At 30.9% G+C, this 72,089-nt stretch overlaps 1 protein-coding gene and 2 long non-coding RNA genes across 5 annotated transcripts; 2 read left to right on the forward strand and 1 right to left on the reverse strand.

Moving 5' to 3' along the window:
* Positions 1 to 8,596: 8,596 nt before the first annotated feature.
* Positions 8,597 to 28,546, forward strand: LOC134682988 (uncharacterized). Of its 3 annotated transcripts, XM_063541963.1 has the most exons (6): positions 8,597 to 8,635; positions 9,785 to 9,898; positions 14,680 to 14,744; positions 15,843 to 16,077; positions 17,783 to 18,012; positions 26,918 to 28,546. In XM_063541963.1, the coding sequence occupies exons 4-6, from the start codon at positions 15,882 to 15,884 to the stop codon at positions 27,974 to 27,976; spliced, it is 1,485 nt and encodes a 494-aa protein (XP_063398033.1). In that variant the 5' UTR covers positions 8,597 to 8,635; positions 9,785 to 9,898; positions 14,680 to 14,744; positions 15,843 to 15,881; the 3' UTR covers positions 27,977 to 28,546. The 3 variants fall into 3 exon arrangements, with proteins under 3 accessions (XP_063398033.1, XP_063398031.1, XP_063398034.1); XM_063541961.1 differs by lacking the exon at positions 9,785 to 9,898; XM_063541964.1 differs by lacking the exons at positions 9,785 to 9,898; positions 14,680 to 14,744.
* Positions 28,547 to 33,401: 4,855 nt separating this feature from the next.
* LOC134683934 (uncharacterized) lies at positions 33,402 to 38,864 on the reverse strand. The gene is made up of 3 exons (XR_010101116.1): positions 38,718 to 38,864; positions 35,879 to 36,007; positions 33,402 to 33,490 (listed from the first exon to the last, which is right to left on the reverse strand). It is a non-coding gene; the product is annotated as an uncharacterized LOC134683934 (long non-coding RNA).
* Positions 38,865 to 41,253: 2,389 nt separating this feature from the next.
* LOC134683935 (uncharacterized) lies at positions 41,254 to 44,331 on the forward strand. The gene is made up of 3 exons (XR_010101117.1): positions 41,254 to 41,413; positions 42,750 to 42,874; positions 43,909 to 44,331. It is a non-coding gene; the product is annotated as an uncharacterized LOC134683935 (long non-coding RNA).
* Positions 44,332 to 72,089: the final 27,758 nt, after the last annotated feature.

Here is a 72,089-nt window from a genome sequence, read left to right on the forward strand (position 1 = left end):
AAACACTTGAGACAAAGCCTCTGGGTACACTTGAAAACGGCATTGAGAGCTTGATGTCCGTGTTTAAACACTAGAGACCCAGCCTCTTAGAACACGATATAGGCATTGAGAGCCTGGTGTCCGTGTTTAAACACTTTAGACCCAGCCTCTTGGAACACGTAAAATAGGCATTGAGAGCCTGGTGCCCATGTTTAAACACTAGAGACCTAACCTTTAGGAACATGTGAAAACGACATTGAGAGCCTAGTGTCAGTGTTTAAACACACGAAACGAAACCTCTAGGAACACGTGAAAACGGATCTGTGAAACATTTAAGATCTATTAAAACTATGACAATTTGCAGGAGCATACAAGGAAATATTACACTCCTACAAAAAAAATCATTGCATCTTCCTTTATATTTTTTTTTTTTTGTAATGGGCTTTCCAGAATGTGTGTCTTATTTTACTGGAACTCTCACAACTGAGTTATTTTGGGTGGACCTTCTTTTTTAATTTGAAACAGACGCCATCAAAACTCCAGCAAGCTATATAATGTATATACGTCATAAAAATTTGAATGCACAAAACACAGTTGCAGTATCGAGTTCCAAATACAGTTATCGTTCGGGTCATACTTCACTTTCTCAACAGAAGGACAATGTCTGGAGACTTTTTTGTCAGGAGAGGGATCCGTTAACAATGTTCTAAAATAGAGACGAATGACATAATAACAGAGAAACAGTCAAATTCATATATCGAACATAAACTAACAACGCCTTGGCTAAAAATGAAAAAGACAAACAGACAACCAAAAGTACACATGACACAACATAAACAAATGGAATGAGTTACACGAACCCCACAAAAAACTCGGGGTGATCTTAGGTGCTCCGAAAGGGTGAGCAGATTCTTCTCCACATGTGGTACCTGTCGTGTTGCTTTTGTGATCCGGGATAATTCGGAAGGTCAAATACATGAAAGGGAGGGGGAGTGTAGTTATGACGTAAGGAACCTATCCGATATCATTTTGTGAAACAGTTATTCAATAACTTGTAAAGGGAGGTTTTGTCATTAAAAATGATATTCATTCAAATTTTAACATAAAGTCACGTTACTTTATAATGGTAATATCCTATTTTTAGCATGTCAGTAATATTTGAAATTTAGTTATGCTCACTAAAATCGATGTTAATAACATATCGGAAAGAAACATTTTCGATTCTAGGAATAAATATTTTTTAGAATATTTAATATAAAGTTCAAATGTAAAGGAACATCCACGAACAGAACTTGTAAATGTAAACAATCTGAATCCACCGTGGGCGAGATTGCCTAAATTGTATTCAGATAGACTAAAAAAACTTAACAACTAGTACGACAAGAATTCGGAAAGGAAACCAACTGAATAATACGGTCTTAAACAAATACAAAAAACTTATAATTATATAAATTGAATTAACAAACGATAACTACTAAGACCAACATGATACCCAATCGTTTGTTAAAACACTTAAAGGATTAAGGTTAGTATGATAATGAATTCATAAGATCCAGTAATATTTTGAAAATAATAAAAAAAAATCATTATTGTTAAGAAAAAAAAAAGAATTCGTTCAATAACTTTTTTCAGCGGACACAAAACATATCTTTATACAATATACATTCAATATTAACCAAACACCTGGTATATAAGTCGTGCTATACTTCAACCTTGTACATACCAGATACAAAGTGGTCTGTACATTTAACGATCATATTATCTATTATCAACATTTACCGACCGTTTACATGGTCAATTACCGATATCTTTTGACCAAATACACAATCTATAGGTAACATTTATAGCCAAATTACACAGTCTATAACTGAATAGTAGTGATCCAAATATGGCTTGTCATCAATATATAAATGGTTTGTCACCAGTAAATGTTGAATAAATAATGATCTAGTGAACACATACATGGTATTTATTTAATATGAGTCACCCAAATACCTGGTATGTAACTTACATCTATTCATTCTAGAAGATGTTATATAAGTATCATGTTTCATGTTAAATGACCAGATACTTGGTATATTATCTTCTATTCCCAAAAAACATGATATGTTACCAAAATTCATTGCCTAATTTGGTTGTCTATAAGTTGCATAAAATTACCATGAACATGGTGTATGAGAACAGTTTATTGAGAAAAAAAACAATGGTTTAAGTAAGATTTAAAGACCATGTATCGTTTATACTGAACAACTACAGATTTGTGTAGAATATTGTGTTTTTTAATCTATTACAAATGTTTTTTGGATACAATACAATGTATCGTGTTTCTGTATGTCCAGTAACCACCAGTAACCACCAGTCTCCGCGCCCCCTCCCATGAACACATCAGGAGGTAAACTACCAAATGTAATTTATTTTATGAGTAAAACCTATTCTAACATAATCGTCTATAAAAACGTCATGATTTCAAAAGAAACAATCATTTTGACATTTTGATTTTGAAAATTATGTTTGGTTTCTTTACGGAGACATAGCATTTTTATCATTTGATTTTGCCATTTGATAAGGGACGTTCCGTTTTGAATTTTCCTCTGAGTTAAGTTAGTTTTGTAATGTTACTCATAATGTCTCCAAACTTTCTTCAATGATGACATTTGACAAGAGCGGCTACATAATGCTTATATTTATTTACCCAAAAAAATGATGTTACTATTTGTAACCATTGCCCAGTATCCAGATGATAAAACGATGGATCAATTTCAAGCTATGTAAAATGATTTTCATAGAGATGTTGTTATTGATAACAAATGAATATTGAGGGTTTGAGGTATTCACGAGCCTTTTAATAGCATGTACAATGCATTCTGTGAGCTGTATTCAACCACTGCAAGCTTAAGAGGCATCTTATTACTTCTTGTCATTCCTTATCACATGTTGTTACAAATTTATAATCTGCAATAAAAAAAAACAGTGATTTGTTTTTATTTTTATAAAATATTGCGTATCAGGTTAATGTTATATTAGAAGTCTTCAGAAGACATTTAAAACCATCAAAATAGATGTCATGACCCTGTCTTTTAAATACTTTCCAAAAATCCTTTTGTTCTAAAAACCTTGATCGATTTACAAGTTGTTATTACATGGTCATAACTACGTATGATGTATTTCAATCTAGCTATCGCAGTACACAATCAGTTTAGTTTTTTTCAACAAATCTGCAATTTTGTAGACAGATGTGCAATTTTAGGCTGTGTATTTATATGACAATAACTTGCTAATTTATCATTATCCAAATTGTTTATACAAATACCAAACATTTGTGTTTGAGAATAATTTGTTTCATCAAAACCTTTAAGGGGGAGATAAAAAAAAATGTTATTTTCCTATTTTTAGATGTCAGTAATAAATGAAACTTAATTATGCTCACTAAAATCGATGTTGATAACATATCGGAAAGAAACATATTCGATTTTAGGAAGAAATGTTTTTATAATATTTAATAAAAAGTTCAAACGTAAAGGAACATCCATGAACAGAACATGTTAATATAAACACTCTGAGTCCACCGTGGGCGAGATTGCCTAAATTGTATTCTGATAGTCTTAAAAAACTTTTAAATAACTTGTACGGCAATAATTCGGACAGGAAAACAAACTGAATAATACGGTCTTAAACAAATACAAAAAACTAAAAAATGTATAAATTAAACTAACAAACAATCACCACCAAACAACATGATACCCAATCGTTTGTAATAAAACTTAAAGGCCTAGTATGATAATGAATTTATATGACCCATTGATATTTTGAAAATAATAAAAAAATATCATTATTGTTAAGAAAAATTCGTTTAATAACTTTTTTCAGCGGACACAAAACATATCTATGTACAATATACATTCAATATTAACCAAACACCTGGTATATTAGTCATGGTATATTTCAACCATGTACATACAAGATTCAAAGTGGTCTATAAATAGTCTGTACATTTAACAATCAACTATATTATCTATTATCAACATTTACCGACCGTTTACATGGTCAATTACCGATATGTTTGACCAAATACACAGTCTATAGGTAACATTTACAGCCAAGTTACACAGTCTATAACTAAATAGTAGTGATCCAAATATGGCTTGTCATCAATATATAAATGGTTTGTCACCAGTAAATGTTGAATAAATAATGATCTAGTGAACACATACATGGTATTTATTTAATATGAGTCACCCAAATACCTGGTATGTAACTTACATCTATTCATTCTAGAAGATGTTATATAAGTATCATGTATCATGTTAAATGACCAGATACTTGGTATATTGTCAACTTCTATTCCAAAAATACATGAAATGTTACTTAAATTCATTGCCTAATTAGATTGTCTATAAGTTGCATAAAAATACCATGAACATGGTGTATGAGAACATTTTATTGAGAGAAAAAAAACAATGGTTTAAGTAAGATCTAAAGACCATGTATCGTTTATACTAAACAACTACAGATTTGTGAAGAATATTGTGTTTTTAATCTTTTACAATTTTTTTTTGGATACAATACAATGTATTGTGTTTCAGAATTTCCAGAAACCACCAGTAACCACCAGTCTCTGCGCTCCCTCCCATGAACACACCAGGAGGTAAACTACCAAATGTCATTTATTTTATAAGTAAAAACTATTCTAACATAATCGACTATAAAAACGTCATGATTTCAAAAGAAACATTTATTTTGACATTTCTATTTTGAAAATTATCTTTGGTTTCATTATCACGTGTTGTTACAAATTTATAATCTGACATAAGAAAAAACACCAGTGATTTGTTTCTATTTTAAAACAAATATTGCGTACTAGGTTAATATAATATTTGGAAGTATTCAAAAGACACTTAAAACCATTAGAATAAATATCTTGACCCTGTTTTTAAATACTTTGCCAACAATCCTTTTGTTGTAAAAACCTTGATCGATTTACAAGTTGTTATTACATGATCATAACTACGTATGATCTAAAAACATCTGGCTACTGTTAAACAACTCAAATGTTAGATGCTTTGTTTCAGTAATAAAAATTTATTAATAGTCGTGTCCATTACCAATCCCAGCAAAACATATTAATACCTTTGTCAATAAATGACTTATATATTGCTTCCTGTACAGACTTTTTTAAAAACAAATATATTGCGTAACTTAGACATTTATTTTATAGTTTATCATCGTCACCTGATTTGACCTTTCTTATGTAAAATAATTACTGTTAGAAAGGTGTATGTCTGTTATAATTTGAGGTTATAAGATTATAATGATGTGTGGTAATCAAGTAGAAGTATTCGATGTCCAGTGATGTAAAAATGATTAAGCTGCACCTGGTGTTTCGGATATCATTTAGGTCATTTTTGACCAAGGCCGTAAATCCTCATCAGGTACCCTAGCCTTGTATCATAATAAATACTATTTAATTACAATTTGATTAGTTCTTGCTCTGGTAACATATCAAATGTAGTGTTATTTTTAGGGCACTTTATTTAGTCGTGCCCTAAAAATAACACTACATTTGATATGTTACCAGAGCAAGAACTAATCAAATTGTAATTAAATAGTATTTATTATGATACAAGGCTAGGGTACCTGATGAGGATTTACGGCCTTGGTCAAAAATGACCTAAATGATATCCGAAACACCAGGTGCAGCTTAATCATTTTTACATCACTGGACATCGAATATTCTACTTGATTACCACACATCATTATAATCTGATAACCTCAAATTATAACAGACATACACCTTTCTAACAGTAATTATTTTACATAAGAAAGGTCAAATCATGTGACGATGAAAATAACTATAAAATAAATGTCCAAGTTACGCAATATATTTGTTTTTAAAAAAGTCTGTACAGGAAGCAATATATAAGTCATTTATTGACAAAGGTATTAATATGTTTTGTTGGGATTGGTAATGGACACGACTATTAATAAATTATACTTTGGTTTCTTTACGGAGACATAGCATTTTAATCATTTGATTTTGCCATTTGATTAGGGACGTTCCGTTTTGAATTTTCCTCGGAGTTAAGTAGTTTTGTAATTTTGCAGTCAAAATGCTACTCATAATGTCTACAAACTTTCTTCAATGATGATATTTGACAGGAGCGGCTACACTATGTTTATATTTATTTACCCAAAATAATGATGAGTTGGTATTTTCAACTGTTGCCTATAGCTAGTATCCAGTATAAAAGGAAGGATCAATTGCAAGCAATGTAAAATGATTTTAATAGAGATTTCGTTATTGATAACAAATGAATATCAAGGGTTTGGGGTATTCACGGACCTTTTAACAACATGTACAATGCATTCTGTGGATTGTATTTAACTACTGCCAGAGGTATCTTATTTCTTCTCGTCATTCATTATCACGTGTTGTTACAAATTTATAATCTGACATAAGAAAAAACACCAGTGATTTGTTTCTATTTTAAAACAAATATTGCGTACTAGGTTAATATAATATTTGAAAGTATTCAAAAGACACTTAAAACCATTAGAATAAATATCTTGACCCTGTTTTTAAATACTTTGCCAACAATCCTTTTGTTGTAAAAACCTTGATCGATTTACAAGTTGTTATTACATGATCATAACTACGTATGATCTATAAACATCTGGCTACTGTTAAACAACTCAAATGTTAGATGCTTTGTTTCAGTAATAAAAATATTATCAAGGTAGATTTATGATACTATCACAGTACACAATCAGTTTAGTTTTTTCCCAAATCTACAAATTTGTAGACAGATGTGCAATTTAAATAGTTTGGATGTGTATTTACATTTTGTATATGACAAAAACTTGCTTATTTATTGCATTCGCCAAATTGTTTATACAAATACTAGAATATTTTGTTCATCTAAGCCTTTTAGGTAGAGATAACTCCTTCAGAAGAAATTCATACTGGGCTGATAGGAATTTTTCTTAATTTTTTTATTGGAAGCAAGAAAACAAGTTTGTTGACACCATTAATTTTTTTTATTTTCTTAAAATATATTACAAAAACCTATCTTCTAACAATTTATTTCAAAATTCTATCTCATAAATTTCTTTTTAGGCTCAAAAATGTTTCTATGATCATTTTCTATAAGCAAATTTTGGCATGTTTCAACGACTCGTAGCTTGAAAACCAACACAGTGACCATCCTGTTTATTATGTTTTTGAAAAGAGCATAGACAAATCTTAATTTTGGAAAAAATCAATTTCGGGTAACATATACAGATGATCTAGCTCAATACGTTTTTTGTATAAATTCAAATTAAACTTCTTTAAATAGCATTTGAACTGAGTGAATTAAGATTAACAAAATACACAACCTAAATTTGAGCCACACTTTATGGTTCATAAAATGAACTTACATTTAAGTTTCATTTACAAAATTCAAAATGAATATTATAAACTGTTATTCATAAACATGATATATATTAAAAAAAATCCACATTTCTTACTTTTAACCTTTAATGATTTATAAGTAGTTACATGATGAAAATTTTAAAAAGAGACATCCATCCATGTAAATTTTTTCAATATATATAAAGGCAACAGTAGTATACCGCTGTTCAAAACTCATAAATCCATGGACAAAAAACAAAATCGGGGTAACAAACTAAAACCGAGGGAAACGCATTAAATATAAGAGGAGAACAACGACACAACACCGAAACGCAACACACACAGAAACGGACCAAGCAACAGACAAAACACCACGAGAATAACAAATATCTTTATTATGTTTTTTTCTGCTTAAAAGTACGTAAACATTATAATTTGATATGATCTGTTTACTACAATATTCCAACGCCGATATTACTTGGCAAAATACTCCTCAACTACATCATTAACTTATTTGCGATGTCAATACTATACTCAATTGTTTGAGAAGATTTATTAACTGGTCTAAGTCTATAAATGTCAGGATATCATGTTGAATCGAGCCTTATCACGGTCACGGGGGTCATGGATTACATGTTTATTTTTGGTATTACAAATTAATATTGAGAGTTGGAGGTATTCACGAGATTTAAACAACATGGACAATGCATTCTTTTGAATGTATTTAAACTCTGCAATGGGCCTCATATTACAACTCGTCATTCCTAATCACATGTTGTTACAAATCTATAATCCGCAATAAAAAAACAGTGATGTATTCCTATTCTTAAATATTTAAAAAAATCATAATAACGTCACGGTAGACTAAGCTGAATTATCAACAATGCATAAAAACAATAAACCCCTTAAACATGCTTCTTATTTTCACTCGATTAGTTTTTTTTTAATTTCTGAGATTAAACAACTCCATTCGTTTGATCTGTATGAGCGTTCTATTTTGCCATTTGATTCGGGACTTTCGTTGTATAGTTTCCATGAGGTCCGGTATTTTGATATTTTACGTTATTGCGTATCATTTAAATATAATATTTGGAAGTCAGTCAAGATTTTGTATATCGGTTAAGAAAAACAATTTGAATAGCCAAAAACTAACTAACTGGGTATTTAAACAGAAAATCGATTTTTAAACCCTCGACTGTATATAAGCGATTATCAATGATTAGAACATTTACTCGGTGAAATTTTGTGAAAGCGGGATCCAGAAATGTAAGTTTGTTTAATATGCTTATACATTTTGTATAACTAATATTTTTCATTACTAGCATTATTGATATTTAGTAATATCATTTTCTCAATTTTATTATTATTAATTGGTTAACAATTTTTTATTCCACATTATTGGTGAATTTCAAAAGCTGATATAATTTGACAAATGGCTTCTCGTTGATATCAAAAAGTCAATACAAACATGAATGATATTCACAAGTAATGGTTTGTTTTCATTTTAAAGACTAATAAATATTGTTGTATCTATTGACATATGGCTGTCCGTAATGAGGATGTTTTTACATGGCTGTATGAGATATCATGGGAGTAATATTGAAAGGATTAGCAACAACGCCAGTTCAAAGGCTCCATCTGCGTTACCGCATATCTTTCGATTAATCGTTAATCAGTTTGAAATATGGAATGCGTGTTGAATCTCCGTATGTGATCGATCAGATCACTAATACGTTTTGTCCATTTTCGTGTTGACGAAAATTTGCGAAAAGACAAGTTGTTGTTAAATATACGTGCGTATATGAATGCTTGCATACTTCCCCATTCCAATTGCCTTTCATTTTCACATCTAATGTATAAATGATTTCTGTGCAATGTTCTTATGTTGCTAATGTTTATTACCACACTATGTGTACGGTTTAAAAATGAGTGATCGAAATGGATTAACATCAGTCATGCATTACAAAGATTTAACTTCAAATCATGTAAAATAATTGTCATTGCGATATCTTCACAAGAAAGAATAAAAGCAATTTTACCTGACCATATCGGGAAAAGTGTATTTAGTTGGATCTTAACACGTACTTGTTCAAACCGGTTTTGATCTAATCAAATATACGAAGAAATGTCGAAATGGTCATGACTAAATTAAATCCGTATTTCGGTAGGATGGTGCAAGCATACGATTTTTATTGCGTCTTACACTTTGAGAAGCGAATTATCTGTAACTACTGTATTCACATATTGCATTTTTTTGTGTAAAAACGTTAATTTTGAGCTTTGAAAGTCAAGTGACTCGAGCATTTTCCTGAGGAAGTTTTAAAAAATTGCAAAATAATATGTTTACAGTGGGTTAGCTTTCATTAGTCTTCACTTTCTATAGATTAACAACTTTTGGTTATATTTATAATTTAGAATCATCATTGAAGGTGGAGGACGATTGCACAGTTAATTAATTCTATTGATGTGCCATTTGTATGCAAGAGTGACATTCCGTTGTATTATGTGCCAATTCTCTCTCCTTCACAGGTTCATTATTTTATAATTAAGTTAACGTTTCTGATATAATTTTGAATAATAACAAAATGCATCAATTTAATATATTTCAGTTTTTGTTATTGGTGTATCAAAAACACTGATGTACGAATATAACTTCATGGATTTGAAACGTTTAAAATGATTACATACCAATATTAAGAACCTTTTAAAATCAAATGGTATTTACATGCGCTATCGAGAAGTATTTTAAAATATTGGGTAGTGCATAATTCTGTTTAAAACATTTTTTTTAATTTTGAGATTAATATAAAACGAGTTTTTAGTTAGTTAACTCGTTTGTATTGCTTTCATTTGTCATTTTGGAGCCTTTTGCCCTGGCTATGTTGTAATTTAGAACCATCAACCATAAATTACCCATTGAGATAGGGAGATGGACAAATATTCAGAGAGATAGACGAAATTGTAAATTATGTAACTCTAAAAATCTTGGAGATGATTATCATTATATTATGATGTGCACAGAGATGTCAGTAAAAAGAAACGAATATATTGATAAAAATTTTGTAAATCGTCAAAATATAATTATGTTTAAAAAAAAATATGAATTAAAGTACGACCTTCAACATGGAGCCTATGCATAATCCAAATAGCAAGTTATCAAGAGCTTCAAAAATTGTTTTATCAGTATCTCCACACACAGGAATTTCTTCAACTAGCTACTGTATTAACTGATCTTAATCTTCCTCTAAAATGTTTGAAACGTTGATTTTGTTAAATTGTATTGTCTCATTTTCCCTATAAACGGCTCTTTTGCTAGTGATAGACACATATATGACCGGATTAATAGTTTACAGAAACAGATTGGAATTAGCTATGACGTAGACAGTTATCACTCTAATCGTAATCATGTTTATTGAACATTACGACAATAAAAGCACATCATATAATGACGTTTTGACATCATATTAGGGAGTAAACCTAACAACACCATATAAGGTTACAAGCACATTGTATAATGACACAACCACATCGTATAAAGATGATCGCACGTAATACAATATATAAGGGAAACTGCCCTTCATATAATGATATGTACAGATCATATAAAGATATTTGCACCTCATAAAAGTATATTTGCACATCATATTATAATGTTTGCACATCATATAAGACTGTTTGCACGTCATATTAGAGGGTTAGCGCTATAGAACCAAGTTCAATCCACCATTTTCTACATTTGGAAATGCCTGTACCAAGTCAGGAATGTGACAGTATTTGTCTATTCGTTTTTGATGCGTTTTGTTATTTGATTTTGCCATGTGATTATGGACTTTCCGTATTGATTTTCCTCTGAGTTCAGTATTTTTGTGATTTTACTTTTTAGACATCACCCACTGTATAAGTATATTTGCACATCATATAAGTATGTTTGCACATCATATAAGTATGTTTGCACATCATATAATGACAAGTGCACATCATATAAAGGTATATGCACATTATATAATGGAAATGGCCATATCAAGTCAGTGTTGGCGTTCCATAGATATAAGTATTATGTAGTTATTGTAGCATATTAATCTATTGTAATAAAAAATCATAATATCTAATAAAATTTGTAGATTTAGCTTACTAAGTCCTTATACTTGTATAAAGTAACATTCGTTTATAGTGGAAAATTGATTAAAGGTTGAATAAGCTACAATTAAAAATTGCTCGCCGGTCATGTCCTAATCAATCTATTATCAAGAGAAAATAAATTATTCGATTTTCGTTAATAGTCTTTTTCAAAAATGATGAATGGTTTGTCCCATATCATACATTCAGAGTTTTTTTTGTATGTACATTATTTGATATAAATTAATACATAATACGTTCATAATAATTATAACGGCAGTCATCCTTATCATGCATATCTTCAAATAGACTGTCCTAATAGTGGAGCGGCAGACAGGACAATTTTAGAAATTTAAATTACCTAAATACCTCATGGGATTTTAATAGCTCATTGGAAAGCTTAAATCGTGTAGTTTTTGAAAATATGTGTCGTCAATATAAAATCTGGTACAATTATACCGAAAATCAAGGTCAAGGGTCATCACTTATAAAATTCCTATTTTCATCTGAAACAACAATACCGTTGATATTTTTCAATTTTAATAATCTATTTAATAAATTATATGGGTAGTATTATGTAGAAATGCGTTAGTTCATACAAATTCTTTTTCATATTTGCACATCGCGTCAGACCAATGTTTTATTTAACCATATTGAAGGTAGTCCGTGGTATACAAATCATAAAGCCTAATAAAAATCAGTAACAGAATTACCTTGATATTTGACCTCGACAAATAGCATTTCTTGAATACTTTTTGATAAAAGTTTTCCAAAGAGTATCCGAAATGCATTGTTGATAAATCAAACGAATTATGCAGTCATGTTAAATTTCCCTTCAGTTGTCAAGGATTCAACGTGTCACTGAGTTTTCTTAAAATTAATTCCAACTATCTCAATACAAGATACCTTTTCATACAATCTAGTTATTGGAGTATTATATTACTCAATGTATGCAAGCGTGTTGTAGAACAAATTTAAAATTGAGACATGACCGTTTTGGTATCTATGATGAGTTTATTTTCATACCAAATAAATCGTCAAAAAAATATATAGCATATTGAAATAAAGTTACCAAATATTACAACAAGAACTATTTCCATGTTATTTCATCTGTGTCATTATCTATGTCGGCTGATGTACTCTGAACATTGTTTCAACTACCTAAATTTTGACAACATAAATCAGTGCAAGGAAGACCCTGGTCCTTGCAAACACATGCTGCCGGCATGTTTTTTTCCCATACATCAACAAATTGGATCTTGTAGAAAATCTGAAATCATTTGTCCCTATAAAAAACCTGGCTCTTCCTTGTCATTTTCGCAGTTTTCCAAGCAAAAGCACATGGGCAGCCATTTTTATTTTGGGTTGGCTAAATTTGTCAAAATGGAACAAGTTGTTCGGTGCAACTACTATACAATTCATGTGGCAAGCCAAATCCCTGTCGGTATTAATGGCAATATTGTCAACACCTTCTTGGATTAAGGAACCAGTTAGCTACACCGAATTGGACATAACAATCACCCTGTAAAAAGTAAAACCACCAAAATACTGAACTTAGAGAAAAATCTTATTGGAAAGTCCATAATCACATGGCAAAAGCAAATAACAAAACACATCAAAAACGAATGAACAAGAACTGTCATATTCCTGACTTGGAACAGGTAATTTTGTTTTTTCAGCATCCGCTACACTACTCGTCACTCTACTCAAAAATCTCCGAACCTCGTCAAACTTGACACAGAAACCATGTGCATTTACATTTTCAATCAAAGAATTTGATCCGAACTCATGATACAACTGTACTGCAAGATTAAGACTAAATGGAGTAGTTATGTTATTACAATTTGACACCACACATTTTCTTCGAATTGCATGCGAAATTTCCATTGATACTGAAGAAAATGATTAAAAAAACTGTTGTCAAGAAACCAAGTAACAAAACGTATCCAATAGTGTGACACCATTCCTGCATCATGTTCATTGCAGGATAATAATAAGATATATAAACATTTTCCATTTTTTGTCTTGATATTGAGGCTGCTTCAAAAAGTACATGCATATCGGTTTGTTCGTTGGTTTTGTTTGAGCTACAAGTTCTGCTTGGATGTTATTCGGTACCTTAACAGCGTCTCCAATGGAAATATCGCTAGCAAATACAATGCTTGATTTACCTTGTTCTTGTTGAGCATACAATACAATGGCATCCCTGTAGTGCTTTTTAAGTTAAACCTTATGTTCAGAAATTAATTTACAGTATGTCTTACTTACTTTATCAGGTAAAAAAGAATGGTATATTGTCAAAAGTGATGACAATACAAGAGACTTTTTGTTTCTGTCTACATTTTCAGCTACTCTTTCAAATGCCAAGTCATACACAGATTCATCAGTGGATTTTGGTCTATATGCCAAGTATGTGGTTACACATGCTGCGTGATACACTGCATTTTTTAGCAAATTGTCTTGCTCTATTCGCATTCTCTAACAGCAGTATCTATACGATTGACTAACCTTTCAGCAGATGAAATTGTATGTAATGTGTCCACCCTTTACATAATTATGAGACATATTTTGCAAATAATAATACACTTTGAAGTATGGTGATCAATATTTTCAGGCACCAAAGAATTAGATACATCTGAATTTATATCTGGTGTTTCCTTTTCAGCTGAAAAAAATATGATAATGATTTTAAATTCTGCTTATTACTCGATTTATTTCACTTGACTGGGCGGAGTTTAACCGATTAGCTCACAATAAACCAGTCCATCTATATATAGGTGTTTTAGGATAAACTCATCAATGAAGTGTTCAGTCATTGTTTTGTAAATTCCTTTGATGACAATGATAGGTGATTTGAAATCAGTTATAATTATAACGGTAATCATCCTTATCACACACATCTTCAAATAGACTGTCCTTATGCAAATTAAACGGAAGCTCCACCCGATCAGTTGAATTAAAATTGGTAATATTTGTGTAGCTTTTATAACAGACCTATGATACCTAAATACGAGTAATTCACTTCTGTTTCAATGCAGAATTCATTTAAATTACCGGAAAAATCATCACGTCTTTTTGTTGCAGCAATTATCATACTTTTTTCTTCCAGATTCTTTTGATGTTAAATACCCTTATACTGTATGAAGTTCATTAATAACTGCACTTACCAATTTAGTTCACAAATTATTTTCTAGAACGGGTTTGTTGAGAAATTTGTCTACCGAAACAGCAGTGGGGTATTCGACGCAAGTTGGGTAACGTAAGTTAAAGCTATTTTTAACGTCATTTGTACCACATTTGATATTGACGACAAACATTTTTCTAAAGCTGAATAATCGATAAACAATTTAAGATCTGAAAATTCTATGAGGTATTTAGATAATTTAAAATCGTTAACTAAGCGACTTTTTCATCATTCGCCGCTCCACTATAATGCAAATTAAAACAAAGACTCCTGGTCAGTTGATATGTTAGTAAAAGTAACGTATCAAGTTAGATATACAATACGTAATGTGGTGGTAGCGTTCTTATTTTTGGGTAATGCTGTGTGGTCTAATGTGTACAAGTACATGTTTCTTCCTATGTTTGTTTGTAAAGTAGAAAATTATTTAAGCTAGAGTTTATATATTACCCTGAGAAATGTATAATAAATAAAGGCAACATTACTTACCGTTATTCAAAGTCATAAATCGATTGAGAACAAATAATTCCGGTTTATAAACTTAAGTCATGGAAAACACATGAATATGAGAAGAAAACAATAGAACAAGAAAAATACGAAGTGAAACAAACACGAACACCAATACAACATACATAGAAACGAACTATTTCATATCAACTGACATATTCCTTACAACGTCCACTTTGTGTTTTTGTGAAATGTATTTTTAGTTGATGTTTAACATATTTGTTTTTCCTTCATTGTTTGTACATAAATTAGGCCTCTATTAGTTGTCTCGTTTACAATTGTATTACATTTGTCATTGCGGGAAAAGGACTTGCTCATTATTAAAGGCCGTACGATGACCTTTAGTTGTTAATCATGGTGCCTTTTGGTCTATCATTGGCAATCATACCAAGCCTTGTTTTTTCTATAATAAATTCAGGACATTGATGAGTTTGGGGTCGTCAATACAGTTCAACTTTGTACTTGGTTGACTAGATAACTTTTTTGATCTGAGCGTCAATGATGAGTCGTATGTACGCGAAACGCGCGTCTGGTGTATTAACTTGCTAAAATTACGTCACTACGTTACAACAAAAACACAAACAAACATAAGAAGAATTAGCACAGAGGACCGAACAAGTAGATAATATAACACTTGTGAAATAATTGTGTTACATTCGTATATTTTAGGTGAAATATTGTATTTCTGTCAGCGCAGACGTATCAGGCATGGCAGCACTGAACCAGGAAAGCGATCGTTTCAAACGTGCTGAAATTTTGATTGAAATCGGAACAGATGCTCTTCAAAAAAAAATTGACGAATGGCTTCCCCCAATAATATTACAACGAAAGCTGAAGGAAAATAAGGATAATATATCACAGATAGCAAATCGCCAACAACTTGCTATTCTTTACAACACATATGGTAAATAAATGACAAAGACTTTGAATCATCATAGTGGTGTTTCTTTTTTTTTAAATGGCTACTGTTTGTTTGCCGAACAAAGAAGTTACCACAATGACAGTTTTTCATTATTCTGTCAATAAACATATTAGTTTTTCTGATTAAATTAAAATTTAATGTCATAGATGACATATACTCAAGCGTAGTATTATGTCGGGTCGTCCTTTATTTTAAACAAAAATCAACAAACTGTTGACTTTCATCTTGGTATTATAAACTTTAATCTTACAATTCCAAAATTAAACTTAGAAATTCCAACTTTCAATTTGGAATTATCAACATTAAAAATATAAAATCGGAATTATCAATATAACATATCAAGGTATATCAAAAGTCGTGTATATTATCAAGTAGCCTTATATTCATGAAGTAGAAGTAGCTTCCTCTTAATAGGTATGCGTGGATATGGCCAAACTTAGGGTCAAAATTTTACCAATAACATTACTTTTTAATGGCATTTTATATTATTATGTGTTGTTTCTTTCATAACTTTATAATGATTTGGATTATGTTCTAAATATCTTATGTATCAAAATATTGTATGTAAGTAAAGTTCATTCTTTGTTAATATTTGAATGAATAAAGGTACCAAATATTAGTTAATGTTATATACATATGATTACAGTAACGCGTATCAAACAGTAGTGCGCTGTTTGGCTGAGCAGCTTTTCTAGTGTGATAATTCCAAGTTTCAGGTTTACAATTCCAAGAATAATGTTGACAACCAAAAAGCTTCGTTTTCTCTGCATTGATACTATTGTTTCTATAGTTTGTACATGATTTATACTTTTTTTAAATGCTTGATTTCATTAATTGATTATCCATTTCTTCTATTATAGTAAATTTAAAGATGACGTAACAATTGTATAGCCTTCTCTTATTTCGATAATGTGAATCGCAACAAAAAGCGTTATAATTTTTAAATGCGATTGATCTTTTTGCAGATCAGTTAACAAATTATATAATCTAACAGAAAAACATATTTCAACATGTGCATGTACATGTATCTCGATTAATACGGTATGTATCCTATGTCGACATTACATTTTCAACTAAGATTGATAAAAGATTGTTAGTATCGGACACTTTACAGTGGTAGCATCTATTCAGATAAACTAGGCTTTTTTTTTTTTGGGGGGGGGGGGGGGGGGGGGGGGGGCTCTAAACGGAGACACAAGCTAGTTGTTGTGCCATTTCAAATATGACATATATGAAGGTACTGTTTCGGATTTCCCTTTCTGAGCAACACTTCTGAGCATGTTGCAAATAATACAATTTTAAAAACAGTTTACCCCGTATCATTTATCATACAACGAAAAACATTAACCATAACATTTAAAAATACAACTATCTAAACATAAATCGCCACTAGGGCTACTTACACTTTTCGAATAAAAATAGCCCTTTCTAATGAAAAGCAGATAATGATATGGCAGTGTTGTTTGCTTTTTTTTCAAACTAAATAAACCAAATTCATATCATTCAACGTTTAAAATAAAAGTAACGATATCACTTTTTTTGCACCAGATGCGTATTTCGACAATACATGTCTCTTCAGCGATGCTCGTGTCCAAAATATTTGAAATCCAAAGCATATATAAATGATGAAGAGCTATAATCCAGTAAAGGCTTGTGACAAGTCATAGTATTTTATTGTTTTTTTAAGATCCTTTGTCGTCAAAAAGCATGGACTTGACGTTAATGGTATTGGTGTTACGAAACACTGGATTAAAGCAACCACACACTTCTTCTTTTGATAAATTACCCAAAGAGCATGAAGTAAGTGATGGGGCTGACGTTGCAAGATTAAAGTTCTATAGGAATGAATTAGCTCACTCGAGGATAAAGGAACTAAATGAGCAAAAATTTGCAGAAATATCTCGAACAATAAAAAAGGTAATTCAAAATAGATAATGGCAAATATAAATGAGCATCAAGTCTTTAAAATAGAAACAAAACACATGAAGGTAAACCGTTCTACGGGTATATGTTTTCAATTTGGTTGTCAATTAGTAGACGAAATTGACACCACCACAAAAGGAAATATTCATTATCTAATAAGTATTGTCCATTTGAGACTAGTACTGCAACTTAAAGGACACGTCCAATGTTGTCAAGCTCTTTTAGCAACACTATCAGGCGGACTTAATTGTCTTATGCAACAATTGTCAGCGACTTTGACGTTTAAACTTATTATTTTTATAGAATTTAATTGTTAGTTTGAAATATTTATGCAATTGAATAATTGAACCTTATTACTACGTCAAAAGAGTGTCGGAAATTAATGTAATTCAATCAAACTTCATCGTGTCTCTCCTTTAATTTGCCTGACACTTTTGATATTTGTCAAACGTATCAACATGGAATAATTTGGTGTCTGTGTATCAAAATCCGAACATAGGCAGAATGTTTAGCAATGTTTGATATCTTAAATAAAACGGATGTATCAAAGATCGTATGTTTTCATTCCCTATTTTAACGGAGTATTGTATACTAAAATACTATAATATTTTTGACCACCGCTATGTAATCATGTTGTGCTACGTTCTTACGCTAAAACAGCGAAAGATCCGCTTCATTTCTTTGTATTTATTTTTATTTGTATCCATCTGATGAGTTAAATCTTCTTTTACTGATTTCTATAGTTCGTTCCTATGTCATACGCAATGTTACACCACTGTCCGAGGTTACGGATGAGTTTTGATCCCTTTTTTTTTTTTAATTAACTTCAGTGTGAGTTTTCTCGTTTGCATTGTTTTACATTTTACATTTCTGGGACTTTTATAGCTGACTATGCGGTATAAGCTTTGTTCATTATTGAAGGCAGTACCGATGACCTATAGGTGTTTTTGTATGTGTCATCTGGACTCTTGTGGAGAGTTGTTTCATAAGCAATCATCCAACCCACTTATTTCAAAGTGCTAGTTTCTTTAAAATAACTGATATTTATAAAATCGGCCTCGAATGCTCTAGAAATATAAGAAAAACACAGTTTCATTCCACATTTTTGAATACAAATAATTATAGTTAGTTCATTTTATAAATACCCCAATCTAATCAAAATATATGAAGTACAGCTAAATTCGATTCCTAAATTTCAATTAGATTGTAAATATACCACATTTTAAACATGTTAAAAGCGAATACATTAAGAAAAAAATATATTGTTAGCACATGTTTTCTTCAATGGTCATCGAATTTAAAGGAAAAAATATTTAAAAAAGACCGCGATATTTATTCTGAACTTTACCGCACTTAGATATATATAATTGGTTGAATATATGAAAAGGACTTGATCGTGGCAATATACATATTGCGATTCATGGTTTTTAAAGATTTTTTTTTAATATTGTGATTGTCCTTTATATAAAACCTCTTACATGTCTAAGTATGTATCCTTTATTTAAAAAATAATAATGAAATGACCATGATATTGATAAACATACTGTGGATTCAATTATGTTCATGAGTACCAATTTTCGTGGTTTGAAGAAAGAATGGATATTCAATTTCGTGGAATATGCAAAGTCGGCACACATTCTTTTAGAACATTTCTTTTCGTTGAATATTTGAATTCGTGATTTCCCTGTACCCACGAAATCAACGAAAATGTGTATCTCACAAATATGGATTAATCCACAGGGAAAACAATAACTTTATAATAAGCTTTTTTCCCGCTTTTATGTGGAATGACCTATCAGTTTTATTCCGGTTATGATGAGGTCTTTTGACTTGTCTGTTGAAAGACCTATTTTATTTGTTCTGACTATTATTAAGTATTCCACTTTTCTGTGAAAAGTCAAATTGTATTTGTTCTGATTATTATTAGGTCTTTCCACTTTTCTGTGTCGCACAATGAAAGTGTCATGCATGCAATCAAACAATAAACCAACTAACTAACCAATTACGCATGCATATTTCTGGTTCGTGTGTTCAATAGAAGATGAGGGCTCATCTTTTGTTGTATTACCATGTTTCTATAGTCTAGGTTCAATGTGTTTATTTTGCAAACAAACCAATTAACCAACCAACATATCAATCAACTAACTAAACAACCAATTCATTAATTGATCAATCAATCAGTAATGTTTTATAGGGGGAAAACCGCCGCTAACAAATGTTAACAAAACAAATGATTTGTAAATTAAAATCCGCCTTATTTTGTTCTTGCGATGTATATTTGTATATGTCGCTAAGATATTTCATATATTGTATGCACAGTGTATGAGCTTATAAATCTTGCACTGCTAAGCCGAACATTTTTCTTTGTAAGAGTTATCTACCTAGTCACTTTTTAAATGTGTGCATCTCTTTCGTAAGAAAAAGATATCGACAAAGGATTAGGTCCGGTAAGGGCCATTTTAAGCCTCAAATTTCAGGTTCATCTGACGAAAGATTTTAGACACTTATCAAAAACATAAGTGTCCATTCCAATTGATGCAATTAGTTTACGTGAAAGATTTCAACTGATTTATTCATTAAAAACGCTCCGACTATAGCTTAAATATAAAAACTATCAAATCTTTCAAAAAACGTAATTTTTCAGATGTTTATTGTCAAAAAGGAAAGCGGCCGCATCCGTGTTCATCCTCAACCTTTATATATGTTATGTATCATCATCAATTGCAACTTATCTTTCCAAATTAGGAATGACCACCAATCCGGCCATTTTCATTTGAGACGGAAACCGTCTGAAATTTAGCTAAAATGCTAAAATTCTGAAGATTTCAGTAACTTAGCATGACTTAATGATGCTAGTACACGATATATGTGCATTACATTGTCATAAATAAAACCACTTATGTAGCACAAGCATTCTACTTGCTAATAAACAACTAAAATTTTACATTTCTTAAATTTTTTAAAACTGCTATATTTTTGGGTAAAAAAAAAGGTCGTACTGGACCTACTCCTTTCTTTTTCTTAATTGTTTGTTACACCCTCAGACATATTTGGCTGGTTTTGATCTAGTTCTTTAAGTCATAAACCTTTAAACCTGGAACCTTTTTATTTGAGGTTCTAACTTAGAAAATTATTTTTCCTTGTGATTGCATTTTCCCCAACACTTATATTTTAAGATATATATAAAAGAACAAGAACAAACTGTTTGCTTTAGTGTAATAAAGATATGTGTCATTTGGTCTGAAACAAACTTATAACATCTTATAGGAGTTACTGCCCCTAAAATGTCTTATTATAAGGTTAATTGATTATCAACTCAAATTATTTCTTTATAAAGCGATACATTTGTGTATGACCTTTCACAAAAATTTGAGTCACATATGATCTTTAAAAATGTCAACCGGAAGTGTCCTTTAGTAAACCAGAAGTGTCCTTTAGTAAACCAGAAGTAGCCTTTTGCACTTTTTTCTATGAAAAGAACTCGGAATTCATATATTTTGTTATCTAATAAAATTGAGAATGGAAATGGGAAATGTGTCAAAGAGACAACAACCCGACCAAAGATAAAAACACAACAGCAGAAGGTCACCAACAGGTCTTCAATGTAGCATGAAATTCCCGCACCCGGAGGCGTCCTTCAGCTGGCCCATAAACAAATATATAATAATTCAGTGTTATTGAACGCCATACTAATAACCAAAGTGTACACAAGAAACTAAATTTAAGATAATACATGACTTACAAAGGCTCCTCACTTGGGACAGGCGCAAAAATGCGGCGGGGTTAAACATGTTTGTGAGATCTCAACCCTCCCCCCATACCTCTAGCCAATGTAGAAAAGTAAACGCATAACAATACGCACATTGAAATTCAGTTCAAGAGAAGTCCGAGTCTGATGTCAGAAGATGTAACCAAAGAAAATAAACAAAATGACAATAATACATAAATAACAACAGACTACTAGCAATTAACTGACATGTACATACTTTTATTTAACACACCATTAGAAGTAACTTTCAATACACCCGAAGAGGCCAATTTTCTCCGGTTTTATAGACAAAAGTATATAGAAACTACAACAAATGTATATTTTTGAAATCAATGTGGAAGAAAGCTATTATATAAGACTGTAAGTGGCATTTACTCACTGGAAGTAACACATTATCTCCTTTGTGCACTCAAAAGAAAAATAGAAAAAATTTATGTATCGCTTCGGTATAAAAAAGTTATGATTTGATAATAAATTTAAATTAAGTAAACTGGAACTATCTTCTTCTCAATAACTTTTTAAAATTGATGTGAAAAGACCTTTCATTGTTCTCTGAACAATTGATTTTTAATTATTGTTATCTTATTTTGTTGTTAAATTTTGTTCTTGCGATAAGTCTTTGTTTCGAAATAAGTCGCTTAGATATTTCTCGTATTGTATCATATAGTTTATGTGCTTTTAAATTTCACCCTGCTAAGCCGAACAATTTTCTTTGTCAGATTTATCTCCCTATACACTGTTTATCAAATAATTGCATCTCAATCGTACAAAAAGGTTTCGACAAAATTCTTTTTTACACATTGTTCGTTACTTTCTCAGGAATTTGTTTTTAGTTTCGATCGAAGCCATTTGATAATTTTTTTTAGGAATTATTTGCCTTTAGACAATATATTTGTCGGTATGATTTGTTTTAACTCAAACCGATATAACTCTGGGGAATGTTTTTATTTGAGGCCTTTAGGAAGTAATTTAAAAATCAGGTCAATGTCAAACTCTGGGGAATGTTTTTATTTGAGGCCTTTAGGACCTAACTTAAAAATTAGGTCAATGTCAAAGGTCAAGGTCAAGTTCTAAATTATGATTTTTTCCTGGTGTTTTTGCTCCACCACTTTTAGAGATATATATAAGAGAACAAGTGCAAAATGTTTAATCAATTGTTTAGTTTAGTTTAAACATATTTATTTAGAGTGGATTGGGAAACAAGTTTTGCAACTTATATTAATCCCTTTCCACTTGCGGGTGCGAGTGCTGCCTTGTAGCGGCATTATCCTACTCTTTTTCGAAATCTACAAGAATGTCTTTAACGTGCAAGAGATATGGCTCTCTCTTAACACGGGTCAGCCATTTATCGTCCCCTTCCGACGGACTATCATCGTTTCCTCAAGACCATACTCGCAAATGGTGTCAAGGGAGAGCCGAAAATTGAGTTGCTGAAATTTTCATCCCAAACGGGAATCGAACCAGGAACCTTTGTGTTAGTAGTCCGATGCACTAACCACTACACCACGGCTCTCGTATTGTAACGAAGATATGTCATATTTGGTCAGAAACAATCAAATTACATATTATGGGAGTAAGTGCCCCTGAAATGTTAAGTTATAAGGTAAATGATTATTCCTTCGACCTGGTTTGTTATAAGACCATTTGACCTTTACAAAAAGGTTAAGTGACATATGACCTTGAAAAATTACAACCGGAAGTGATCTTGAGGAAAACAGAAGTATTTTTTTTTTTGCGCTTTTTTATGGAAAAGTACTCGGAATCCATATATTTTGTAATTCAAATACATTTACTTATCTCAGAAGACTAAAAGTGACTTTCGATAAGCCAGAAGTATCCAATTATCTCCTACTTATCGAAAGTCATTTTAATCTTTTGTGATAAGTAAATATATTTTATAGAATTGCTCCTTATGAAGTTATATCCATCGTATGATGTGTCCTATTTTGAGCGAGGACAAGGTCATATTTAAAATGTTTAATTCCTTTTTGAAAGATATTGACAACATATTTTTGTTAAATTGTAAGTTGCTACGCTTACATTAATTTGGAGTTTTTTTAATCAGTTTATAATAAGCTGTCATTTGACGCTCGATATGATATCTAATGCTGAAATTTCATAGTTCTATATCAAACTTGATCAAAACGGGCGGAAAGACCTTTTCATTGTTCTCTGAACAATTAGTATATAATTATTTTTTTCCGCCAAAATTATAATTTTTTGTTTAAGCAATATGTCGCTAAGATATTTCTCACATTGTATCGTACAGTTTATGCGCTGATTAATTCCACCCTGCTTATACGTTAATTTTCTTTGTAAGAGTTTTCTGTCTATTCACTGTGTGCATTTCCTTCGTAACAAACAAATATAACGACAAAATTATTTTTACAAATTCTTCGTTACATCCTCGCCTATATCTGGCTAATTCGATTGAAGCGAACCAGTGTGATCTTTTATATTAATTATATAAGTTATATGCCTTTTCCATATGAATTTGTTGTTATGTTATTGTAACACATAAACAGTAAGCCAGCCGTATAAAACAAAATGACCAAATGATAGAGGCAACATGATATAACTTGAAATGTTGGTCCAAATGATATGTATTTTTATTCAAGGGGTTCCATACCACTGAAATGTAAAAATGAACACAATGAACTAATTATAAATTCAAACTTTGCAGACATCGCCTTGAATTTTAGTATGACAAATTTTGAAATTTTTAATATGCTACACATTGGGATAAAGTGAAATTATTTTTGTTGAACCAAATTCACTAATCTCTGTACAAAATTGAATTTCGAGTACAAAACCACTAAAGTCCCATTCAGCGCCGCGTAGTAGTGCAATGACATAGGTTTCATATTCAATTATGTATGCCACATTAAATCCTGCAATACTAAGAAAGAACTTTCTGCTTCAGTGTTTCTTTGATTGGCATTATGTGTGTCGTTCAACGAAACAAAACTTTATCCTCTTTTTGAGAGTCACTGAATAAATTATACGCCCCTCTTTCAAATATACTGAGTGCCAATGAAAACACAACACTTTTGTTTTTCATAAAAATCTTATAATTTTTATTTCATTTATATTAGAACTTTGTATAGTTGGTTAAAAATGACTTTTAAGACAATTGTCGACAACTTTACGGTTGAGTGATTTTTGGAACAAATGCGAAGTAAGGGTTATTTTGAACGGACATAAACCGAGTCCACCGCTTTTCAACATACGCGCCATTTTCACGATTTTGTCATTTAAAGCTTGGCTAATGTCATTAATTTTCCCGCCCTTATTGTTAGGAAACTGCAATAAACATCTGAGTAAATGCCAGGACTTTCTGACAACCAGCGACATGCAGTTTTGGGCATGATCCAATGAAGCCTTTCATAGCATACAATTACGAGAAAACTGAAGTTGTAGCCTTTCCAATAACCCAAATATTCCACAAATTCAACAAAAATGAATCTTTTAATGATAAGCCACATCCCGGGGTACAAAAAGCAAGAAACGCTCAGCCAGACCGATACATTTGGTCTTAAACATATCCGATATTGACTCTAATAGCTGTACAAATATCACGAGAGTTCAATGGTGGTCACGGTAGATCATTTGGAGCAATTTCAGTAAAGCACCATTTGTGCAGAAATTGTTAAAGAGCACCAAAGTCTTTCCTTAGTGACATCTAAACGGCCGTCAGATGTTAACATCGAATTAAAAAAAAAATCATTATGTTCCAAAAACCGTCAGTGGTGGTTACATAGACATTTGACACCCATCTTTGCCAAAAGTCATGTGTTTCGCCCTATTTTGGTCCGATCGAGCAAATTTTGCATCAGATTAGACATGGTTTAGACAATGAAAACCACCACCAATATCATAAAGTCTTATAGACTTTGTTTTGCGGGATAAGTGGAATAACATTCCTCGAGATCACATTAAACGTCCGGGATGATCAATTCCACGGCGCTGTCGAGATTGCGCTGCACAACGGGGTTGTAACATGTTTTGTTAGAACTGTGAGTTGATAATTCGACATTGGATGTTTCGTTTACCTATAGCGTCTGAAAGATGACAACGAAACATTTTTGTTTGATATCGATCTATTGTTAGAATTATAAATTTTCAAGAACAATTTATTTTGAAAGATTATCATTTCTAATATAAATTGTATTTTTAAAAAACCAAGTGTTACGTTTTCATTGGCACTCAGTATATCTTAGAAATGCCCCTGCATATGTATTCTTATATGGGGTGTCTTGTATATACATTTACAGCCCAACAGATATCGATAGGCTGTATCTGTATCACGAAGAGATACTCTCTAAATTGTCGCCCATTAATTTTGTTTATTGCTGTGGACGACTGTTGTATGAACCTGCGTGATCTCAGAATGTGTATTGCACTTGCATTCTTATTAATATTGATGGACCCTATACAAACTATGTTACGTTCTGTTTGTTTTCTATCATTTCCTTGGGACAATATTAAGTTAACTTATTTTCTGCTTACAGAAAAAACATGAACAGCAGATTTAACTCCATTTATACGGCGCCAATCATGACCGAGTTTAAAATATAAATGTGTACATGTGTACACTCACAGAACAACCATTGCATTATGTTCAGGAACTTTCAAGTCAAGTTCAGTTCAAAATTTTGAAGCGTTTGTCAAATCATGCACTTTTGTTTTTAATCGGATATTGTTTTGTTATTTATTTGTACTGTTGACATTAGTTTTTCTGTTATAATAACTATGTATTTACTTTGAGCGATGTATTCTTGTTGACCATTAGATTTTTTGTGAAAGCCCGTATTCAACTAAATGATTATTTTAATATTACTACGTTGTCCTCCAGGATTTTAAATAGAAAAAAAATGCAATAAATGTGAGTTTTTCTATAATTCTATAAAATTAAAAAGTAAAGACAATAACATTTTTTTGCCTTTAAATATCATCTGTATTTGTACTCAGCTTGAAACAGAAGTAAAAGCTCGCTACTCATTTCACTAGCCTCGTACAAATAATGCTGATATTAAAAGACAATAAACAGCTATAATCTATTGATACCGTGCAATTGTGTTTGCTATCTTTGTACAATGTTGTGATTTTTACTAAATATTTCTCTTCAAGGTTATCCAAAGATTCGGTGGTTCGCAGTTTGATGACAGGATAACTCGTATAATGAAGGAAAGTCTTGATTACCGTGCAAAAAGAATTACTTGGCATGTACGGGAAACGATGGTTTTGTTGCCAGCTGCAATAAATGAGTTTGTGCTTCAACTAAATAATCAGCAGCAACTACACTATTCAATTGCAATTGGTGGAGGTATCCTCTTAGTATACATCAAGCAATATAGTTCACGTGAAGAACTAACAACCTACCTGTTTCATGTACAGAACCCAACTGTGAAACAATGTATTTTTATTCTAAATAAACTTGCAGAACTCAACTTGCGTCAAACAAAACAAGATAATTCGCGCAATGATATAACACCTGGTATTCTAAGGACAGATGGACATGCTACCTTTCCTTGCTCCCATTCTACTCTCAATTCAGATTTACCAGAAATTTGTTTGCCATCTGGAAACGACAAAAAAGCATCTAAGTATTTGTCGAGGCCAATTCCTATGGGAGATGATGGTTTACGTATCAATTCGCGCTTTTACAGATGCCAAAAACAAGGATATGATAGTTGTTCCAACCAACATATTTCCACGCACAGAGTCAGTAACACTAAAATAAAGTCGTGCAAACCACAATATCTCTCATATAGTCAATCTTCAAGTACATTTCCAGATTCGATCAAGCCGCTAGCTGACAAGTACCTTGAGTACACAGAACTAACACTTATCTGTCCGATAAATCAAACCAATAACCATCTGAATGTCAATGCCTCTAACGTAAGTCTTTTAGGCTCGAACGAAAATGTCGATGACTGCAAACAGCCAAGTGAATATGACCATTTGATTAGGAAAAAACATGATGAACAACATGAATTTTGGGACCTTGAAATGGACATTTTTTGGGCTCTCAATTTTATGATTCTAAACCTTGCAATGGTCGTGGCAATGAAAATTATATACCCTATTTTTAAAGGTATCTTTAATTCACATGTACCTGCTAAATTCGCAACATTCATTTTTGTCCTTGTGTGTTGGGTGTTAATGATCCTTTCTATAAAGAAATAATATCGACTCACCAAAGAGTAAAAATGTGTCTTTTTGAATTTCACATTTGTGTTATGTGATACTGTGACCTTACGTTAATCAAATAATATGATTTTGACATTACGTTATGTGTTTTCATTAAATAACATTTTTAATATGATAAAAACAAAACATGATTTCTTTTATGTTTTTCTTTTATTGATGTACGCTTTATTGTAGAAGCTATGGTACATTTTATTTGGAAACGAAGAATAATTTCAGAATGATGCGAGATTGCTATAAGCCGATCAAAATACAGTATTTTAAGGAAACCGCTTGGGCCATATGCATAACAAATCTTTAAAGAGTTCCTTCCAATTAGATTTCACTTTAAATTTCCGTCTGTGTACATTTACGCCAAACATTTTTCATTTTTAAATTAAAAAGAAAATCAAATTGCTTTGCAAATTTTAAAGGTAGTTTGTCGGAACAATGTAACAACAATCTATTGAAATCACTTTCGAATAACTATTTTCTCTATGAGATTTGAAATTTGTTATTTTCATGAAATTATATTTTTGATTTTAGGAAGATATTGAAACAAACCACAAAAAGTTTGTGTTAACATGATTTTATTTAATAAACTTTAAAATATATTAAAACATTTGTATTTGCTTGTTTTATAAAACAAAACATATTTCAATCTCATTTTTAAAAGCAAATATTGAAAATACTGACCTTTAGCATTTTCCAATTCAGTTTACAATATTGAAAAATGAAAAATGATCTAGCATGAAGCATTTTTCAATTTGACTTACAAAATTGACAAATGTGTGTGTGTGTGAACTATGTGTGGTATCAACAAATTCCGAACAAGAATGATACCAGCTAGTACAATAATATAAAAAAAGAAGATGTGGTATGATTGCCAATGAGACAACTATTCACAAAAGACCAAAATGACACAAACATTAACAAGTATAGGTCACCGTACGGCCTTCAACAATAAGCAAAGCCCATACCGCACATAGTCAGCTATAAAAGACCCCAATAAGACAATGTAAAGCAATTCAACCGAGAAAACTAACGGCCTTATTTATGTAAAAAATTAACGAAAAACAAATATGTAACACATAAACAAACGACAACCACTGCATTACAGGCTTATACATAAATAATGTGGCGGGGTTGAACATGTTAGCGGGATCCCAACCCACCCCTAACCTGGGACAGTGGTATAACAGTAAAACATGAGAACGAACTATAAATATCAGTTGAAAAAGGCTTAACTCATTAGATAGACAAAAAATGAAAATAATAAGCCGTTTTTGTTTTGAAAATGGAATTACTAGATGATGAGAAGCAGACGGAGGAACATTAAACCATAGCGTCGCTAAATGTGTCAAAAATATTAGAATATTTATAATTTAGATATTGCACATGTCATTTCTGCACATGCCCAAGGAGCAGTGTTTCCAGGTGGAGTGGGATGGGAAGGGATGGGTGTAAATGTTACAGAGGCGTTTTAAGGATAATTGAAAGAGGGGGCGGAGAATATTTTTTTGGACCTTATTTTTTTCAAAAAACGTAAAATAGATATAAAATGCACTTATGTAACGGTTCCTGACTTTGAGCATGTATGTTTTATAGTTAAAGTGTCAGGGTTTGACTTTTTTTTTTTAATTCTATCAATTATTTGTTTATGATATATTAAAATGATCATGATGATTGGATGGATATAAACAGCAGAAGACCAACAACGAGAAATTCCAAATCCTACGGTAGAAGCGTTACTGAACATTTCAATAGTCATTGGCTAGGATTTTATGAATGGGAGGCGCAATTATGTTTGCCCTGGTTGAGGGTCTATAGGGAAGCTCGGATGCTCCTGGGTTCAACAATTTGGCATTACATAATGACGAAGCCAGACTTCAATAAAAACGTACTTTCTTGTCCTAGCCACTATATGTGTTTGATCTTTGCAAATATTTTTTTGTGCAGTCAGTACATTGAATTAGATTTTAAAAAATTAAGCAAAGAAACATTTTTTTAGAGGAATTGATAAGTTATTGATTTCTGAATTGTCAAAAACAACAGAAATGTTATGTCCCTAGACCGCTTGTTCAACATTCATAATCTAAAATATAGTAAAAATATATAGAAATAAATGATATATTTACTTAGTGGGGGTACAGGTACCAGTCTAGTATTACAACTCCAATTTCCGGTGCATGTCAAAACATGGAGGGAAACAAAAAAGTGCATTTTTTTCTGATTTTTTACTGAACTCATTTTTATCTGTTTGATCATAGGTTTATGCTGAATTGAAACATATATATAGACTTTAAAAAAAATCTCGCATCTTTTAGGGATATCAATCTAGGAAAGTGGAAGGATATAATGCTTACTGGAAGTGGTGCGGCCTAGCAAAATTAGCAAACAGAAAGTAGATAAAAAATGTTTTGACTTCAGGATTGCGTATCATTATATTCTTTGTGGCAAGACCCCTTTTTTTCGATTAAATCACAATTTCACATTAGTATATACACGAACATGATTTTTTTTTATTTTCAAAGATCAGCTGTTTTGAATGTAAGTCTATGGAGGAGTCTGCAACCTGCATAGGGTAATTTTTTCATATGTTCACTGCAAGGAAATAGCTCATGTGGACTTTTGTGTGTCCAGAATGATAAACCATCATGATTTAAGAACTTTTTAAGAGAAAAATATCATGGGGTATCAAGTTACACTGACAAAAACTGATATTATGTAATAATTATGCTTTTTCATACTAGACACCATTCAAAAGTATTAATAGATATAACATGTATAAAGCACCACAGTTTGAGGCAAATAGAGATTTTGACAACAGTATCGTAATTATCTTTGTATGTTATAATCACGCCCTTGGTATTGACGTCCGTATAATATGAACATTAAGATATTCACATGTCACAAGATGGAACATTTACTGCATACATGTTTTAACTGAGATTTGTTTTTCAATTATATATTTTGTTCTATTATCAAGGGCACTGCTGATGAAATACTCGTCCTCGAGGATGTCAAGATCCAAGCAGTCTAATATTTTTTGTTGCCATAAAACGTTCCTTATATGTCAAATTGCTATGAGTTTACTGTTTCTGAAATGCTGACCCGAAATAAAATATTCTGCCTCAGTCGTATTTGCACAACGTTTTAGAATTTAAGAATTTAGATTTTCTTCCAATTTGAATTTAACTGGGCCTTCCAATTGTATTGCTTTCGTAACTTTAAGCCTTAAAAGTTTTTTTATTGTTCTTTTTTACATATAACGTAAGCTCTTTTCAGCACAGAAAATGTTCCAATTCATGAGGATCGTATAATGTTTTCCTCCTGTATTGATAAGTGGCAAAACGATAAGATCGCTTGCTATCGTTGTCCGACAATTTTATTCTGGTGTAATTTTCATTTACAAACTTTTTTTTTGCAACTGTTCAAATCGAAATTTTACTCTTTTTTTGTTTTCTAATAGTTTCAAACTTAAGCTATTATTATATAACTACTTGATAATTTTACTAAATCAATTCATCGATAACAAGTTGGGTGGATTGTCTTTTCATTTATGTAGCATGAATAGCGTTATATGATCTTTACAAATTTGGCAATATCACATTTCACCAAAACCCATAGCCTGAATGAATACCTCACAAATGCCACTGATATGATACATTCACAAAAGCATGACATACAACACACAGGTGTAAACAATGACTAAAAATATACATTAATTGATTTCCATGACTGACTGTTCAACGTTTTCCCACCCATCCTCATGACAACTTTATTGTATTTGACAGTAGATTTGTAAATTCAGTGAAACAGATAGTGTATTGAAGAAGATCATCAAATGGATAGAAATAGAATTGCATATAACAAACCCAAAACAACAAAGTTGAAAATCTGTAACCTGTCGTCATTAATCGATATATTTTAGTACTTTTGCTTGATCTTCTATAATTAAGAATATCTTCAAATGTAATATATAGGATATTTCAAAACATTAATCCTGATTAAAATAGCCTAACACTACTATAGGTGTAGCACTTTCCTTAATACGTTAAACTTGTGATATTGACGAATAAAAATTCAGGAAATTTTTCAACATATATTTTGTTAGGTTTCAAACTTCATACAAATTGTGTGAATTATCATAACCAAAAGTATGAATAATTTAAATAGTTTATATCATGTAAATCTTACATTGCGCAATAGATTATTATTTTTATATAATAATATCATTTACATGTATCACAATTATATAGACGGTAAACTCGTATACTATTTTTTTTTTTGGTTAACATAAACAAAAAATATTTAGTTGTTGTGATAAGAAAACAAATTATTTATCAATTTTACACAAAATTTTAAAATCATTTAAATCTTACCAATATTTCCGTTTTATCCACGAACACTAATACTTCGCCAGTCTCCTGTATGAATGCATGATGCATACACAGGCAATTTTTTCCAACGTGATTTTAACATGAGAATCACGTGATATTCACGTTGTCCACACCACGTGAGTAGAACGTGAAACGAGCAGAAACGTAATATTCACGTTGTGAGCACAAACGTGACAAAACGTTGTTCACACGTGATATTCACGTTGTGTATAATGCCACATGATATCAACGTGATAATACAACGTGATATTCACGTTTAATATATACCACGTGATATAAACATGATAATACAACAGGACATTTATGAGAAGCAGCCATTGGAAAATATGAAATATTGTCTTTGTTGTACTTATTGACATATCATTTTTTTCTTGGTCATCTCTATTTGAAGATGATTCTCTGGTTCTTTATCTTAAAAGTAGGGTAAAAGTGATGTAAACATCAATAAATTGTCTTGTAGGTTATAACTTATTATGCATGTTTAATCATCATAATGTACCTGTTACCATCCTGAATATGTATGTAATATTTGCAGCTGGATGTTAAGCATACATCAAAACTTAACTATCATTACAATATATTTTAAACCAAATCTTATTTTCAATGTTTGAAAGGAAGTTGAATTCGAAATTGTACAACAAATTATGCATAACCAAATGTATACCAAACAACATTTCAATACAAACAAACTAGTTTACAATGTCCATTCTTTAATTTCCTCAATGCTCTTCAACTTTCTACTTGTTTGGCTTTATAAAATATTTTGATATGAGTGTCACTGATGAGTCAAGATTGTGTAGAGGAAACGTGCGTCTGGCGTACTAAATTATAATCCTGGTATCTTTGATAACTATTAAGAGTTATGTCCCTTGTATGTTTAACATGTTCTAAAAATACTCAGCTTATGACTGAAAAATTGTCCCTATCAAAGACATATATTACTAAATGTTAAATAAGAAAAAAACACTTTCCATCTTGAAATTCAATTATATTTCTATTTAAGAATATGTACAACAGTTCACATTCGATAAGTTATAATTACTGAAATAGTAACAAATAATATTTGAATGTTCTATCTTCTAAAGGCTCCACTCTTTGATTTCTTCTTCATCTGAAAGGATAAAAAAAAGATTCTATTTATTGTTATAAGTATTATCTTATATTAGCATACATAATGAAAGCTTTACTAGTATTTTAATTCTAATATGCATGTTGCTGTTGCTTAAATGTAACAACAATGTGAGGGCTGTTCCAAAAATAAAAGTAGATAAGGGGGAGGAAGGCACTTTTTATTTGACCCCACCATGCATACATTTTAATTCGGATATTTCATTTAAATGTTCAAGCAGTGTTCTAAAATAACTACCACCCATCAAAGTTTAATAAAAGTTCTTGGAAAAAGTCCTATTCAAATTCTCAATTGATCCAGCTTTCGGTAAATGGAAGTACTCTCAGATCTTTACTTACTGTCTTTTTGTTGTTGGATGTACAATTACAAATCCATGTCCACTTTGTGTTTTTGTTATATTTCTATTTCTATTTGTATCCATCTAATATTCTGTATGTATGTGCCTGTCCCAAGTAAGGAGCCTGTAGTTCAGTGATTGCTGTTTGTTGCTGTGTTACATAATATATTTTTTTTATTGTTTGGTACATAAATAAGGCTGTCAATTTTCGCAATTAAATTCTTTAAAGTTTGTGATTTATCATGTAGCTGACTGTGGTATGGGCTTTGCTCATTTTTGAAGGCTATACAGTGACCTATAGGTCATATTTTCTGTTTTATTTGGTCTCTTGTGGAGAGTTGCTTTATCAGCTAACACTCAGGATAACATTTGAATATCACAACCAAGGCCATGTGTAAATTTCCAACAAATCTATGGCTTCCATGAATTATTTCTTAAATAAACAAGAGGCTCTCAAGAGCCTGAATCGCTCACCTGAATTTTTTTGGTTTAATCTCATCAATGATTATTTTGGCTTTTCAATTTATTTAAATGTTCTTTGAATCGTCCTATTTTCTTTAAAAGCAAAAAAAAATCATTTTCTCCTATGTTCTATTTTAGCCATAGGAGCTATGTTTCTTGACATAAAAGGAAATGAAATATAAAATTTATACTAGATACTCTAAAACTCTGAAACTCATTTAGCCTAAGTTTGGCTGAAATTGATACAGCAGTTTCAAAAGAGAAGATTTTTTAAAGTAAGTCAACATGATGAACAAATTGTGAAAAAAGTCTTTAAAGGCCAATAACTCCTTAAGAGGTCAATTGACAATTTTGGTCAATTGACTTATTTGTAGATCTTACTTTGCTGATCATTTTTGCTGTTTACAGTTTATCTTTATCTATAATAATATTCAAGATAATGACCAAAAACTGCAAAATTTCCTTAAAATTACCAATTAAGTGGCAGCAACCCAACAATTGGATGTTTGATTCATCTGAAAATTTCAGGGCTGATAGATCTTGACCTAATGAACATTTTCACCCCATGTCAGATTTGCTCTAAATGCTTTCGTTTTTGAGATATAAGCCAAAAACTGCATTTGACCCCTATGTTCTATTTTAAGTAACGGCAGCCATGTTTTTTGACGGATCAAAAATCAAAGCACACACTTTGTGCAGGATAATCTAAGGAACAATCACGCTAAGTTTTAACCAAATCCATTCAGTAGTTTCAGAGGAGAAGATTTTTTAAAGTTAGCAAATATGATGAACAAATTGTGAAAAATTGTCATTAAAGGACAATAACCCCTTAAGGGGTCAATTGACAATTTTGATCACATTAACTTATTTGTAGATCTTACTTTGCTGATCTTTTTTGCTGTTTACAGTTTATCTTTATCTATAATAATATTCAAGATAATGACCAAAAACTGCAAAATTTCCTTAAAATTACCAATTAAGTGGCAGCAACCCAACAATGGTTTGTTTAATTCATCTGATCTTGACCTAATGAACATTTTTTACCCCATGTCAGATTTGCTCTAAATGCTTTCGTTTTTGAGATATAAGCCAAAAACTGCATTTGACCCCTATGTTCTATTTTAAGTAACAGCGGCTTTGCTCATTGTTGAAGGCTGTACAGTGACCTATGGGACAAAGTCAAAGGTGTTAATTTCTGAGTCATTAACTCATTTGGTCTCTTGTGGAGAGTTATCTCAATGGCAATCATACCACATTTTTTTTTTTATAGAATATACATAGATAAAATAATTGTATTTTTTTCTTTTTCTTATATCTAATTATTAACAGATTATATACAACATGTTCTAAACTTAAATGATGCTTTATCAAACAAATTTTTACTCTTACCATTACTTTTATACCCAAAATATGACCCCCCCCCCCCCACCCCCCGTAAATCATAAAAAAAAATCTTAGGAAATGGAAAGTAAGACAGAAAAAAGAACTTTATCCTATTGTGACCTAAACATAAATTATTTTTTTTAGTATACTTGAATAGGAAATGTTTTCTTGTTTTACTATAAAATTACCTTCAGGTTAACTTGATTACAATCAAAATTCTTCATACTTCTATAGTGTGATTCTGAAGCACTGCTAGAGTATCATGTCTTTTATTCATCTTACATATATATATTTGCCTCAAAATCAGATTTCATTTTCTGGAAAAAAATAATTATATTCAAATACTTGTTAATTAACATAAAATTTAATACACATATTACATGTAGTATGCCTCCTTCTACTGACTGAAAAACAAATGTCACATACTCATCTTTAGTAATGTTGATATTATGAATATTTTATATCATTAAAGATTGGCATCATTGCACAGGGATTTTATACTGCGAGATTTAAATATTTTTTTGTCTGTATATATAAAAATTGCTTTTTTCTTCTCTCTTTATTTTACATTCCTTTGTTATTAATTGATATTAAATTAAGAGACTTAATTGACTAGGATTGTCAGCTCCTTATAAAGGTCTTAGTTTTCTCCACTAATAAAAACAGGATGCCACAAAATAGCACCATGGTGTTTAAAGTGGCACTCAATATCTCAATTACTTTTTAGTATGAGGAAATAAAGACATCATTGAAACAATAAATGTCAAGTGTGTTGAAAATAAAATAAACAGCTGCAATAGGAGTGCACGATTGCAAGCCCTCCAATTCATATCAATTATGTTTAAAGTATAGAATGAAATATTGTAGAAGGCAGTACATTTTTGTAGAACATTTGATTTATCATGTTTATATTTTTTTTTGTGTATGCATTACATGACATCCTTCAATTGACAAGTAGCAAATAGTTAATTCAGAGCATTTTGTTGCAAAGTTACTTAAGCATCCTATGTAGCATTAATGTAACAAATGTAATATATTCTTTCCTTGCACATTTGCTGCAAGCCAAAAGGAATGTTGTTGTTTTTTTAGAGCATACTATTTTGTTAATAGATATAGGAAGATGTGGTGTGAGTGCCAATGAGACAACTCTCCATCCAAATAACAATTTAAAAATTAAACCATTATAGGTTAAAGTACGGCCTTCAACACGGAGCCTTGGCTCACACCGAACAACAAGCTATAAAGGGCCCCAAAATTACTAGTGTAAAACCATTCAAACGGGAAAACCAACGGTCTAATCTATATAAACAAAACGAGAAACGAGAAACACGTATATATTACATAAACAAACGACAACTACTGTACATCAGATTCCTGACTTAGGACAGGTGCAAACATTTGCAGCGGGATTAAACGTTTTAATGGGCCCAAACCTTCTCCCTTTTTCTAAAACAATAGCATAACATCACAACATATAAAAACATACGATAAAATATAAACATTGTTAAGGCCACACCAATTTGATTCATTGTTCGACGGACCCGCCCGCACCTATTTTTTTCAAAACAGATTTTTTTTATTTTTATTATATTCCCGCTTCCCGCATCCGGAAATGAAATCATGTCCATTTCCCGCACCGTTTTTTTGTAAATATTATATAAAGATCGAGGTTTAGATCTCAACATTTGTTTTTTTTTAAATCACAGTATAGCCTTTATATAACGATTTTAAACATATCAGCACCCCTCAACACTGTAAATATCTGAGAGAATATTTGTTTCAGGATGAAACCAATTTATTCCAAGCGGGAGTGCTCCGATATAAATAGAAATACCAGTACAGAACAAAACGTTGGTTTCTTTCCCCCTAACTTATATTCCCTTGAAAAAAATGTTCGTTGTTAAAATAAAGTACAAAGAACTTCTGAAGGATTTGCCTTCAACTGCAATTATAATGTATGGTGACGGTCATACCCGCTGCAGGTTTGTGCACCGTCCTGGTTGATTCAGAGACCTGTCGTTCAGCAGTTATCGTTTGTTGATGTGGTTCATTGGTATTTTCCCGTTTGGAAATATAATTTAGATCGTTGGTTTTCCTGTTCGAATTGTGTACAATACTAAGTTGTGGTCCCTTATAGCTTACTGGTTGGTCTTGATCAAAGCACTGTGTAAAAGGCCGTAATTTGACCTATGTTTGTTATTATCAGGTTGGGACCAACCCTCCCTCAGACAAGGGCCTTGAAGCCATGAACGGGTCATTTTACCATGTTTACTGTTCAGTCTGTTGTAGAAAAGAAAATAGAAATACTAAGGATTTGTACAGTGCTACTATACAAAACCTTTGACAACTTATATTTTTTTACTCAAAAAGAGGAGAAATACATTATATTTTGAACAACTTTTCTAGAGGGATGGGTCCACTTATTTTGAATAATATTAAGCTGTTAAAGTAAATGTATTAGCATGGTTAAGGTCCAGGAATATTACAAAATTCTTAGACATGTTTTGACCATTTAATACCAAATATTACAGTTCTTTGGGGAAAATATAAGCCCTTTTGTACTAAAAGTGTTTTTAAAAAAAATATATATTATAACTTTAATATTTTGACCCCTCATAAAAGGGATATTCATAACATTAAGGGGTTGTTCTGAACCTGATTATGACTTGGATGGAGAATTGTCTCATTGTCAATCACACATACATAGTCCAGATTTAATTATTCAATTAATTCTTGTTGAACAGGGACAAAATACTTCATAAATTAAAGAAATGTCAAGGTACAAGTGATAAATCAAGTTTTTATATAGTCAAAACCTTCTATTTTATGTTTACAAAAAAAAATTATAATCGCTCGCCTTTACTTTTTAAGCTTCGCCTCAAAAATTTGCAAATTAAATATTTTTTTATTAAAATTTTCAAATCGCTCGCTCGCCCCAATTTTTGGAGTCCAAAAATCCGTAGAACAAGAAATTAAATTGGTGTGGCTTGAATGCATAACATTTAATAAAATGGAATAAGTGCATACATATCTGTTGGAACTTTGCTGAATTGTCCTTCTAACATTGACCTGGACTTCTCCCTCTGTCATTTTCTTTTTCATGTCAGGAATTTACAAACAGATCCTCCATAATCAAGACTTCATTCAAGACCTGCTTAATAACTGTCATATAAAAAAAAATAATGCATAAATATTCAGCAGTTCATTTACAGTTATACACATACAGTTATTGTCATAGTCTGATAAAAAATTAAATGGAAAATTACAGTGACTACCTTAAGGCATCTGTAGCCATGTTGCAATTTGGGCATAACATAATTTGATTTCAACCAAAATTGTGTGATAAATATAAAATAATGGGACAGTGAAAGTTAATTGCCTGATAACTCAAGTGTCATTCTGTGAACAATCTTTACATGTATCATCATAATCATGTATATTAAATTGTTTGTATCATCATAATCATGTATATTAAATTGTTAAAGGAAAGGAGTTAAATGTTCAGTATGCGACAAGCATGGCAAGTGAAGTTTATACCACTCCAGATGGATCCAGATGGATCAGTTTTATACATGTACATTGTATATATCATAACCTGCAGTGGAATATAAAAAAGGCCTCCTGTATTTGAGTGTTTGCCAGATATTCAGATTCCTCTGGCTTTATTCATATTCCAAAATAAAAAAAAAAATCCTCATAACCTAGCTCTACTTTTCTTTTCATAATCAATGATAATACCACAGTCAACTAACTTTATATAGATATAGGAAGATGTGGTGTGAGTGCCAATGAGACAACTCTCTATCCAAATAACAATTTAAAAAAAAAAAAAAAGGTAAACCATTATAGGGCAATGTACGGCCTTCAACACGGAGCCTTGGCTCACACCGAACAACAAGCTATAAAGGGCCCCAAAATTACTAGTGTAAAACCATTCAAACAGGAAAAACCAACGGCCTAATCTGTTTATAAAAAAGAGAAACACATTTATATTACATAAACATTTAGTTCTCTTTTAAACTTCTGAAGTATATGTATATTTTATTTTGGAAAAGGGGGATCCAGCATTTTCAAAAGTGGCATCAAAATATCTTTTTACAGAGATTATACAAAGTTGTAGTGTCTTTGGTATAAATTTTCTTTCAAAAGAAAGTCGAAGGCTGTGTTTTATTCAACTAATTTGCACTCCTTTGGCACTCCACTTTTTTTACATTCTGATTCACACCACCAAAACACAAACAATAATAAAATCAATATGGGAAAAGTAACATTTTTCCCTAGCATTGCCTACGTAAAATATGAAAAGGTCTACATTTTTTATAAGGCTCATTTATATAAAAAAGTTGGGGATAACAAAACCACAGCAGCACACCCTATCAATTAAGTAAGGAGGTCACCCAGCTCGACCCCAACCCCACTGCTAGAATTAACTAGACTAAAAATTAGTAGCACTATTGTCAACATGCCTAAATGTGTTGAAAGATAAAATATGATATCTGTTATATCTTCATTGACTTCAAGAGTATCTGCATGGCTTTAGTTTAGGACAAGCAAGGCAGATCAGTTTAGCTACCTTCCTCAATCCTTAATCTTATGGCCTTATGGCACAACTCTTCTCATTGGTGCATATTGCCATGATTACGCCCTATGTGTATCTTCCTCCATGTATTTTCCTTCATGTACTTTAATTTTGTTTTTGCTGTTACGATTGAGGTTGCGGATGTTTGGGTAAGTGATATTTCGTGATGTATATCGTGATATTTCTTACGGGTGTGGAGAGTAAACCCCACATTGACAAAAACAAGTGCCCGCGCCGTGGTCATTTTCTTTTAAAAATTGCACAAGCACTTATTCTGTCAATGTTTGCTTTACTATCCACAACCGTACGCAGTGATTTTTCGTAAGTGGGTGGATAGTAAACCCAACATTGACAAAAATAAGTCAGTCAAGTGCCTATATATGTATTTTTGTGATCATTATTGGTCAGTCTTCATGAACACTCGTAAAAACCATACGCCCAGACACTTATAAATGTTGTTGTGACAGTAAAATTTAAATAAAAAAGGACACACAACTCACATACAAAATATATGATTTAAATTTAAGAAATTCAAAGTTTTGGTTTGATGACATTGACAGGTTTTTCAAATTTTCGGCCTGTCAAGTTTTTTTATGCAGACTGCCTTTGTTCTGGGATCTGTATATTATAATTTACTACTGTACACATGCAATTAGAACGTGTTTGTGAAAAATATACCTTTTATATATCTCTCCAAAAGCTGTATAACTCTCCGTTTCCATTGTGTTGTCAATATTCAGCATGTTGTCTGGCATAGACGCTCGTTTTCGTGAACCGTACGGGATAATTATCTGAGATACGAAGCACATCAATTCTCATTTAAACTGCATTTATCGATTGCATTTCATATTTAAACCTTCAAAATATTGATTAAATTTAAAATCTTAATCATTTTATGCTACCAGCTTCAAAACAAAACAATGTTAATAAATTGATTCCTCTTCTGGGTTACACACCGATTCCGAAATTTATCAAGGTGCGCGGTATTTCCCGCGGTTATTTTTAGCATCCTTGTCCATGTGGTACCCGTTTCTGTATTTACAACTGACCGTCTGTGTTCTGATAACGCAACTTTAGCAGTAAAAAAAAACCCACTCTGGTATACTATACTGCGTACACGTGACTTTAATAATTTGCAGTGCAGGTAAGTTCAATAAAATTACCGGGGTGTTTTTTTCTGACCCCCCCCCCCCTAATTTACCTTTTTATACCTTTTATGATCTTTTATAGTTTAAGAAATAGCACCTCACTTAAGGTGGCTCGTCGGTACAAAAATTTTAGCAAAAAATTAAACCTTTATTTTTTCATTACAAATTTTATTTATTACACTATTAGTTGTTACTTTATGATATGGTACAAAAAACAACCCAAAAATGATTTGGTTTGGCCCCAGATGACTTTAAAAATTGAAAAAGCTCCAAATTATCTCCCTTTGCTGCAAAAATGCCATTTTTTGGCCTTAAATTTGAAATATCTTTTTTAACTCATCGGTGACCTATATTTTTTATTATTGTTTTCAATTAAGCTGTACATAAACTAAATAATTGTTAAATTTAAGCGATTTTTTATATTAATTTTTTTTTTTATTTCGATATTTCCTCTTTTTCTCCTATTAGTTCAACAGAAAAAAGGACATTAACAAAAATGTATGCTTCTTCCAGAGGCAGATTTTAGCTTAAATAAACGGTATGAAAAAATATAGCGAAATCCTATATTAGAAAAAAAATCATTTATACCCAGGAGCCCCCTTAACACAAACTCGATGCGACACAAGTCAAGCAGATTTACGAACTATTTTCCATACTCAGTGGTGGATCCATAAATTTTGATCAAGAAGCAGTGGAAAAGGGGGTGCATATTGCATGACTATTTGCCTTCTTCATTAGTAGTAGATCAGTTAAAATTTCCAGACAAATCACAAGACTACTATATTTGATCTGTGTTAATCTAATAAAAATGAAGTTAAAGTCTCTTTGATTTATTCATAGATTAGGTAGGAAATATACTTATTTAAATTAGTAGATATTTCATATAGGACAGAAACTTTTTTTAAGAGAGAAATATGAATTGCACCGGTCCCAACCCCCCAATAAATATTGACCTGTCCCTAAGGTTAATAAGGCTTTTACCTTTATATTGGGTAGGTATAATAAGGGGTAAACAATTAGTTGTTTTTTTTCTATATGTATATCCTTCCATGGAACTTCATAGTTTATGTACTTTTATTTTCAACTGAAGCATGTATGTGGAGTTTAGAGAAATAGAATTTATTTTATCAGCTTTGAACAGCAATCTTTTATTTGATGTTTAGCCTAAACATTTATGACATTACTACAAACTTTTAATGTACATGTGAAAACTATTTAAAGTTATAATTCTATTGTGTAATAAATATTATTAACCAAACAATATTACCATTATCATGATTATAAAAATGAAAGATATTTTCCATCAATTGAATAATTTGATTTATCTTTTAGGGATACAACAAGTCTGCAAGTCACTAGATATAAATGGACAGAGAAAATTATTGAGGAGATCATTGGGGAAAAAAGTTAACAAAGGAAATGTATTTTACTATAAGGAGGAGAAGTGAAAGAAGCAGGTATTATATATTCTTGATTAACTTGGCTGTAACATAAATAATCAAACCATTGAGATAAATGTCTATATAAATCAGCATGTAAACAAACAACAAAATCAGTAGCGGCATCTGTTATAGTTAATACAAAGACATCAATATAAGTGTCAATACAAATGTCAAAACAAATGTCAAAAAAGGAGGAAGTGGTATGATTACCAATGAGACAATTCTACTCAAGAGACCAAAGGAAACAGACATTAATAACTATTGATTTGGCCTTCAACGATGAGTGAAACCTGTACTGCATAGTCATCTTTAAGTTTATAAATAAATATATAAAATTTCACAGAATGACAACTGTAAAATAATTTGACTGTCTTTGCTCATGAGTATTATGTACATGTATCTTAGATAGCCAAAAAACTCTTTTTAAAAATGACAAAAAGTGACTGGCGGTTAGAGATATAAATAAAGGCTATATATATTAACTTGTCCTGCAACCTCATTATGTGCATAAGGAGGCCCAACAGTACTAGTATGATTGTTTTTGTCTCATCATCCATCCCAAAATTTTCTTCAGTGTTATAGATAACTTTGTATCAGGCAGGCTTGTCATTTAATGTATATACATTGCACATTATATATTTATTTTATATAAAGGTCTACCGGTTTGCAGTTTTTAAAATTTTTTTGGGTATGGTAAATATCTTGCATTCATTGAACCTCCAAAAATTATTTTCTCCATCCTCATTTGTTTTTCATTAGTTCAATTTTCAAATCCCTTAAATAAAGTTTTTATTCTTATATTATTCATGAAATATTTATAAAACCTTGCAACCATAATGATATTATGGTATGGCATCGTCGTTCAAAGACTTTTGTTTCCAGGCAATAACTTTAGTAACTAAATGGATCTTTATGAAATTGTACCACATGGTTCCATACCCCAAAAGGAGGTTGGGTAGGGGTTATGGCTTAAAAGTTTATAAACAAGGGGCCAAAAACAATACTTCTTTTCTTGACCAATACATGTATAACTTTTTTTATGTTTGTAGGGAAAATTGGCGGAGTGTAACATCTATTAGCAATAAAAAGAGGAGATAACGCAGGAAATCATTATGACTGAAAAGAAGATATCTGAATATGAAATGAGTTTATTTCAGTTAAAAAGACTTGCTACAGAATGTTCCTCTTGTAATTTTATTGAAGACGAGACCATTGTCAACTTTAATTAAAGGAAGATAATAAAACATTGAAGAGGAAATGAAGGAAAAGACTTAATCATCAAAGAGCATAACAAAGCATAATTCAGAATAACTCTTGTGAAGGAATAATATTGTACAGTAAACAACATACAATAACGTATTACAATTTCATTTTTTGCAATTGCTGAATTTTTATGCTGTACTTTCAAAACTTTGGTTGCAGTACAGGAGTCTGTTTTCTTTTAAATATTAATAAAACTTCAGAATTTTAAACTTTTGCTTTATATCATGCAACGCTAATTATAATAACTGTACATTAGTCATTTAAGTCTTGTTTGAACTGAAAGTAAAGTTACATGTATATAATACTACTTTTCTTGTGACAGTAATTTGAAGGTAAAATTTATATGATGTATGATGCACATGCATTAACTTATATCATGTATATATTCATTGATACATGAACATCAAACAAGTTTTTTTCATGGCCAATGAAAAAACAACTTGCACTTACATAAGTAATACATGTGATATTGATATAAATTTATATCATAATCATGTGAAAAAATAGACATGAAAATAACACACTTTTTATATGTTAAAATAAGGTTAAAAAATCTACATGTGAAATTAAACCAATTTTTACAAGTTAAAATCACGTTAAAAAATTTACATGTGAAATTAACACAATATTTACACGTTCAAATCACGTTAAAATTTTTACATGTGATAATAATGTTATATTTGAACGTGAATATCACGTGATCAGATTAAAACGTGATTTTCACGTGAGAATATCATGTTTGTAAAACACACGTGATATAAACGTTTATCCAGTGTGATACACACGTGTGAAAAACGTTATTCTCACGTGATGAGCACAAACGTGAAACACACGTTGGAAAACATTGCCTGTGTATGCGATAAACTGATTTAAGTAGTAAGTAATTGCAAAGAATCTTAAAATAGAACATAAATGGAGTTTCCATGACTATGTGATCATGTCCCTAAATTAAACCTCTTCAATATGAGTGTAGTTAAAAGAAAGTTGATTATTGAAACTAAAACTGTAAACTACGTTTTAAACTAAAATGAAAATAAGTTAAACTGATAAATGCTGATATCACACTTTTATTTTTAGGTCTACATGGTTTAACCGTATACATCAGATGTGCAATATAATAATATCGATTACAGATCAAAACAAATAAGATAAAATTACCTAGTATGTTATTTATATCTACTACCCCGTTATAAAGTTGTTGTAATCAAAGATGTATATATGACAAATTTGAAACTAGAAATTCATTTAATCTTACTATTTATTCATCGTCAATAAACACTTTGACAATGCAATGTATGAATGTATTATAAACTAAAAAAGATTTTTTTCATGATATACGTCATCTCAATATTTCAATGAATCTAAATATAAACGAAACATGAGTATTTATGGCTATTTTATCATGTTCTTTAATTGGACCTTTATAATTTAGTTGTATTTAAAAGAATGCACATGATCAAAACTTGACACATTTAAAAATTACTATTCTCGTTAAGACTAAATAAACAAACGATAATTTAAAGTACAATGAATTGAATTTACATCAAGTAATAAAACTTTACTATTGGCTGAGATTTTATCATATGACTGTCAAAATAGACAAATAAAACATCTTTCCCCCTTTGTTGTTATTTCTAATACTTGTAAAGTTGTCATGTACGTGACGTCATAAATCATTTACGTGACGTCATAAATATTACTGATAAAAAAAAAAATCCTGAAAAGACAATTATGATAGAAGATTCAGTATAATAAATTAAATAACACATAGCTGAGAGGTGTAACAAAATGTTAAACACTTCAAATAGAAAAATATCTATGAACCACACCAACAAACGACAAATACTGAACAACAGGGTCCTGCATCAGGACATGTGCATAAGCATGCAGCAGGAATAAATAGTTTTGGTCCGCTGGTAAACGATATTGCAGTTGAACGGTACACTTTCCCTTCTGCATACTTTATTCTAGTAACGGACATTCGACGGCATTATTTCTTGACTTTGATGTTAAATTTGTAAATACCAGAAACAGTTAAAACGGTTGCATTTGACGTTGACTAAAACACTCGTGCGATCGTTTTTTTTTTATCTTTTCAATGTTAAAAAAAATGACGCTGGAAAAAGACAAGAATACATTTCTGGATGCGGGAAGCGGGAACATGTACATTTTAAAAAAGAATCCGTGCTTGCGGTTCCATCGAACAAGGAAATACATCGGTGTGACATAGAATGTAAATTTCTGTTGATCACATGAGACAACTCTCCATTCAAGTCACAAAAAGTTAAACATTTTATGTCAAGCGGTTTTCAACACGGAGCCTAGGCATGTTTTGTCAACACCAAAGAGTTTTAAATTAAATAAAAAATATGTACTATACCTTCCCACAATTTTGGGTTTCTTTAATAAGATGAAACACAGGGATCATATCTGGGAACCATAAGGTAAACACACACACACACACACAAATAATATGCATATTTTATGTAATAAACTCTAACATGTCTAAAGAGATAAGGATTGTAAAAGGGCGGTATTTACAAAATTATACCTATAAATATGTTACAATTTTTTCAATTAACTGAATATTTAAAAATAAAAGTCTTTTGAACAAGATATAAAAACGATACATGCTATTTTGTTATCGCTTTCTCATTGCCCAAGCTTTTGTCGTGTCGTTTATCTTGATTAGAACAAAGATTAAAGCACTACCGATTTAAATCTTTTTTAATCAAATGTAAAACATTTAACTTGTACATATTGTATAGTTTTATATTTCTTTCAATGAAATGAATATGTTTTATCTTGTTGAATATAATTCTATTTTCAAATATATATTGTGATTTTATACATATATTTGATTATATAACATTTGAAATCTGCGGAAGATGACACCTGTATTCAGCAAAATCCTGTGATAAAAGACCACCCATTTTAGATTCCGATGTACGTCATTTAATATAAATCGAACGTGTATCAAAAGACCACTTGTCTAAAGAGACTTTTTTTGCTCTCTCTTTGGCACAACTTTTTGGAATTTTGAATCCTCAATGCTCTTCAACTTTGTACTTGTTTGGCTTTATAAATATTTTGATATGAGCGTCATGTAGACGAAACGCGCGTCTGGCGTACTAAATTATAATCTTGGTACCTTTGATAACTATTAAGTGGTCTCTTAAAGCAGATTTAGTTGTATAATCAACATTTTATGATTATAAATAAAATATGAAAATATGAAATATTACCAACATTACAATTTAAACAATGCATATTTCAGTTAATAAATGTATTTAATTTTAGACCTTGAACCATAATGAATATGATAAAATATTATGGTGTGTCATTTTGCAATGGGAGTAAATATAAATAACTGAATTGTATTTGTTATCAAATTGTAGTACAAGGTACACATTTAATACTTTGGAATACCACACGGCATGAGAAACAAAAAGATAAAACACAAATAGTTATTTCATCATATTCATAATGTAACCATTTTACATTACAAGGAAGCTGAAAACATGGATTTTAAGAAACTTCCCTTATCATGTAACTCTTACCTTACAATTTTCGTATCATTAGCGTGCATGTTTATCTTGTTTATGTTGTCTAAATGCAAACAAAATATTTTGATTTGGCTTTCATTTTTATGAATTATTATCATGTCCATAACCGTTATTTTCGAGTATGTAGTATATAAAACCTTAAATTTAAATAATAGCAATTACAAAATTAGTTGCAGCAAAAAAACCAAAGCAGAAGTTGGTTTTACGTCAATGGTAAACAGAACCATCTATTTAGTCATATACTAGTAGGTCTCCGTATATCCAGGTATATAATAATTGATTAATTAGTACTTGCATTTGGTCAAATATGTTGAAAGATCCGATGAGGATAACCGAAAAAAAAAAATCCCTAGACGCATACATTTTTGTTTTTATTGTACAACCTTTAACAATGAATTAAAATCCATACCGTATAGTTGGATGCTAACTATTTTATGTATGTTCTAGAAACGGTTCGATACCGTTGTTGGTGTACTAATAGGCGCTCTAAGGTATTATCGGTCTAGTTGATCAATGCTTTGTTTGAGGTGGTGAGTAGCAAAACATGTTGTAACTTTGACATATTCGTTTTATGCCTGTTCAAAGTCAGAGGCCTGTGATTCCGTCGTTGCCGTTGACTCATTTTTACCATAATTGTTCTTCGTAAATTGTTTTGTTATGATCAAAGCCAATATATTCTCGTTTGATGTTTTTATACTTTTCAAAACTTTTTCATAACGGAACACTTTATAGTCGATTAAACGGTATACGTTTTTTGCAATCATGTAGGCTGTACGGCGACCTATCCACTCATTTGAACTTTGACAGATAAGTGACAATCATACTAGCATATTTATGCACACACTCGAACGTTTATTTTCACTTTCTTTGATTTATCAATGCCCTTAGCTTTCATATGTTCGCATTGAGTTGTTTCTTTTGAAGTTTATTTCAAACATGCGCTTCTGGCGTAATTCGTATTTATCAGAGATTGACACTAATTTTAAACACTTACAAGTCTAAATGATTATAATAACAAAACAATTGACTAGTCCTTCTAGTTTTGTTGTGGTTCTAAGGTGTTCACGTCGCATATCGACCTGGTATTAAGGAGGCGTTTACCCCAAATGATTTTTTGAAAAATCCGAATCTTCTACTGATATCATTTCTCAAATGTGCATTTCATATGTTTTATTATTAATGAAGAATGTGTTTTGTATGTGTTATATCATTAAACAAAACAGGATGTTTGAAATAAAAATATGAAGATGTGGTTTGATAAGGAATGAAACAACGATTCAAAGGTCAAATAAAAAGTAAATACTCATGTGTGATTGTACGACCTTTAACAATGAATTAAAACCATACGTATAGTTGGCTGTAAAATGCCCGTGACATTAGAAGTATGAAGTTTTATCTGCATTAACATGATGAATATGTCGATTCAGTTGTATTTTTAATGTTATCAAAATAGACGTTTCTGATGGAGTTGTTTGTCGTAAAATTCAATAATTAAAAAACATGTATTTGTATTTGAACAGTTTCATATTTCCAAAAAGATGTTTTAAAAAATAATTCAGAATTACCTTAAACTGTCCTAATAATCGATGACATAAGTATTTAAAAATGAAAAACCGTATTGCTCACTAGCTAAACAAACCCAAAAAGACCTAAATGTAAGCATATTTCGAACAGTACAAAGAACAATACTGTGTTTATCATTGAAGGTGTCAGTGTGCGTATATTGTGTTGTCAAGCTTATAATGGGTACATAGAGTACTTGAGCACAAAAATTTTCACACACACATCAGTTTTTTACAACAAGTATGCACGACTAGATTAGATTTTTATCATGTACAATTTAAAGGGTATTTAAAGATGATGTCACACATTTTATACATTGTAATAGTGTACAAAAGTTTTTTTCCATTATCCAATTCTCATTTTGGTTTTGAATTACTATTTGAGAAAGACATTTCAATTAGTTATCGTTAAACCATTTGAGTGTACGACTTTTTGTAGTACCATATACGGATTGTTTTGAAGGTAAACTTGGTGTGAAGTTATAAAACATTATTTTAGAGGAAAGACTTGTCAAAATAAAAATGTTATCAATTCTGTCGCATTTAAAACATCTTTAAAATCATGTTATGAATAATGTGTTCAGTAGATATTTCAAGACATTTCTACAGTAATAGGAAAAGCTGAAGTAACATGACTAAGTTTTTGTATATCGCAAGTGCAATTTCTCATAAACGTATTTTCGAAAAAATCCTTCAATTTGGGCCAAAATCAATTTGATCGATTCATCACTATATTTTTTCAGAAACATTATTCAAATCTTAACCACTTAGAATATGACACTGTAAAACACCCACATAATGTGACGGGTAACTTATCTATGTTATAATTATAGCATCAACATAACAATTCGGCATATATCACATGAAATCGAATAATTGTCGTGTTGTTGGACTATAAAAGGATAAGACTTATGAAGATCATAGGATTTGAAAGAATACGAATCTATAGAGACTGATAGTGATACACTGGAAAGGAAATTATTATTTAACTTGTTAAATGTTGCATAATAATGGCTTTTTTGCTGCCTTAGATATTTCAGATAAAAATAAAAATCCGAATAACCATAAAAAATATAAAATAAACAAAATAATTAATCATTTTACATAACCACATGCATACAAGGGTTGGAATAAAATTTTAATGCATCAGTTTAAGTTATAAAATGTATATCGTTTTAAATCATTTTCGTTTGACAGGACGAAAAATACACCACACGTTTTAACTATTTACGTACATGTAAGAGAGCTATAAATGTAATGCGTTAATATATTAAATACGAACAGGGAAAACTATTTATATAAAATAATAAGAAACATACCATGTTTTCGTTTGGGAAATGAGAACCTCATGTATACAAATATTTGTTTACGTTAATGAAAAACTATAACAAAAAAAAAATAATCAAGTAATCATTTGTTTTAATTCATCACATGCATACACCTAATCGCTATTTATTCAATCCGGATAAGTTCTAAAATTACACAACTTTTTTCATCTAGTTGAAGCTAGCTGGGACCCTGTTTAAACGATTCACCATGCATGATACTTTTTATGAGACCTTTTAAAACTACCGTTAATACTTCAAACAAAATATTTTTTTACTTCAATTTTAATTTCGAAAAAGGTGGATCATACTATATCAAAGTTTCGTGATGATCACTTTCTAAAGATTTTTGTCCATCAGCTCACTACTGATGACCTCCATTTTTCGGCCGGTGACCCAAACAGGAAGTTGTATAAATGACTGTTTTTCCCGGAATGGATTAAATAGCGATAAGGTGTATACAGAGGTTGAAATGACAAATGTTAACGCAATAATTTGAGTCGTTTTAAATCGGTTTTGTTTTATCATACAGATTACGTTTTTACCTATGACAGCTATATAAGCTCTGCGTTTAAAGCTATATAAGCACTGCGTTAATATATTAAGAACGAGCGAACAATTTTTTATATAAAATTATAGAAACATACCATATTTTCGTTTTAGGAATAATAACCTCACGTATACAAATAATTTTTTTACGTTTAACTTAATGAAAAACTATATCGAAATACAATGCAATCGGGTTTTTACACATTTCACTGGGTTTAAATTTATAATTTAAAAAAAGTTATTTATAATTTAAAACTAATTGATAAAGTATTGATATGAACATCAAAGAAACCGCTTCTTATAAAGAAAGAATGTCTGTAATTTTCAATATGAAAATCAAAAGAGAAAAATTGTACATATGATAAGCAAAGCATGACTTTTTTCTACGTTAGACGGAATGAGGTTACAGCATTTCAGGACACACTTAAACAACAAAACACACAATGAGATCAAAATACAAGCTCTCATTGCAATATGTCTTGATTTTGTTCACAACGAATAAAAAAATAATAACATAATTGCAATAAAAACAATAAACAATATAAGAACATGTGCATTTATTTATTTCCTTGAATATTTAATGCAACTAGTAACTGTTACGGTGTTTATATCATTGAAATTAATCATAACAAAAGCGTGCTTTGATTAAAAAATCAAACTATCAATTGCATTTTTTTATGATAGTAAAAGATATTAAGAAATTTTATGATCGTAGTCTATCATTTTGTAAATCGGTTTATTATTACCCAATTATATAAAAGAGGATGTGGTATGAATGCCAATGAGACAACTCTCCACCAGAGACATGCTACAGAAATTAATAACTATAGACCATCGTACGTCTTTCAATAATGAGCAAAGTCCATACCGCATAGTCAGCTATAAAAGGCCCCGAAATGACAATGTAAAGCAATTCAAACGCGAAAAATTACGGCCTTATTTACAAATGTATATAAGAAATGACGGAAAAACAAATATGTAACGCATAAACAAACGACAACAACTGAATTACAGGATCTTGACTTGGGACAGGCACAAACATACATAATGTGGCTGGGTTAAAGATGTTAGCAGGTCTCAACCCTCCCTTAACCTGGGACAGTGGTATAACAGTACAACATAAGAACGAACTTTACAAATCAGTTGGAAAGACTTAACTCATCAGATGGACAAAAATACAGGGAACTTGTACATCCCAACAACAAAAAGACACTAGGAATAATCTGAGAGTACTCGCAGTTAAATGACAGCTAGTTCAAAGCCACTAACAACTAATAAAAAAATCAGGAATCTAAGAATAAAATGACAAACGTTATCAGTTTCTTTTCTTCTAGATATACATGCTACATTTTGAATGTTTAAAAAAATAATTGCGCTGGATAAAAAACTATAGACAGAGGTAATATGTGATATCTTAATATAGTATTTCAGGTCTCAGACAGGATATAAATTGTGACATTTCCGGCTCAGGGGATATACACTTTATGTTATAGTTTATTCCATATTTACAAAAGGTTTTCTATATGAATAGGATTTGAAAAAATAAGCATATTCACCTGCGAAAAAGTATATTCACCGCGCAAAATGTCACGTGCTTTTACGTATATACTTTAGATAAAAATTGTTTGGTAAAAAAATTCCAGTACATAGATTTTACTCAGAATAGGGAATTACACAATTACTGTCTTTTGATTCGGTAAATATGTGGTTTGATTGACTTTTGAAAAACTGACATTCACTTTGGTCGTTATACTAATTCATGTTCAAATAATGCGTTATTGTATTGTGTACCCAAATCAGTCATTTAAATTTATTTCCTGTAGCTGTTTTTATACCTCTGTTCATAAGGAATAAGTTACTGTTTGTATATCATCATGTTTTATTATGGATATTAACTATAATCGTGTATATTCATAAAATAAAAATCAAGAATCAGAATGCTTACCTTTTAGTTTTTTCTACCTGTAATGAAGTTTTACTTTTTTTTTGTCATCTATCAACGCTGTGGTAGATCCCGTATGGTTGCTGATTGATATAATTTCCCTGTATACAATTTACTATAATTATAAAACTTTGAAATCGATTCAGTTCTTGATTTCATTCTTCGATAGTTTTTAAGTAGGAATATATTACCTTAGCTGTATTTGGCAAAACTTTTAGGAGTTTTGGTCCTCAATGCTCTTCAACTTCGTCCTTTATGTGGCTTTTTAATTTTTTTTTTATTCGAGCGTCACTGATGAGTCGACGAAACACGCATCTGTCGGAAATATAATTTTTAATCCTGGTATCTATGATGAGATTTACACATGAGGTGCAATAATGACGAAAGCTTGATTTTTGTCGAAGAAAAGTTAACCGAAGCCACAAACATATTTTTTTAAATTGTTTCAAAAGAACAATAGTCTTAGGGTCCAGACAATCTTTACATTGGTATCTTGACTTTTTGACGTATAATGACTTTCTCTACACGTCCTACAACTTTATTGTACATAATAGCAGGTGGTTGCACTTATTTTATCAAAAAACAACGGTATTTGACGTTTAAAATCACTTCAATTTAGAAAGCTACACCTTGATAAATATGTTACGATGTACTTTCAGAGAAACATAATAATAAGGCAGTTTCAGACAAAACTTTTGACAAAAAATAAATTACGGCTTATTATATCGGAACAATCCCCTTCTGCGTGTACTTTTTTTTTTTATATTCACGCATGTACACATCAATAACCCATGAACCGAATGATAAAAGAAAAAAAACAAACAAACCATAAGACGTTATTATATCTTTCAAATGCTTCGATCCCTTGAAATTTCGTCATCAACTGTTAGAAATGTAGCTGTATAACATTAACAAAAAATACAGAAAGATGTAAGGTACCTATCTGTCGTGTCCTTATCAAAATACCAGTCATGTTACCAATCTAGCCTGAAAACATTGATGAAGATATTCAGGTTTCAACTTATGAAACACTTGTGTAGTTTTTCTATGAGTACAAATATATCTTTCATATTTTGATATCGAGACAAATTGTGTTTACCTTATATAAATGCGATAAGTAAAAAGTATAATATATATTAAATAAATGCAATAACAAAGCTTACGAACATATCACAATTTCTTGCTATAAACACTTCGCTGATGCAACTAAATTGTATGCGTTTATAACATGTATAAACGATGAATGTTAGATATGACTCACCATGATACAACGTAAATTTATTGCACGAGATCTATAAATACCAAAAAAACTTAACAATTAAATTGTATTCATGACAATCACCGTGAAATCTTTATCGTATTTTATAATAGGCAGGCAATTGAAACTGAAACAAAATATAACTTATATGTTATAGAATCTTCCTCTTATATAGAATGCATAGGTCTGATTTCATGTCCTGTTACAGTAATTTTTTGTGTTTCAATGCATCATTAACTTTCGTTTGAGGTTTTTGTACGTTTATTTATTTTGGCCTGAGGCATTATTGTGATGACATTAATTATCGGGTATGGCAATTTTTAATATCCGTCACTTTGATAGTGCAGTGATAATGGACGTATTACTTAACTCCATAACATATAAAAGAAACTAAAATTAAAAATCCTACAAGACTAACAAAGGCAAGATGCTTTTGAATTTGGACATGCGTAAAAATGCCGCGGGGTTAATAATGTATAACATGTATAAGATCTCAACCATTCTCCTAAAACATCTAGTAAAAATATAAAAACAAAATCACAGCAATACGCACAGCAAAACACAGCTCAAAAGAAGTTTAGTAATATAAATGAGTTGATGTGAAATACTTGAATGTGTGCATGCGCATGTATAGAATGTCTGCAAGGATGAAATTCTTTCACTTGTTCATTTCAAAGTAAAACATTACACAATTAAAACGACTGACACAATTTGCATAAAAAGTAAAGGATGCATGTTTTTTTTATATTTTGCTATTAGCTTTGAACAAGCTGACAGCTACTCTCAGATCTGTTTCTATTCGGGATGTACCAGTACCTAGCCACATACACGTCAACTCTGTGTTTTTATTCCGAGCTTTCTACAGCTTTATTTTGCGTTATGGGCTTTGCTCACTGTTGGCAAAAAATGGAGAAAAAAGCAACATGTATTCGATTAATTATGTGTTGTAAGCATATTTGTCATTGGCGAGTTACATATAATAACGCATGTTTTTATTAATAGTAACTACACATTCATTACAGCATTAACAAATTGTAATAGAAGAGTCTATAGATACAACTGAAAATGCTTTATTTTTGTGTTTAATATTAAAACAAAATAAATTTGCGATTGAGTATTATGATTATGGAGAACGTTTCAAACATAAGTAAAATAAAAAATACCGAACTCCGAGGAAAATTCTAAACGGAAACTTCTTACGCAAATGGCACAATAAAAACACAAACACATCAAACAAAGGGCTTAAATTGTCTTATTCCTGACTTTGTTGAGGCATATTTTTCTTATGTAGCAAAATATGTTTTAATAGGTCTTTCATTTATGACTGTGGCATCCAATTTCATTATATTGACAACGATGTATAAACGAAAAAAACAGACATGATAGGAAGAAATTTCACAAATAAGGGCACAGCAGTCAACATTGTGTTATAATATTAATTCATATAAAAGTCATTATTTAAAAATTGAATGGTAGATCTACGTCTATGGTATAGTACCACAAACATCTTTATATTTTTGTTTTAGAAAATATCAAACATATAAACATAATTAATTCAACTTGTTAGGTAGAACCGTTGCCTCAAAACCTGTTGTGAAACTTTGGTTTTCCCGTTTGAATGGTTTTACACTAGTAATTTTAGGGCCCTTTATAACTTGTTATTCGGTGTGAGCCAAGGCTTCGTGTTGAAAGCCTATAAAAGTTAACTTTTATCAATTGTTATTTGGATTGAGAGTTGTCTCATTGGCACTCACACCACATCTTTCTATATCTATGTAAAATATAAGGACAAATAATGGACTTTCTCATGAATACAACAAGGTAAGTTATCAAGTGATCAATGCCATCGATAATCTGTAAATCTTAGATATTAACTATTACGCTATTTCTGTATTGACATTCTTTAAAAACAGAGACTTGCGATTTTTCCCGGAGTTCGGTATTTTTGGTTATTTTAATTTGTTGTATAAAGAAACAAAATTTAGCATGAGCCAGTTAATCCCTCTGATGATTATTTTACTTTCTCTTAATAAGAAAAAAAAATATCAAATGTTATTAATATTTTGTACAGTTAGGTAGCGAAAAGTAAAATCACAAAAATATTGCACTCCGATGATAATTTAAAAAGAAAAGTAACTAATCAAATGTCAAAAGCTCAAACACATAAAACGAATGGATAACAACTGTCATATTCCTGACTTTGTAAATAGAAAATGGTGGATTAAACCTTGTTTTATAGCTGGATAAACCTCTCACTTGTATGACAGTCGCGACAAATTCTAATATAATGGCAAGGATAGGCGAACAAATCAAATAAACATACTATGTTACATTGTCATTGAAAGGGAAACAGCAGTCAACATTCTATTATAATCTTTACAAAAATGAAAACAAACAAATATGTTACTGAGAAGCACAAAAGGCATTTAGACAAAGCACATGAAAAAATTTAGAGACAAGACTACAAAACTTACCATAGCACAATAACACAATGGCGGAATGTATACGTTCAGAGTCAAGTCAGAAGTAACAAAGAAAAAAGGAATATAGACAACGCCCACAAGCAGAGTTGAAAGACATGATGACAAAAATGATTATAGAAAAATAACACAATGACAAAATGGGGGCGGGGGGGGGGGGGGGGGAGGGGCTTAGTTGCCGAGTAGTGTACAAAGCATATTCTTTATAAAGCACAAACATGTCAGTATTCACCTCAAAAGCTTACAAAACCTTTAAACGGACTTATTAAGTAGAGATAAAGTTACGATACTGTTGTCAGGTTAGGGGGAGGTTTGATATCTCATAAACATGTTTTAACCCCGCCGCAATTTTGCGCCTGTCCAAGTCAGGAGCCTCTGGCCTTTGTTAGTTTTGTATGATTTTTAATTTTAGTTTCTTGTGTATAATTCGAAGTTAAGTATGACATCCATTAGCAATGTACTAGTATACATATTTTTAAGGAGCCAGCTGAAGGACACTTACAGGTGCGGGAGTTTCTCGCTTCATTGAAGACCCATTGGTGGCCTTCGGCTGTTGTCTGCTCTATGGTCGGGTTGTTCTCAATTTTAATATGTTACTACTGGTATCAATAGCCAGTCAGCACTGATGTTGTGAGTTCGAACAACGCTCGTGCAGGTGCAATCGACTTCAATCTAAATTTAATAGGATTGTCAATTTTCATATTGAAGGTTAGTGGTTGCCACCGGGAACTCCGGTTTCATCCATCAATAACTGGCCGCAAAGAAATAACCCCAAAAGCGATGCTTAACATTGACAAGAAAACACCAAAAATCAAATAAAATCATTGACGGGATGTAAAGTATAGAGTCACGTCAAAAGGATAAAACAGACCAAACAGTGAAAGTAATACATGTATTTATAAAGACAAATAACAGAATGCTATAACACGTTATTAAGATGATATACAATATCAGTACACATAATCTATATTCAAGATTATCATATATGTTAGTCATACCCTACTATTTACAGTCGGACATAACAAAGCCATTCGCACAAATTATCTTGGACAGCCTTCAGAAGATTGATTTTATATCTTAATTAATTAATTTCGTTTTTCCGTTCATCTCATTTTCAAAAAGTTAATTAAAGACCGTGGTTTCGGGTTAAGCAAGATGAAAGTAAAGGGAAGTAACATTAATTATCCGTGTAGCATATCAAACATATATGTTAAAAGTGTTTACAAAAGCTGATAAAATGATTAAGTATGATACAAAGGCGAGGTCATAAAATTACTTATAAGTCTATAACAATTTATTATTTCAACATTTGAATCTGGATCCTTTTGTTGTTTACGCACGTTTGATCTACTTACTTAACCTCAAATCTGCATTTCACAAATGTAAGTAAGATTAAATGTATTCCATGTAAAAGTTTCTTAACAGACAATTCTAAATGTAGGTTTTTCCCTGCAATGAAAGCTGTCTACTGTTTTTGAAGTTCAAGGATAATTGAATATCATTTGTGTGTGTCTTGTGCCTTAATGCCAATTTGACGTCCTCTTTTCATTTAATATCTTCTTCGAATATATTCACGCCACGTTGTCAGTAAGTATTTTAATTGTCATGAATTAATAAGAAACACTTAAGGTTCCAGTCTTACTATTTTGTACGTAAGACGCGCGTATCGTTTACAATATACTTGTCAGTGACGCTGGAATAAACATAACTAACAGGGAAAATAAAGTACAAAGCAGAAAAAGATTGACGACTAAACATTCCTAATAGTTGGTAAAGTTCAGTTATTGTAATGTATTAATAATAATGCTTCTTATTCTTTAAAATAATTCGAATTTTGTTTAACAGTAAATTTAGTAGCTACATTACCGTATCGAATACATTTATAAAAAAACCCAAAAGTGCTGACTAAACAGATGTTGATTTGATTTTTTCCTTTTATAGTGTGAATACATTGTAATAATATTTCTGATTTTTTTAAGTAAAAACGAGGTGCAATAATTAAAAACATTGTCAATATTTAAACATCCCAAGATGAATTCTGAGCTTAATATTAGTCAAATAGAACGCTGGGATATGAACAGTTCGGTAAGTGTTTTCTTAACATAATATTATTTCTTAAAAAATGCTGAGCTTTTAAAGGTTAATTTAAAACTGGGGAATTCCAACAAATCGGAAAAAACTCAAAGTTAAACTATACCAACCAACAGAACGAATGAATTACAATTATATCGTGTAATCCTCGTTTGGTGATATCTTAAAAGCTTTTTCTTCAATTAAATGTTGTCTTCACAAATACATGCAGTATTTAGTTTTTTTTTTATTCTTTGTTGAATGTAGCTTTATTTGTAAGGCAATACTATTTTCTAGTATGGAATCAATAACATTATGCACTTATAATTGAAATTCAAAGAAAAGATGGTTTAAAACACCACATGTTCTATAAATGCGTTTTTCGTTCTGTCTACTGATGTTCATTGTTATATTATTGTGCTTTTTTCGATTATTTGATACGTGACCTTAGGCCACACCAATTTAATTTCATGTTCTACGGATTTTTGGACTCCAAAATTTAGGGTGAGCGAGCGATTTGAAAATTTTAATAAAAAAATATTTGATTTGCAAATTTTTTAGGCGAAGCTTGAAAAATAAAGGCAAGCGATTGTATTTTATTTTGTAAACATAAAATAACAGGTTTTGACAATATTAAAACTTGATTTATCACTTGTTCTTTGACATTTCTTTAATTTCTGAGGTATTTTGTTCCTGTTCACCAAGACATGAATAAATTTAGTCCACGTTTGTGTAACTGACAATGAAACAATTCTCCATCCAAGTCATAATCAGTTTGGGGGCAACTCCTTTATGTTATAAATATCTCGTGTACATGTTTTATGAGGGATCAATATAAGTTATAATATATTTCTTTGTTTGGATCATATTTTTTTAAAGAACTTTATATCTATCTTGTATTAAATGGTCAAAACATGTCCAAGAATTTTGTAATATTCCGGGACTTTATTGTAAACCATATTGAATTAACACATTTACTTTAACAGTTTAATATTTTCCAAAATAAGTATACTCCTCTAATAGAAAAAGTTGTTTCAAATATGATGTAACTGTCCTCTTTTTGAGTACAAAATTTTAAGTTTTCAAAGGTTTTGTATAGAAGAACTATACAAATCCTTGGTATTTCTATTAGCTTTTCTACATCAGTTAAATGACACCTTGTCTGAGGAAGGGTTGTTCTCAACCTGTTAATAACAAACATAGGCCAAAGTTCGGCATTTTGCACAGGGCTTTGATACAGATCAAACAGCAAGCTATAGAGGACCCCAAAAATTGTAAGGGTACACAATTAGAACAGGAAAACCAACGATCTAACTTATATATCCAACGAGAAAATACCAATGAACAACATCAACAAACGATAACTGCTGAACGACAGGCCCCTGAATCAATCATGACAGGTGCATAATCATGCAGCGGCTATGGATAGTTTTCGCCAGCATACAATATAATAGCAGTTGAAGGCAAATCCTTCAGAAGTTCTTTGTACTTTATTCTAACAACGAACATTTTTTTATAGGGAATATAAGTAAGGGGGATCAAAAAATGTTCGTTCTAAGAAACATTTTTTGTTCTTTACCGGTATTTCCGCTGTTATAAATTTATATCGGAGCAATCCCACTTTGGATAAATAGGTTTCATGCTAAAACAAATATTCTCACAGATATTTACACAGTGTGGTGGGGTGCTTTTATGTTTAAAATCGTTATAAACAGGTTAGACTGTGATTTTAAAAACAAATGTTGATATCTTTTTATGATATTTACAACAACAAAAAAAAAAAGGTGCGGGAAATGGACATGATTTCATTTCCAGACGCGGGAAGCAGGAATATAAAAAAAAAATAAAAACAATCTGTTTTGAAAAAAATAGGTGCGGGCGGGTCCGTCGAACAATGAATCAAATTGGTGTGGCCTTAACTTTGTATACTAAATATGTTATTAATAGGTGGAATACAATTCCATATTACCTTTATAGAAAGTGTTGAATGATATTAACTTGTGCAACAATGCAGCATAAAAGTTTGTGCATTTAATTCGTGATATACTATAAAGATATAGAAGAGTACATGATTAACTAAATAATTATAACTCAAACTATGCTGCTGGCGTGGCAAACATCTAACTTATAATGACTTATAAATCAGCTGATGTTTCTAAATAGATTTAAAAGTACAAGACGAAAGCCAATAAAGACTAACCTAATGATATGTCTGCTATACATAATTTCTGTTGACAAATGTCGATCCTATTACACCTTCTTATTCTTTAAAATAATTCGAATTTTGTTTAACTGTAAATTTAGTAGCTAAATTACCGTATCGAATACATTTATCAAAATAAACAAAAGTGCTGACTAAACAGATGTTGATTTGATTTTTTCTTTTATAGTATGCATTCATTGTTCATTTTTTTTCTTCATTATTTTCGATTCTGTAATAGTGAACCATATTATTAGTTAGCAATAGTTAAATGAAAATGTCATGTTTTCCGATCTACTGTTATTTCTTTCATAATTACTTCAAAATACAAGATATACATGTAATCATATACAAAAAAATATCTCATTTTAGGCATCTGAAAGTTTTGTTAACGGCCTGTGTCCAATGCTGTTGGGTTTTGTTTCACTGTTTACCAATTTAACGAATCAACATGCTTTTGATAACTATCTAATGGCAGCTGCTATACCTGACTATGAAGACGTTGCTCTGGTGAAGGGTGCAGATTTCAATCTAACAAACTGGACACCACACGCATATAACGTCATCATTGATGGAAACGATCCTGGTATAATGATGAATGATAATTATGTTTTCCAATGTCAGGGTTTATTTTCCATTGAGTCATTCAGAGTGGTTTATATTATGATAATAGTCCCATTTTGTGCGGTTATTCTAATTGGAAATGTGACCGTGATCATTCTTCCGTTACTAAACAGATCTTTTCGTGTACCAATCTTCCTTACCATACAATCGTTTGCTTTTGTGTCCTTGATTAATGGGTTAGTTGCATTATTTCAAAGTTTAACAGTATGGTCTGACATAATTTATATACATGCTATCATGAAGGATAAATATTTTCATTGTTATTGGGGTAAATGTACTGCGTATATTAGAAATGTAATGAGTCTACATTTATGCTTGTTGGCATCTCAAAGAGTATTCCTGACTGTTTTTCCTCTAAAATCATTAGTGTACCATAGAAATAAGAATATACGTATTGGTTTGATAAGTATTTATTCAGGTTGTGTAATATTCGAATTACTATCTGGTTTCTTTGGCATTCGTGCATGCGGATATAGTGAACAGCAAGCCACCTTTGATTTTGGAAAAGTTGCTTCTTTATATGTTGATATTATAACTTTAAATATTTTAGTTTGCATTTTGCTTGTAGCTGCAATGCTCACTTCTGTCATTCAGCTAGTTAGATCGAAAAATATACAGCAAACTTCAAGACAAAAATCCCAATCCCGAATGGCTTCAGTGACTATCGTTACCTATATAACACTGTATTGTCCGTTACAAATTGCTCTAATCACTGTTGATGTTTCTTGTACCGGAGGTAATTACGTATGTTTTTTGACAGCTGCAAGAGCAATTCTAGAAGTTATAGTGCATTCTTTCGCCCCATTTCTCTTCTGCCTAAGACTCAAAAATGCAAGACGGACTTTGTGGGAAACAATGTGTAAATGCTGATGCGCGATTAGATGGCCATACTTGTAAGATGTGTAGTCAGTTTTATTCATGTTGTTTGTTAAACTACTATTTTGTAAAATTGAAACATTTAAAAAGATTCATTTCAAGCCTGCTATTTTTTTTTATAAGAACCGAGAGTCGGAAAATACTGCAAAGAAAGATCTATATATACATGATAAAGTTTTGTATATGTGTTACTTATTTGTTTTACGTTCATTTTTTTACATAAATGAGGTAGTTAGTTTTCTCGCTTGAATTGTTTTACATTGTCTTATCGGGGCCTTTTATAGCTGACTATATATGGGTATGGGCTTTGCTGATTGTTGAAGGCCGTACGGTGACCTATAGTTGTTAATGTTTGTGTCATTTTGGTCTTTTATGAATAGTTGTCTCATTGGCAATTATACCACATTTTCTTATTTATATGATATATAAACAAGTCTAAATTGAAAACAACGTTCAAACCTTTGATTGCGTTTGATACAAACTGCAATTTTTATACGTGTGCATATAACAAATTTCGTTGTAGAGGGGTCTAAATACAGCACACACAACATTTTCCAAAAGACCAAAAAAGTGAAAAAGTGAAAATATTTTAACAAAACGCATTTGACTAGCAGGTCGAACAACTGAGGTTCTTAAACCCTGCTGACTGCCATTGACGATTGCCAAAATTTTTTATCACAAGGTGAAACAAAATGGATCACTATATATATGTTACAGTAAATAGGTGAAATTAGGAATTACATTTTATTACTAAAATTTAGGAATTACAGGTAATCCCTGATGCACTTAGTTAATACAAGTAATTCCTGAAACGGCCCAGTCATTACCAGGTATTGTCTTAACCATTTTCCCCTTGAATACATTTTCCGGTCAGGAAAAACCAACCAAAACGAGTTAACTCGGGTAAAATACATTAAATACCAAATATGTAGTGGAAAAATTTGGAAACCTGCGTCCTAACCCTGTGCTCGAAAGACCGTCTCCAGAGGTATACTTGGACAGTATATACAAAATTTGAGTTACAATTATTCGTAACAAAAAACCACTAACCATGATCAGAAACTTGAATAAAACTAAAATGTTACATATCTGAAATATGTATAAATAACTTGACACTACGACTGTTGGGTAGAAAGTGAATGCTTTGGAAATATTTTCCCGCACATGAAAATTTTCACGTGACTAAATTAGAAAATTCATACGCATCGTTAATACAAATCTTTCCGCTATTCGTTGAAACGCGGGAAAATGTAATAATTACTAATTTTAAAATTAATTTTTACACATATTTACTGACTGCTAAAACAATGTTGTATTATGGTCAGGTGATCAAAAGTTATGGTAATACTAACTAAATGATCAGTTAGTACAGTACAGTAAATTTTTAATGGTTAATTTCTATAAAAAATATCTTGAATAAATATGGACTTTCATATATTTGGTTAAATCTGAGTAACTTTAGTTTTAATCCAGAATGGTTCAAGTTGAGCATTATACAGATAATTTTTGAACAATTTCAGCAGACATTGAAATCAGAAATGGAAAATTCTCTTTAAGCATATTGTTTTAATTTTTTAAAGAAAACTTTGAATTTGAGATATATAAAAAAAAATTAAATATATTTTTTGTTGTTGTTTAAAAATCATTAATAAAAATGATATAGTGAAATTATAATTCACTGTTAGCAGCCAATCTGGTAATATTTTGTTAAAATAGCTGAGAAACAAGGTTGATGAGTTGTGCACTTGCGAATGAACATTTGGACATCATTGAATATGCATTCATGTGACCTTCAATGCATCCTCTAGTTGGAGATGGGTTATCGATGTATTAAGCTTTTAAAGTTGTAATTGTTTTGCAGAACAAATAGCCTTCTTTTGCTGTTAATCGCAGGCGCAACAAAAATGAGGAAAGAATATTAAAATTTTCCTCTAGATACTATCTTTTGATAAGTACTGTAAAAAGCTTCTGTCAAAATTGGGCAAAACTCTAGGATGGTTTATAAAACCTAGTGTTTTAAAAACTTTAACTGCATAGTGTATAATATGTTAACTCGGAAAAAAACTCCAGTCCATTTTTTATAAGTAATATACGAAAAAAAGGATTCTTTTTACAAACTTTACTTTTGGATATTACCTTATGATCATAAGAATTTTGCTTCTGTCCATGCTTGGTAGAAATCCAGGATATTTGAATATTTGGTTTTCAACCACAGTGCATGATGGCGATTTGAGTTTAACCAAATTATGAAAATCAATTTTAGACAGATATCATTGTCTTAAATGCATTTATTTATTTACAGAGTTTCAAATATAAAAAAAAAGATATGGGATGATTGCCAATGAGACAACTATCCACAAAAGACCAAAATGACACAAACATTAACAAATATAGGTCACCGTACGGCCTTCAACAATAAGCAAAGCCCATACCGCATTATCAGCTATAAAAGGCCCCGATAAGACAATGTAAAACAATGCAAAATGATAGAACTGATAAAACAAATCCTATAAAACAACCCTTGTCCAGTTTCAATTCACAAACACTAAAGAGTATGCACTTTTGATGTGCCTTATATTCCTACATAATTAAGAAAGCTCCCTTAAAATCCCTTTCCCTTTACTTTCTTTTTTGGTATCTTGAATTATGTTTTTAATTTAAAAAAAAAATATCAAGTTAGTAAATAGCTGTAAAAATGACAAAATATATCAGTGATTACTGGTAATCACTGAAACAACTAGTAAATACATGTAATTACTAAATTGGCTAGTAATTACAGGTATTTACTGAAACGTTTAATTAATTACGTGTAATTCCTAATTTCACCTATTTACTGTAACATATACATGATATATGATACAGTGGAAGCTCTTTTTATCAGTTTAATTGTGCTTTTAAATTTTCAAAAATATTTCCATGTGATATCATTGTCTTTATTCGTGACTCAAAGAAAGCAAAACATAAGACATAAATCATAATTATTTAATGTCATTACTTAATTTTGGCTGTCAATGAATTTAGATTCTGCAAACATAAGGTTGAAAAATCCATTTTTAATTGTCACAAAAGAATGCCAAAATTAATATAACCATCAAAAAAGATTATACATTATTAGAGGGAGAAAATATGGATTTCGAATTAAAACATTATTTTTCAAACAAAATTGTTTTCAGCACTGTTTTTGTGAATAATAATAAACTAGTTTAATCCTGCCTTGTTCTTGGAAGTCCTGGTTGACAATGTTTATGATATGTAGAAAAAAAATCCACAATCGTCTGCAATTAAACACCTTACGACTAAAAATTTCTGCCAGCAATGTACAAAATTTTTGACTCGTATAGTTTGCATTGTCAAAGTTTCACTCTGTATTTGGCTTAAGCGATCGATTGCGGTGTGTGATCGATGTTATTGGTGATTGGAAATTAATTGAAAGAATTGCGCTAAACATTCATGGATTTAATTTATTTTCATTCTTTTCATTCGTTGTTTTGTTGTTGAAAAAACTCACACAATAACCTTATAAACATAGTCACTGTGGTTCAAATAATTTGAATATTTCTTTAACGGTTGATATTCACAACTGATCGCATTTACAACATTTGATGGTAGCATATGAATGTAGACTGAAGATTTTAAAAATTATCCACGACGAAATGTTAACCAGTTGAACAAGTTATCAATTATAAAGTAATTTACCGTTTTAATTACCGTAATCGGGCAGTTTTCGCGTGGTGTTGATTTTTGCTTATTTTCGCGGATAGAACAAAATCACCAAAACAAATGCCGCCAATTCAAAAGTGCACATGCATAGGTAATTATAAAGGATTTGTATCCACCATAATACTAACCGCAAAAATATTTCGTTAACCTTATTAATTGAAAATGGCGAAATTTTACATCCGCGAAAATAACCAGCCATACGGTATAATACTTTGCTTATTTCTTTTAATCAGAGTTTACATTAGACGCAAAACGTTACACCCCTGATCCTGCACTTCTTCAACAAATGTTGTGTGTATACGATGAATAAATTTGAGATATATAGGTTAATGTGTTAATCAAGGCGTAATAAGCCGTACTTGAGATTTTTAGTAAAACAAATCACACAGGATCTTTGTCTCTTCAGTCCTGCTGTTAGCTTGTGTTTTAAGATCCCATGAGTGAAGCCTATCTAAAGTATTTTCCACTTTTTACTATATTGTTTATGAGGCGGTTAAAATAACCTGTTTAACAGAGTATATTCTGGTATATTCTGTCAAGAGGCCGTATTTCAGAGGTTGTGGTAGATTACTTTCTTTCGTATACTGTTTTGTATATAGATTAGACAATTGGTTTTCCTTATATGAATTGCTTTTTATTTTGTAATGACGACCCTTTTAAAGGTTACTTAATTGTGTTGGTTGCGCGCATTGTTTCTTTTTCTTTTTTAGATATTCGGAATTTGTGTCTCAATGACAATCATATCATGCATATATTTGTATTACATTTTATACAGAAGTCTTACATGCATTCATTTAATACTATCTGCTTGTTTCTGAATCTTATTTATTTATATTATTTATTGTTGTATTATTGTATAATGATTAATGTATGTAATCCTTTATGCGAATATTTCTGAATTTTATTTATTTCTGTTTTTTATTTTATTGTTATACTATTGTATAATGGTTTATTAAAATAGATATTAATTGTAAAACACGTTTGTCAATTATTTTCCTATATACATGTACGAATCTAGTTAGTATTGCTTTGTATCCCTTTGAGTTATGTATTTCGCTATTAATTCATGTTACAGTTTCAAAACAAAAAAAATATGTATACTGAAAAAAGAAAGCATTGTTCACTAGTCTAATATTTGCATTCCTATGAAAAATTAAAATCACAAATAAACTGAACTCAGAGGAAAATCTAATCTGAAGTCCATAATCACAATGTAAAATCAATTGACAAAACACATCAAAAACAAATGGACAAGAACTGTCTGACTTGGTGCAGGCATTTTCAAATGTAGAAAATGATGGATTAAACCTGGTTTTATAGCTCTAAACCTCTCTCTTTGTTAACAGTTCTTTCAAATTCCGTTATATTTACAATGATACTCTTTTCAAAATAGCATGTTGTCATACTAAACAGGCCAAACATTTACCAAATTTATAACGTAACTTACCAAATACAAAATTGGAGGAATCTTTGCTTTTACAAAAATCATTTTTTGTTAATATATTAGAAAGCTTAATCTGCAAATTAATACGATATATACATGTACGTCTCTATTTCTTCTATTCGTTACCAAAAACTCATCATTCAAACAGTCAGTGCTAGTAACAGTTTCCAAATTAATGGGCAAACGATACCAGAGTGACAGTCAAACTCAAAGATGGAAAATAATCTGACAATGCAATGGCTAAAAAAGTAATAGACAAATAATAGTACACAAGACACAACATAGAAAACTAAAGAATAAGCAACATGAACCCCATCAAAAATCGAAATGTTTAATACAAATGACTTTTATAATATATTTGATTATGATATTGTTTCTCAAAAGGATATCTTATTACTCAAGTTCTGTATAAAACTCATAAACTCATAAACATCCTTCCACTTTTTATCCCCAAAAAGAATCGGTAGGGTTGATTTGTTCGTGAATAATGTCGGGGTTTGTGTTGGTTCCCTTTTTGCTTTTTTTTTAGGAAGGCATTCAAAATAATGGTTTCTGTATATTTGATTATTTGAGGCTTTGTATGCTATTTCAACTGCTCAATTAATCTGAATCGGGTATACTTGATCTATTTCGATTTAGTTGATATTTCGAGCGTTGGAAAGTCTACATGTATTATCGTGATTTAAATTAAATAATACCAACTTTTGACTCCGACTTTTATAATTTTTGACGGATAACCTACTCTGTGAAAATAAATCCTGGTATTCAATGAACAAAGAGCAATAATCAGAAGTAAAATTAAACATTTAACTGTTGCTTATTTTGAAGGCAGTTTACCGTTTTCCTATCAGTTTTTCATGTATAAAAACACAACACAGATAATTTTCCAAACAAAATTGTACCAATCATACACTTCTTTCTATTGCTCTTATTTGACAGAAAATGAGCAGGTTTCTTGTCGAGAAAATCTAAAAACCCGAGTCAAAAGTCGGTTATTCGAAATTCGTCTACTGTTGTAATGCCTTGGTTGTAGAGTCATAGATTATTCTATTCTCTTTGTGTATAAATCATGTGAGTCAAACAGTGCCTTTTCGTCATGCAATATCTTGAAACAGTAAAAATTTGTTTCCATACATTATACAACAATGACCAAGAAAAAAATAGTGTCATAGTATCATGTCTGATAAGATCGATTTTGCGAAAACATAGGTATCATTACCATGATAATAGATTAGGAAGATAAAAAGCCAAATTTGAGAAAAAACATCTTATGATACATGATACAGAAAATTATTTACGATGATAAGAAGACAATGGACGTATTATAACATTTTATTCCTAAATATATTTATTTCTATGTCTAAATAGATTTTTGGCTTTCGATTACTTTATCACTAGTAATTCTATCTCATAATAAGCAAAATATTGTGATTTTTTTCTAAAAGGAAAACAACAATTTGTAATTGCATTAAATTTTCATTTAAGATAAATACCTTCTGGTTATTTCAGTTGTGGTCAGTTTCAATAAAGACAAAATAGATATTACCAACCAAATTTGAATCATTTAGCAGGTATGCCTGATATACAAAGAATACCGTGCACTACCGTTAAAATGTGCATAGTTGGCAATGTATAACACTGTATAATTGATTAGGTTTTATTTTTGTGTTTTGAAGTTGTTCCTTTGATTTTGTTTAATTTATAATTGTTTAATTTGTTTTATTACCTTTTGATCTTTGATAAAATTATAATATTACTCTTAATGGTTTTTCTAAATTGTACACTATGTCGTGTGAATGACCCCTTATTGATTTGTTGGTTGATTTTAGTCCATCGATAAATTGCGCATGCATGTTCAAAAATCCAAAAACCAAAATGTTGTTGATATCTGGTTGGTTTTGTATAACATATTATACATGTTATAATACTTCAAATAAATAAGATAACTTGACTGTTTCATTTAATACAGATGTTTAGTAGACTATGCGATGGAACATATTTCACATTATAGTATTTTGTATTAGTTAAAATTTTTCTGCTTAAAGGGATATAACTCAGTTTGAAATATGTAAAATGCGCATAACGCATGCCTCATACGTCCGATACTTAACGAATGAAATAACGAAAAAACTCCATTCAAAACTCCTGGAGAAATCACACGTGTGTAATTTAACATTAATCAATGAATGAAAAATAAAATCGTGATGTTATGTTTTGTCGTACGAAATATTTGTGTATCTCCCTTAGTCTCAGTTTTTTCTCTTATAAACAATAGAACGAGATTAAAACGATTAAATTTTGTTCCCAAGTTAATGCCCTGTAGTAAAATGTCCCACTTTGATTTTATTTTTATCAATGCAGCAATCTTAACGTTTTTGGTGAATTAGAATATCATTATATGATCTGCTTAACATTCCGGAGCACCTTAGATCATCCCGTTTTTTATTGGGTTCGTGTTGCTTAGTCTTGAGTGTTCTATGTTGTATCTTCTGTACTACAATTTGTCTGTTTGTCTTTTTTCATTTTTAGCCAGTTTATTTTCAATCTATGAGTTTCACTGTCCCTCTGGTATATTTCGTCCCTTATTTCTGTAATCTCAAGTAAATGCTTAAGTAATATAGGTTGGACTGACTACTACAAAAGCGCTTCAACAAATATACAGGATAAGAAGACATTAAAAATAAAATCGTTGGGTCCTTTCACATTCATGTTTTGCAGATTATTTAGTTATTATTATGGAAAAGGATATATAGTCCTTTACACATCTTCTTGATGGATGCATGTATCGTATTAAGGTGAGAGGTGACGACAGCCTTCTTAATGCAGCCATCGAATGACACTTTTTTTTATTTGGACATTTGTTTAAAAGTCTTCATAAACCAGGAAAATGAAATTAGATTAAGGAAAAACTTAAAGGTTGTGTAAAACAATTTATTCAAAAATATTTAAATAAAAAACCCAAAATAAATACCTATTATTTCGATAGGGGTTGGAAAAGGAGGGGATTAAAATGATATCACACCTTTTTTCTTATAATATGCTTAGCTGAATCTCAAAGGACTTAACAATACACGAATAACTGTGACAATTGTCAATCTAACAAAAAGTTAAATCATCAAAATACTGAAATTTAAAACAGATGATAGCCTCTCATCAAATTACAAACTCAAAAGCTGAAACTTATTCGACGAATGAATAAAAAATGTCATAATTCTGATTCTCTGGTTAATGAACTGTTACAACCAGTATGAAAGTAGTTCAGATAATATTAATTGGTATTGTCAATTTGTCTAACACGACGGGTGCAACATGTGGAACAGGATTTGCCTACCCTTCCAGAGCACATGAGATCACCCTAGTTGTTGGTTGGGTTCGTGTGCTAAGTGGACTGGAGCGTAAAAAGGCTTTGAGAACAACCAAGAAAATTAACGCATGTTACATTTAATGTTTACAAAATCTAAGATTTGTCTTTGCATATTATACGATTGTAATCCCAAATAATATTGTATAATATTTTTATCTGCACTCACTGGTTTATTTATTGAACACATTGAATTTTAAATACATTGATGTTTTACGGTGAAATTTTTATAAGGTAAATAGATTCATCATAGCCTATGCGTTTAATTAAGAATGTTAAACATGTTACAATATCTGTTTTTGCAAATATATATTGTCTGTCTTAATCATTCTTCGAATGTTTAATTTAGAGATAACTGCAATATTTCAAATTTAAACGTAAATTACCGTGCATTGCGTTTCTCTTAATGAATGTGACATTTACTGGTGGTAAGCGGGTGGTCGTAACGTAAAGTTACAGCTAGCTGAAAATGGGAGACACACTTGAGATAAAAAAAAAAACATCTCCAATTTTCGTGCAGTAAAAGGTTTGTTTGAGCCAAACACCTTGTTTCACACATGAAAATCTTGAGTTCGTTGATATTGAAATAAAACTTGATACATAAAACTGTTCGAATTTTCGTATAATATTCATTTTAAAATTCTAGCATGATGGTTTTTAATTTTAAATTTATGATGGTCGTAACTTTGAGTATAGTATTTTGGATTATGGTCGTAATTGACGCAAGATGGTCGTAACTTTTGAAAAAATATCGTATTTAGGCGAACTTTTATCTAAGTATTTTTAAATCACTGTTCAAATAACTATGTTGATAAATTAAGATGTCATATATGGTTTAATGCAAACAATATCTTTTGTTACTCTGATTATAATAAACATAAATTAAGTTAATCAATTATAACACATACACAATTCTGAATTTTATCAAACGCTCATCATTATTTCCCCGAGGGTATCACCAGCCCAGTAGTCAGCACTTCTGTGTTGACT

This window comes from Mytilus trossulus, chromosome 9 (genome assembly GCF_036588685.1).
Source record: "Mytilus trossulus isolate FHL-02 chromosome 9, PNRI_Mtr1.1.1.hap1, whole genome shotgun sequence".
NCBI classification, from domain to species: domain Eukaryota; kingdom Metazoa; phylum Mollusca; class Bivalvia; order Mytilida; family Mytilidae; genus Mytilus; species Mytilus trossulus.

What these genes read in the sequence shown, in the direction of transcription:
- LOC134682988 (XM_063541963.1), top strand. Translation starts at nt 15,882, where the DNA reads ATGGCAGCACTGAACCAGGAAAGCGATCGTTTCAAACGTGCTGAAATT. An exon ending in TATTCTTTACAACACATATG is followed by an intron (nt 16,078 to 17,782) that starts GTAAATAAATGA and finishes TGTTTTTTTAAG; the next exon opens with ATCCTTTGTCGTCAAAAAGC. An exon ending in TATCTCGAACAATAAAAAAG is followed by an intron (nt 18,013 to 26,917) that starts GTAATTCAAAAT and finishes TTTCTCTTCAAG; the next exon opens with GTTATCCAAAGATTCGGTGG.